Consider the following 72,089-nt stretch of genomic DNA (forward strand, 5'->3'; position numbering starts at 1 on the left):
AGGCAATAATTTTTATTCACAAGGGCCTTCAAACTATTGACATTATTGACATTAATCCTAGGTTGTAAATATTTATTTGAATTATCAATAATTGAATTCAAGTTCAATTCTTTGAGCTAATAATCATTATGCTACATGTACTTGGATTTATTTTTTAGCTCTAACAAGAAAAACATATTTGTTTGTTATATCGTTATAGGCATCAACTCAACATTATCGTGTCTCCCATCGAGTAAAAAAAATGACACTTAGTTAAAACAAACATAAAACTTTATTGTATGCCAATTTCACATGCAACACTAAAATCAATTTTCATACAATGACATAGCATCAATACCTCTCCAAATTTCACAAGCATTTTTAATTTCTATCAGTTTGACTTCACTCTATAAGCTCGAACACAATGAAAACCATTTATAAGATCTCGAACACAATGAAAAACCATTTATAAGATGTCCAACAAGGCAACCAAACAAAGCAAGCTTATACCATCCATCTTGAATACCCTTGTATGTTAATGCATAGACACAAGGATTTATTGTTCAGATACATATTTGATATCACATGAAACTAGATTTCATGAGTGTGACAGATTTTTTTTTATTTCAAATTAAATAATCCCAAAAAGCATCCAAAGCAAAGAACAACGTAAACTTTGAAACGAGCACTGATACGATTACTCTTTTTTTGGGGTAGCAAAAAAATCATTCAATTTTAAAAAGTGTTGTTTCATAATACACTTTTTTTATTTGGAGCATATTTTAGACACTTTAAAATTTCCTATGAACATTTTTTTTTAAATGTTAATGATTTTCATGTTGGTTTTGAAAAGTGTTGATAAGGCATCAAACTCCTAAATTTTCTTATGAATATTTTTTTTTAAATGTTAATGATTTTCATGTTGATTTTGAAAAGTGTTGATGAGGAATCAACTCCTTTCTTAGAGGGCTTATTTTTTACACTTTAAATTTTCTAATGTATTAGATGTGAATATTGTTTTTAAAATTTTGGTATTTTTCATCTGGATTTTGAAAAGCATCAACATTGTTTTCCAAGGCATATTTTTGACACTTTAAAATCAGTTATCAATTTAACAAATAATGAGATCAGTTTGAAAACAAAAAAAACTCAAGTAGTTTTAAAAATAATAAGTAAATAAAAATATATATTAAAACATTAAAAAAAAATTAAAATATTGAGAAATAAAAACTAAAACAAACAAACAAAAAATTTAATAACTATATATATATATATATATATATATATATAATCAAATTAAAAACATGGCAAAAAAAACACATAAAATTGTAAAAACCAAAAAAAACAAAATTTTAAAAAATTTTAAAATTTATATTAAAAAACAAACAAATAAAAAAAAATAAAAAATACAAGAAATTATTTCTAAAATAAACCAAACAAAATGATACTAAAAAAAATAAAACAAAAACAAAAAAACATTAAAAATTAAATATTAAAACTTATTTAAAAAAAAAATTAATTAAAAAAATCATAAATAATTTGTAAAACATAACCCTTAAAAAAAAAAAAAAAATGCCCCATTAAGGCCCTACCCCCGCGACCCAACGGGCCCTAGGGGGTGGAAGCCCGATTCCGAGAATCGGGCCTCCACGCGGAATCAGGGCTCCACCCCCTAGGGCCCTGTTGGGCCGCGGGGGTGAGGCCATGGTGGGCCATTATTTTAATTTCTTATTTTAAAATTGACGATTTAGGTTTTCTAATCTCTTTATGATTCAATTTTTTTTAATTAAATTTTTTAAAATATTTCAATATTCATTTTTTATTTTTTTTATGTTTTTTGTTTTAATGTTTTTTTTTTTAGTTTTTATGATTTTTATTTTTTTAATGATTTTTTGCATTTTTTTAAATTGTCTTTATCAATTTTTTTTGTTATTTTAATAATAATTCCTTGTATTTAAAAAAAATGATTCATTTGTTTTTTTATATATAATTTTTAAAAAATTTATCGTTAATTTTGTTTTTTTACATTTTTATATTTGGTTTATATATACAAACCATGTTTTTAATTTGGTTATATTTTAATATATATTTTTCTTAATTATAATTATATTTTAAATTTGGGTTGTTGTAGCTTTTTCTCAATATTTTAATTTTTGTTTTTTTTTTTTTAAGTTGTGTTTTTATTAATGTTTTAATATGTTTTTTTATTTACTTGTTATTATCTTTGTCATAAGGCTGCGGATATTGCAATAGGTTTTTGGTCAAACTCATATTAATTTGTGTTTGACCAAAAAACTTGCAAAAAATTCTATAGTGTAACAGTACACATTGAAATATATGATTTTTTTAAAATAATTTAATTTATTTATGTTCAATTTGATTGGCTATCAAATTGAACATGTTAATGTCCTTTGTATCTAATATTGTGCCCATTACCTCTATTAATTAAACAGAAGTACATAAGTACATAGATCACATCAAAGTGTAGGATGGGCATTTATCATACAATTTGGTTTGGGAAGGTGATAAAATTACTGCAAATGAATATAATCATTTTATATTCCTATTCATAAAAACAACGAATGGTTAATATAATTTAATAAAAAATATATTATTTAAAATTACATATATAATTTAAAATGGTTATTTAAAATCACATATGTAATCTAGAAAGATTTATTAATGGTAAGTGAGAGATATATTTGTATTTTTACATTATATTTTTAAGGGGTAGAGGTCACTTAGGTTTTTTGCAAATTTAACCGCATATGATAGATTTTACACTATTAATGAATGAATGATATTCAAAATAATAAGATGTTTGTAATACGAATAGATATAAAATTTCTCATATTCACAAACTAAGGTGTAATATAAATTTATGATAGGACCTCTAAACTCAGGTCTAATAATAAGATTTTCGTAAGACCATATTCACAAACTATAAAAGCCAAATATAAACTATTAATAATTATTTCTATGTTGCAATACAAATAACGTTAATTTACAAAATTTAATAAACATTTGATTACAATTTAAAATTAATCTAATTATTACATTTTAAAATTTTAAATCTTTTTATTTTTATTGTTTTCTACTTTAATTTAGTTATATTTAAACTAAGCAGCAAGGATTAGCTACTATGTAGTCCTTGTCATTTTTTAAATTTGTTGAATTTCTTTTTTGTTTTTTGTTTTTTCAATGTTTTAATTTTTTGTTCTTGCAAGGTCCGTGTTGATCCTCGACTAGCACCCTGATCTCATTATGTGTCAATTGGATAATTGATTTTAAATTTTTCGTTATAATGTATTGAGTCTGACCCCACAATGTGTCAATTTAATGGTTGGCCTTTAAGCTTTCATTAGAATGGGTCAATTCACCTACACTGCTTGTCAATTTGATGGTTTATTTTTAAATTTTTGTTGCAGTGTGTCAAGTTGTCTTAGGGTAAGATTTTGAAGTTGTTATACTTTTATGAAAAAAAATTCTTTGTAAAATGACTCTTCCATTCATGTATTCATTTAAAAAAATATATAGTTATAGAAAATTTTCATAATCCCATGGTTGAAATATGTTGAAAGCTTAAGCTTTTTTGTAGTCATAATCTTTGGTTTTAATTCCATGGTTGAAAATTTATAAAAAATTTAAGGGTTTTCTGAGTAATCACATTTTATCTTTAATTTCATTGCGAAAAAATGTTGAAAACATACCTCGAAAAAAATGGTTTTTATTGGTTTTAACTAATAAGTTTAAAAAATGTTGAAAAAAAATAAATAAATAAAAAATAAAATTATTCCAACATCAACATTTTTCGTTTTCGAGTTGTTTTTCATGTTTTTTTTGGGTTTTCTTTTGCTAGAGTTCTCGTTTTGAATTTACAGTTCTCGTTTCAAAGTTTACGTTGTTAAACAATTATGTCCTTAAAAACACTTCCTAATCAAGCGAAACAATCACTGCTCAAAGAAACAAAATGGTTGCGAGAAAAATAATCATTATATTTGTGATGTAATAATACATGCACTCAAATTCTTGTACGTTTCACTTAATGTTGCTTTATAGTACACACCAAAAATACTTGTGCAGAATTTCCTTTCTTTAATTTTTCCCATTCGACAGAAAAGCATACACATACATTTATTTATTTATTTATTTATGAGTTATTTAAATTTTACAAATATGAAATTCATCTATATTATTTTCATTTTCATTTCTATATTAGGTTTGGATGACTACCTTATTTTAAGTAACTCATTTACCAAAATATAATGCATTAATTAAAATTGCATCTTAAATTCAGTTTATATTTATATGCTCTTCCACCAAATATTATTATTATAACTAGCATAGCTTCATCTTAATTTGATATCTACAAAGCATCTAGAGGAATCTAATCTCTCAAAATGAAAACATCTTTTGAGGGTAAAACTTGAGAAAAGATTCACACCTCAAAAGATTTGATTTCTTTTAACAATAAATACAGAGATAAAATGAATCTAGTTCTTAATAATATTATTTATATTTGTGTAAGTTTGACATCTCTATATATATATATATATATATATATATATATATATATATATATATAATTTTATTAAAACGTTGATAATACATATAATTACATATAACATTTTTTATTAATATGTTTATATAAAAAAATAATTATTACAAGATGAAAACGTTGATGTTGTTGACCTAGCCGCTGTTGCCCCTGCTGACCTAGCCGTCATTGCCCCTGCAAATCCATCCCTCGGCAACCTCCTGCTGCTGAGGCCAACCAGACCATGCAGCCCTCTTAGGAGGGAGATCCTCACTCTTCCACACAGCCAAGGAATGAAGAAAACGTAGAATCCTTCGCATCTCTGATCACAGAGAATGGAGCTCCAAGGAACAGGCCATCAGTCAATAAATTTGTAAAGAAACTTGAAAGTATCCCAGAGATTTCTCTCCCTCCAGCGCTTCCAAGAAGAGCAGCCATCTCTTTGACAGAACGTGTACTTGTTGGACAGCTCACAGGGCTATGGCCTTCACCCAAATCAGTGCAAAAATTGGTGAAGAGAAACTAGAATGCAACCACACACGGAAAGATAGCAATACGATTCTGTGGAAGGGGATACTACACATTTCTCTTTGAAACAAAGGAGGACAGAGATCTGATATTTAGAAACGGACCTTACTTCATGGACTCCAGAGGTTTATACCTGAACAGGTGGACACCAGACTTTGATCCGGAGATGGATGTCCCAAATGCAGTGCCTGTGTGGGTCAGGCTCCCGCATCTTCCTCTTCACTGCTGGGGAGACGAATCTGTAAAGGTTATAGGAAACGCCATAGGCAAATATATTGACAAATGTGAGCCAAAAGACAACATGCACACGTACGCAAGAATATGTGTGTAAGTAGATCTCGGAAAAGGCCTCCCAAGGGCAATAAAGATCAAGGTCGACCAGTGGACACACATTCAACAGGTGGGCTATGAGCAAATACCATTTAAATGCAAGGTATGTCACGAGTATGGTCATTTTGCAAATAGGTGTCTTAAAAAAATAGAGCATGAAAATGTAGAAGAGCAAGAACCTACATGGGAACAAGTGAAAAGGAAAAAACCTACCAAGAAGCAGACAGCATCAAATATGTATCAGTCCCAAGAAGCAAATGAAACAACCTCTCAACCCCAGCGAAGGTTACTCCTCTTGATCACACAACTCTGAGTCCTTTTGATCCACTAGAAGACTCCTTTGATCCACCCTCTCCCAGATCCCCTCCCTCAAAACCTACCTCTTTAACTCTCATATCCACCCTCAACCCTATATCCTCCCCACCTCCTCCCTCAGTGGACTGCATTCTAACAAGAAACAAAGCAAAAGAAAACCCCCAAGCCTGGGATCAGCAAAAAAAAGTGGGAAGGAAATCCAATAAAGAAATCAAAGATGAGGCAACAGCTAAAGAAATGGCCCTGGGAACGCAACAGCCAATGGATTCATTCCTTGGGAAACAAACAAGAAGTCATGAAAAAACTTAGCAAAGAGAAAAGGGAGGACCACACCAACACAACAGTAAATAATAATAGTGGTCTCTTGGAATTGTCGCAGCCTTGGCACCTCCTTTAAAGTCAATGCAGCTAGAGACATTTTAGCCAAGGAACAACCAGAAATATATATGATCCAAGAAACCAAACTAAACAAGCAAGAAAATCAAAAAATGATTCAAAAACTAAAAAATTATGAAGAAGTAGCATTAAAAGCCACAGGAGCATCAGGAGGAATCAACACCATTTGAGATAAAAGAAAATGGGAATTAATGACCCAAAAAATCAGCAAACACTGAATTCGAACAGAGTTGAGAAATCTCAATACAAAAGAACAGTATAGCATTATAAATGTGTATTCTCCAAATCACTATAGAGATAGAACAACGCTGGAAATCAGTTAAAGAAGAAATAGCAGAGAGACAAAGTGGGCACTTAATCCTGGGAGAAGACTTAAATCTAATAAGGAATATAGAAGAAAAAATTGGTGGAATCTTCCACAACGATCCGTCAAGAGAAGCTCTTGAAAGAATAATAGAAGACCACAAATTAATAGACATTTCGTCAAGCAATGGAAAATACACTTGGAACAACAAAAGAATTGGAAAAAACAACATAAAAGAAAAGTTGGACAGAATTGTTATTCATGAAAGCATAGCAGTTGCTTACACTCTTGTGAAAAGTAAAATTGTTCACAACTCAACTTCAAATCACAAGCCGGTAGTGCTTGTAGAAATTTTGAATAATTTAACACATATTCAACAGACATTATCCTGATCATGTACTATTGCGGAATACATACACAATACATAAGCTCCTCTACGTTGATCATCAATATAGCAGCATCAATAACAATAAAACATCAAGAGCATTCACACATTAACACAGTATGTAACCCGGGGAAATCATCTCGCTAAAAACCCCACACTATCTGTATATTAATGATTGAGAACATGTAACATTACAAAGTACAATGCTTATCACAAGCAATCCAGTACCAGCTCCACCTGTTACACACAATACAGCTAAGATCTGGTCTCCAAATCTATTCCACTGCTTGCCTGCCTCTCCAGCGCAATACCTGCTCAAGAATTGATGAGAATGGTTTACCAAACTCGTATTTCACCTGCAAAGAATCACTCACACTATGTTGGACGTGAGCACAGGCTACAATATTTGGCAAATACATGAGCAAACTCATTGGCATACTCAATCCCTCTGATTGTGCAAATCATCATGCACAACTATAGTCACAACTGATAGCAATCTGATCCTCTAACACCTGTCCCTGCTGAACTGAACATGCACTGACATGCAACTGAGTTAACTGATGTATTCTATAGTTGTATTATGAGTTAATAATTAGTTTAACAAGTCATCATTAGTCTATTTGCAATTAGACTAACTACAACTAGTTTAACCAAGTCAAACTGAACACAACTCCATCAACTCCACAATCAACTCCACCAAACTCAACTGATTGAGTTCTAACTGAAGTCATGCATGCAACAACTCCACTGAGTCATAAGAAAAGCGTACTTCCTTCTGACCGCTGCATGGGCCACATCTGTAGCTCAAACTGAAGTGCTCCAAGAGAATAAGATCAAGTTTATAGTCCAAATATTATTATGAGACAATAATATTTGACTTTTCTATTTTTGACAGCCAGTCTAAAAATAGACTTTGATCACTCATACTGTGATCACCCACACTGTGGTCACCCACACTGTGGTCACTCATACTGTGGTCACCCACACTGTGATCATCCCTGCTGGGATCAAAAATAGAACTTGCGCCATAATTTGCCTGCGGGCCCACTTAGTGAAGGCGACTCTTTTCACTAAGCTCCATCATCTTGTTGCAATCTCAACACTCCCTCTCGACAAGATATGGATTATCAGCAACCCCTATCCTGCCTCGGTGGTACTCGAATTTGCTCCTGGTGAGAGCCTTCGTCAGAATATCAGCATCCTGATCCTCCGTTGGAATGTATGAAAGAAACATGATCCTCCGCTGCACACAATCTCTGATATGATAGTACCTGATTTCAATATGCTTAGATCTATCATGAAATACAGGATTAGCCGAGAGTTTAATGCAACTCTGGTTATCACAGTAAATCACAGTAGGATCCAAATGAGAACCGAACAAACCAACCAGGATCTTCCTCATCCATATAGCCTCGCATGCAGCCAAACTTGCTGCCATATACTCGGCCTCCGCTGAACTGAGTGCCACGGATCTCTGCGTCCTGCTGTACCAAGAAACTGTTGTCGATCCAATACTGAAGACCCCTCATGATGTGCTATTTCTGTTCGTTGGGCTCCCTGCCCAATCTGCATCCGTGAAGCCACATAGCTTCACCTCATCCTCCTATCTGTACCACAAACCATATCCCGATGTGCCTCTCAAGTAGCGCAATACATGCTTGCCCGCCTTCCAAAAGAGCTTGGTAGGCTTAACCATAGCTTGTGAAAGCTGGTTAACTGCATAGCATATATCGGGTCGTGTATTGACCAAATACATCAGCGACCCCACCAGCTGTCGATAAACAGTGGCATCCACTTCTTCTCCCGAAGTGGCATCCTCCTTCCTCCAACCTCCAGGAAGAGGAGTATCAATAGGCTTGCAGCCATGCATGTTGAACTTCTCCAGTATCTCCCGAGCATACTTGCCCTGAGAAACAAACAGTCCACCACTGCGCTGCCATATTTCCAATCCTAGGAAATAGTGAAGGAGGCCCAAATCCTTCATCTCAAACTCTGTAGCAAGATCCTTCGTGCATGACAGTATCAACAGCTCATCACCCGTTAGAATCAAATCATCAACATACAGTACAATGATAAGCAACTTACCCTCCACCACAATCTAGTATAGGTTAGGATCCGCCTCGCTCTTAGAGAATCCAAGTCCTGTGAAATAGTTGTCTATCCGTGTGTACCAAGCACGTGGTGCTTGCTTCAACCCATACAGTGCTCTCTTGAGCCTGCACACATGCGACTCGCTGCTGAAGACCTCAAAGCCTTCGGGTTTCTCAATATACACCTCCTCCTCAATGACTCTGTTGAGGAACGCAGTCTTCACATCCATCTGATGAATGTGCCATCCCATCTGCGCTGAGAGAGCAAGAATTTTCTGTATGGAAATACCTTGCGACAGGTGCAAAGGTCTCCTCATAATCGATCCCCTCTATCTGTGAAAAGCCTCGGGCAACAAATCTTGCCTTGTACTTCTCCACACTCCCGTCAACTACCTGCTTGACTTTGTAGATCCATCTCGAACCCACCACTGATTTCCCTTCCGGTCTAGGAACAATCTCCCATGCACTGTTTCTGACAATAGAATCATACTCTTCCACCATGGCGTCTACCCATGCGGGATCCTCCACAGCTTCCTCGAAAGAGGATGGCTTAGTCACAACAAACTTTCTCATTAGAGCCATGTATCCAGTGTACCGATCAGGTGACTGTCTCTGCCTGCGTTGGGCTGTAGGTGGTCCTACAACTTTTTCTGCATCTTGAGCCAGTCGCTTAGCTTCTGTCAAGCGCTTTCGCCCTCTGATGGTTGGCGCTACATGAGTGGTCTCTTCCACTCCATGAACCTCATCCTGTGGCTGATCCACGTCCTGAAGCTCATCCTTAGGAACTAATAGCTCCTCATCTGCATGCAAGTGTAGCTCCCTCTCAAGCGAACACTTCATGGCTTTCTCCTCCTGAAATTTTATATCTCGTCGCACAACAGTTTTACCACTGTCTGGCAAATACACACGATAGTTGTGGGGCGTATCAGTGTACCCCACAAATATCCCAACCTCTGCGGTCGGTTCCAACTTCTTCCTGGCATCCTTCGTCACATGCATGTAAACGTTAACACCAAAAATCCTCAAATGAGAAAGATCAGGCTTCTTACCAGAATAAGTCTCCTCGGGTGTACTCATGCCAAGTATCCTATGAGGACAACGGTTCTGCACATAAACTGTTGTATTGCATGCTTCCACCCACAAGTGAAGGGGTAGGCCCTGATCATGCAACATTGCCCGTGCAGCACCCACAATCGTTCTGTTCTTCCGCTCAGCTACCCCGTTCTACTATGGGTTATGGGGAGTTATGAGCTCTCTACGAATCCCTTCTGCCTTGCAGAAATCCTTGAACTCGTCCGAGATGTATTCACCACCATTATCGCTCCTAAGAGCCTTCACTTTCTTCCCCGACTCCTTCTCAACCAGTGCTTTGAATTCACAGAACTTTGAATATGTCTCGCTCTTCTTCTGCATGAAGAAGATCCAGCACTTACAAGAGAAATCATCAACAAAAATCACATAATACATGTGTTTTGCTGTCGAAGCAACTGAGAAAGGTCCAAACACGTCTGTGTGAATTCTCTCAAGGATTGTAGTGGTGCGACTATCCTTCTCGTGAAAGGTGGCTTTCACAAAATTCCCCAAAGTACACCCCTTGCACTGATCTGACTGCGCAAGTGTGCCTTTAGGAAGCCCTGTAGTGATCTGCTGCAGTATCTTCAAGGCTCCATGGTGAAGGTGACCCAATCTCCTGTGCCACAACTCGTCATCATCCCGGCTCACCAATCCTTCTGCCTTGCCCGCCATTGTTGCACATCCATCTACATGCAACTGATAAAGGTTCCTCACTCGAACCCCTATCTTCCGGGTCTCACCAGTTGTCTTGTTGTGCAGGAAAGCCTTTTCCTCGCTGAAAACAACATCATACCCCTTGTCTTCTAACATCACCACTGAAATGAGATTCTTCTTCAATCCTGGAATATGCATGACTTCCTTCAATACGAAGGGTTTGCCAGACTCCCTCTCAAAGGAAATGGTATCGATATCGGTCGCACTGTATCTACCATCATCGCCCATCTCGATGTGCACTCCAAGATCTTTTTCCTCCAGATCAGAGAACAAATCTCTATCTCCCGTCATGTGAAAAGACGCACCACTGTCCAAGAACCACACCTATCCCATCACACTTGAAACCAAGCATGCGATCAATGAAAAATCAAGCTCAAACTGTGAGGCTAGAGCCTCTCCTGCTGAAGATCCAGCAGCCTGCTTGTTCTTCTTCTTCTGCGGACAATTAGTGGCATAGTGTCCGTGCTGGTGACAGTGAAAACACTTCACCTTGGACATATCCTGCTTCTTTCCTTTCGCACCAGACTGAGAAGCTTTCTTGCTCTTCCCTTTCTTTGCTTTGGCAGCCAAAGCGCAATTCTCTTCATCAGATACCTTTGATGAAGATCCATTCTCACCTTTATTGTTTCTGAGTTTATCCTTGAGCGTCAGGTCACTCTTGCTTTGGAATAACATTTGCAATCCGTTGAAAGACATTTCAACAACACTGCTGCAAATTCGGTTTCCACCAGCTCAAACTCAACCGCTTCCGATCTAAAATTCGTGAGAACACAATATTTCTCGTACAGAGATTGACTGTATGAGCATTCACCGGATATCTCACCTTCCAAAGGAAGGATGAATCCAGAGGCTACCTGGCCCGATTACAGACTCTCCCTGAAGAAATAGAATGTAAACACTTCCTGAATAGTAGATCTGATGATCAACAGCTCTGATACCATGTAGAAACTTTTTGTACAAATCATCTAGCTCTGATACCATGTAGAAATTTTGAATAATTTAACACATATTCAACAGAGATTATCCTGATCATGTACTATTGCGGAATACATACACAATACATAAGCTCCTCTACGTTGATCATCAATATAGCAGCATCAATAACAATAAAACATCAAGAGCATTGACACATTAACACAGTATGTAACCCGGGAAAGCATCTCGCTAAAAACCCCACACTATCTGTATATTAATGATTGAGAACATGTAACATTACAAAGTACAATGCTTATCACAAGCAATCCAGTACCAGCTCCACCTGTTACACACAATACAGCTAAGATCTGATCTCCAAATCTATTCCACTGCTTGCCTGCCTCTCCAGCTCAATACCTGCTCAAGAATCGCTGAGAATGGTTTACCAAACTCGTATTTCACCTGCAAAGAATCACTCACACTGTGTTGGACGTGAGCACAGGCTACAATACTGGGAAAATATATGAGCAAACTCATTGGCATACTCAATCCCTCTGATTGTGCAAATCATCAAGCACAACTATAGTCACAATTGATAGCAATCTAATCCTCTAACACCTGTCCCTGCTGAACTGAACATGCACTGACAAGCAACTGAGTTAACTGATGTATTCTATAGTTGTATTATGAGTTAATAATTATTTTAACAACTCATCATTAGTCTATTTGCAGTTAGACTAACTACAACTAGTTTAACCAAGTCAAACTGAACACAACTCCATCAACTCCACAATCAACTCCACAATCAACTCCACCAAACTCAACTGATTGAGTTCTAACTGAAGTCATGCATGCAACAACTCAACTGACTCATAAGAAAAGCGTACTTCCTTCTGACAGCTGCATGGGCCACATCTGTAGCTCAAACTGAAGTGCTCCAAGAGAATAAGATCAAGTTTATAGTCCAAATATTATTATGAGACAATAATATTTGACTTTTCTATTTTTGACAGTCAGTCTAAAAATAGACTTTGATCACTCATACTATGATCACCCACATTGTGGTCACCCACACTGTGGTCACTCATACTGTGGTCACCCACACTGTGATCATCCCTGCTGGGATCAAAAATAGAACTTGCGCCATAATTTGCCTACGGGCCCACTTAGTGAAGGCGACTCTTTTCACTAAGCTCCATCATCTTGTTGCAATCTCAACAGTGCTAATTTTAGGAAAGCTGGAAAATCAAAAACCCCTTCCCTTCAGATATAATTCAATTTGGGACAGTAAGGAAGATTTTGACAAACAAATAAAGGAAAACTAGAAACAAAGTGTCACAGGATCTCCCCAATATGTTTGGGAAACTAAGCTAAAGAACCTAAGGATGCACTTAAAAAATTGAGCAAGAGAAAATGATCTCTAGGACAAAGCTAGGAAAATCGAATTGCAAAAAAAATGGATAACCTTTGCAAGGAAACAGAGAACAAGGAAGAAAGTAAGCAAGATCATATACAAGAAAAGGAAATATATCTGGAAATATATAAGCAAAATAGGCAAGAAGAAGAGGAAAGCAGACTGAAATCAAGATGCCTCTGGCTAAAATCTGGAGACAAAAATACAACATTTTTTCATAATACAATGAAAATAAGGAGGTCAAAAAATCAAATTGGACAGATTCAAGTAAATGGTCAAGAAATTAAAGGAGTTGAAGCAGTAAAAAACGCAACCCATAAACACTTTAAAGAAGAACTCTCAACAAGTGACCAGCAGGCAGCTAAATTTTGCAGCATATAAAAAAAAAGCGACCAGCAAAACAGGGAATTAGACAAAAAAATCACTGAGGAAGAAGTCAGAAAAGCTGTGTGGAATCTCCACCCTGACAAGGCAACAGGTCCAAATGGGTTTACAATGGCCTTTTACAGACAACATTGGGAAATTATCAAAAAAGACCTAATGAGAATGCTCAAAAATGCTTTCCAAAAAAAAATATTAGAGGAAATACAAAATCCTCCTTCTTAGCCCTCATTCCCAAAGAACCCAATCCTACAAATTTTAATAGATATAGGCCAATATCCCTTTGCAACTCGTCTTATAAGATACTTACCAAAATCCTAGCAAACGGAATGAAAAAATTACTTCCGAAAATAATCTCAGAAAACCGAGGATTTGTCGCCAAAAGTCAAATCACAAACAATGTGATAATTATACAGGAGGCTATCCACAGCAATATCCAAAGAAATGAGAGGAATGATTATTAAGTTAGATATGGATAATGCTTTTGATAGAGTTAACCATAACTTTCTTGCAGCAGCTCTCAAAAGGTTTGGCTTTTCAACAAATTTCATAGAGATTATCCAGGCATGTATATCAAATCCTTGGATAGCTCCTTTAATCAATGATCGACCTAGTAAATTTTTCCAAAGCAAAGGAGCGCTGAGGCAAGGTTGTCTGCTTTCTCCATTCTTTTACATCATCATGGCTGAATCGCTGAGTGTTATGCTGGAAAATCACAGAAAAGAGAAAAAAATAACAGGGATCCAAATATTGAGAGGAGTCAAAGATATAAACCACTCTCTCTTTGCAGATGATACCCTTCTCATAGGCGGGGCATCCTGCATCATAGCAAAACGATTCAAAAAAGTATGATGAATTTCTCCTAGCCACGGGAGGAATTTTAAACAACTCCAAACACAGAATGTATTGCGGGAATACCCCAACAAAAACAATGCAGCGTATCTCACAAACACTGGAAATACCTCTACAAATAAATTGGAGCCACTTCACTTATCTTGGGCTGCCCTTAGCAAAGGAAGTGGTAAAATCAGAAGTTTGGAACAGGCAAGTGGAGAGAATGAGGGAAAAAATTCAGCATTGGTTAATGATGTGGCTCAACTTGGCAGGAAGAGTGACACTGATTAAAGCACTTCTCTCGACCTTGCCTATATATCAGTATGCAATCATTATGGCTCCAGCGAGCGCCCACAAGCAAATGGAACTGATAATTAAAAGCTTCCTCTGGCAAGGAGGAGAACAAGATAATAAAAAATCAGCCTTGTTAAAAGGGAGCAAGTTACCCTTCCCTATGAAAAAGGAGGTATAGAAATATGCCTGTCAGTGCTAATGAACATTGCTCTAAAGACAAAAATTATCTGGAGAATGATAAATGGGAACGGTCACTGGTGGGAAAAATTGCTAACAATGAAATACTTAAATTGTCATAGAACAAAGCCGCTCACTGATACTATTCCAGACAGGCCACGCACCCAAATCTGGAAATTGGTTAAAAGGATAATTCCTCTTATTAGAGATCAAATATCCAAAAATCTAGGGAATGGCAAAACAATTTCTATCTGGGAGGATAGAATAATGGGGAAAACCCCTTGAATCAGCAACAAAATTTAAGGGGACTTCAGAGATGGATGGAAAAGCAAAGTTTTAACACTTTTTATTCTATTTCAGATTGGGATCAGAATAACTGGGTAAGATGGAAAACGCTGGCTACACCACCAAGACTAAAAAGCCAATGGGAAAATTTAAAATTCCATCTAGCAAGGGCCGCGCCCATCAACATAGAAGAGCAGGATGACTTTTTTTGGGACCCAAATGGAGGGGATTACACAGTGAAATCGGGGTACAACCTCCTCCAAAAACTTCACAATCAAAATCACTGGAGTCTTTGGAAGGCAGCTTGGAATTCAGAAACTCTGCCCAGAATTAAATTATTCACCTGGATCTTTCTCAAAGATAAAATTCTTATCTCTGAATTTTTTTTTAAAAAATAAATACAAGGGCCCTCAAAATGTGTCATGTGTCAAAAGGAGGAAGAAACAATCCAACACCTCTTCATTAACTGTATGGTGGCGAGAGAGTGCTGGAAACAGGAAACAAGTCCTTTGGAAATAAGCATAAATCCAACAATTCAATTGACAACTCTTCATAAAAACTGGGATAACAGCTACCCATATACAAAAAAAAATGCAACAATAAATAGGATATGGAAATGTCTCCCTTCAATCCTGTGTTGGCAAATATGGTTAGCCCGAAACAAATGCATTTTCAAAGAACAAAAGCCAAATCTAGGCAAGATCCTAGCAAAAACTTGGAGCCAAGTTGCAGAGATAATAAGTACAAATGGAATCTCAAAAATGGACCAGAACAATTTACAACAAGAAGATAAACACTGGTACAGTAAAGCAATGTTAGAAAACAAAGCAAAAGCAACAGCTATAGCAAAAAATAAAGAATTCCACACAAACAAGAATTGGAAATTAAGATTGGAGGACAAAGAATTTGCAAAATGGATAAAAAAAACAGAAGAAACACATTCTATTTTTACGGAGCTGCAAAAAATAACCCAGGTAAAGCAGGGGCAGAAGGAGTTATACTAGATCCAAATAGACAAAAAATAATAACCTATGAATAGAGCCTTGGAGAAATGACAAACAACAAGGCTGAAGCATAGAGCCTTTTCCTAGGCATAAGGATTTTAAACAAAAATGTAATCAAGGACCCTATAATAATAGGGGTCTCGGCTATCATAATCGCTGCATTGGATGCCAAAAGGGACTTCAAAAGCATAGCCACCAACAAAACCTATCAAAGGATCAGAACAAGTTTTGAAAGTCTGGGAAAAATAACCATAAAGCATGTCCTGAGAAACCAAAATAAGGACGCTAATAGCCATGCCAACAAAGCAATTGACAGACCAGTTGGGGTTGTCAAAGAGAATAATGAAGTTTATGAAAAAAGTATATCATGACCCCCTCACCCAGTATGAGGATCGAGAAAGAAGATATAGATCCGAAGAACATCACAAGAAATTTAACGAGGGGGGGAAAATAAAAAAGAAGAATCAAAACACCAACTCAAGATGGAGATAGCATGAGGAAAACAGAGGATTTATGTCAGCAGAGGTTCTCAACTGTATTCAGCCTTGCTTAGAGCACACGACACTCATAGTCCCAAAAAGCTACACTATATGATGAAACAAGATTTCAATTGTCCTCCTCTCCTGGGCGAAGACGGCATTAGTCATGTCATCCACAAACGCCTGGACCATAGCAGTAATGCAAGTAACAGTCAGGTCTCTACATTCACCTGCGCAAGCTCCCAGGCGACCCGAGACAGTATGGCTTTCAACAGCAGCAAGTCTCTCCTCAACAAAGACCATTACATTAGGAATAGAACCCACAAAACAGTGAAGAATTTTCGCAAAGATAAAGTGAAGAGACAAATGAAGAATCATAGCTCAAGAACCGTTGGATCCGGAAATCAACAGATGAGGAATGACATCAGTAGTTTCGGGAGAGGAACTCGATGGTGGCAGATCAAGGGTCATCGGGCGCTAACTTGCTCAAGATTTAGTCAAAGAGAAAAGGTGGGATTAAGCAAGAATGGTTTTTCGGGAGGTGATTAAGCGGTAAGTGGTTTCAGGAGGGAACCCCCCGATTCCACTCACCATTGGACACGTAGCAAAAAGGTGGGGTGAGAATACCACTTTATCGGGCATGGATGCTCCGCGCGATTTGCCCACCCGAAACCCCCGTCAGTCGTTGGATCTATCGCATGTGGATCGATGGTTGTGGAGTGACGTGCAGGTTGAAGGATCGACGTTCGGTGGTGTCCGTCAGATCTGTCGGAGGAAATCTATAGTGGAGATTGAGCCTAATAAAGGTAAGTTTCGAAAATCGCACCATGGCTTTGGAAAAGCGGAATTTGGGTCCCGTGTGTTTGTGTTTGTGTTTGTGTCCGCGTTTTCCAAAGTTAAGTGTGGGTTTATGGGTAAATCCGCTTTTTATCAAAGTTAAGTGCGAGTTTGGCTACTTCGCGAGGCTTAAGGTTTCAAGTCAAATTTTGGTAAGTTATCCAATAGTTTTTTAAGTTTATAAGAAACAGGGTTGTTAAAATAGATGTGGGGACTGCGCTCTCTTTTGCGCACTACTTTGATCTAGCCCTCCTCTGATTGTACAAGCTAGCTTCCTTTCCCCTTTTTTGTAATATATAAAAAGTAACCGACTATGTTAAATATATATATATATATATATATATATATATACTTTATATATTCTTTGCATATATTCTTTGGTGAAAGAGTTCTGAGGCTCGGTGAAAGAATTAAAAACATACTCTATATATTCTTCGCATATATTCTTCGGTGAGAAAGCTCTGAGGCTCGATGAAAGAGTTAAACACCTACTTTATATATTCTTTGGTAAAAGAGTCTTGAGGCTCGGTGAAAGAGTTAAAAACGTACTTTATATATTCTTCGCATATATTCTTAGGTGAAAGAGTTATGAGGTTCGGTGAAAGAGTTAAAAACATACTCTATATATTCTTGGCATATATTATTTGGTGAAAGAGTTTTGAGGCTCGGTGAAAGAGTTAAATACCTACTTTATATATTCTTCGCATATATTCTTCGGTGAAAGATTTCTAAGGCTCGGTGAAAGAGTTAAAAACATACTCTATATATTCTTCGCATATATTCTTCAGTGAAAGAGTTTTGAGGCTCGGTGAAAGAGTTAAAAACATACTCTATATATTCTTCGCATATATTCTTTAGTGAGAGTTCTGAGGCTCGGTGAAAGAGTTAAACACCTACTTTATATATTCTTCGCATATACTTTTCGGTGAAAGATTCTTGAGGCTTGGTGAAAGAGTTAAAAACATACTCTATATATTCTTCGCATATATTCTTCGGTGAAAGAGTTCTGAGGCTCAGTAAAAGAGTTAAAAACATACTCTACATATTCTTCGCATATATTCTTCGGTGAAAGAGTACTCTATATATTCTTCGCAGAAAGAGTTCTGAGGCTCGGTGAAAGAGTTAAACACGTACTTTATATATTCTTTGCATGTATTCTTCGGTGAAAGAGTTTTGAGGCTCGGTGAAAGAGTTAAAAACATACTCTATATATGCTTCACATATATTCTTCGGTGAAAGAGTTCTGAAGCTCGATGAAAGAGTTAAACACATACTCTATATATACTTCAGTGAAAGCGTTTTGAGGCTCGGTGAAAAAGTTAAACACGTACTTTATATATTCTTCGCATACATTCTTCGGTGAAAGAGTTCTGAGGCTCGATGAAAGAGTTAAAAACGTACTCTATATATTCTTCGCATATATTCTTCGATCTGCGGGCTGGGGTGGGCACGAGCGATCTGCAATCAGGTTTAATGATATCAGGGGCACACATTCCTTATCTTTTTCTTTTTCTAATACATATTTTCTCATATAATTTCAAGTATGAATATTTCACCACAGTTACCTAAGATTACCAAGGGTAGAACTAGCACAGTTACTCTACAAGGCCTTTATGAGTATATAGAATCTTTAGAGAAACGTAGAGAAGAAAGAGAAGCCAAGCTACAAAAAGAGTGAGAAGCCGTGCTGGAAAATAATTTGCATCTCTTGAAGACACGATCCAAAAACAAATAGAAAATAAAATAGAACTACTAGAGAATAAAATGGAGGCAATGGAGACTAAATTGCAGGTTATAGAAAAACAAAACCAAGATACTAACCAACCATCCCAACAAGGAGATGCTGATACTTTAGAAAGTCTTAAAATGAAAGACATGATTAAAGAACTAGAGGAAAAAGTTAATAGCCGCCTCACCCTAAATAATGCGGTAGATAAGTTAGATATCAAACCAATTAAAGATGAAATGAAAAAATTAATAGAATTAGACCACGAACGTAACAAAAGGGCCTTGAACCTTATAATCTTCGGTTTAAAAGAGGAAGTAGATGAGAATACTTTGGCCTTAGCCCAGACAAAATTACATAATAGATTACAAATTGAAACAGTGTGTCTCACAGAAGCAACAAGGTTTGAGAAATTAACCGAGAATAAAGGAAGACTAATCCACATAAAGGTGAGCTCCATTGATCATAAGTACGACATACTTAGTAAAACCTCAAGTCTAAAAGGAACAGGAATATTCATAAATGAAGATCTCAACCCAGAAGATCAAGCAAAATTAAGAAAGGAGGTTCAAAAGGTAAAAGAAGCTAGAAAGGAAGGAAAATGGGCAATAATCAGAAATAGAAAAGCCTTTATTCGAGATAGAAACCAAAAAGATAGTAATCAATAGCAATTAAACATGCTCTGGATCCTTTCTTGGAACTGTCGGGGCTTCCCATGGAACAAAGGCCCCAAGCTAAGTTGGATTTCAAATGATGTTGATATTATTTTTCTTGCTGAAACTTGGGAGCACGAAGAATCTAAGGTCCCTAACATAGATGTATTTACGCTATGGTCTACCTGGAACAAGTGATCCTCCCGTAGAGGCATTGGGGGAATAGCTTGTTACATTAAGAAGAACATCTCCCCCCATGCTACGATTTATAAAAACGACCCTCACAACCAATATAGTTGGATAGAGATCAGAGACATTAATAATAAAAAGTCCTACATAGCAATATGCTATTTTCCCCCCATCAATTCTAACTTCTATAAGAAGAAGAATCTAGATAAAACTAACCCTTACAATGGTTTAGAGAATGATATTTCTAGTCTAAGGAATGACGATAATGTCCTTTTAATAGGTGACTTTAATGCTCGAACTTCAAACAACTAAGCCATTATTCTAAGCAATCATTCCAACCCTAATCATCTTTGGTTAGACGAAGACCCTACTCTGGCTAGTAGGTACAAAAGGAGCTCTGAAGACCTCAGGGAAAATTTGTTTGGGTCAGAGCTAGTCAAGCTTTGTAGTGCTCAGGATCTCATAATTTGTAACGGTCTAAAGAAGTGGCCCAATTCCAGCGAGATGACCTGCATCCATGGACTTGGCAGCAGCGTGGTAGACTACGTTATTTCCGATCTCCCATTATACAACGAAATAATAAATTTTGACATCTTAAATGACCACGAACCTGACTCTGATCATAGGCCTTTACTTATAACTCTCAATTTTGTCATGCATAGAGTTCCCACATAAAATAATACTTACAGCCAAAGGAACTTAATATTTGATAGACATAAAAATGATCTCTTTCTAAATGAATTAAAAACTAATTTGCTTCCTTTATCTAGTATAGACAACATAGAAGACCTCTATCATAATTTTACTACAACCCTCTCATATTCTATTAACAAGTTCTCAATTGAAGTTTCAAATAATAAAAGAAATAGCAAAACCAATCCATAGTATGACAAAGATTGTAAAAGTGCGAGGAGAGCAATTAAGGAAGTTGTTGATGAATCTCTTAAAATGGACAAGATAAAAATATATAAAGCCCTAACTAAAAGGAAAAAGAGGCAGTACATTCGTCAAAGACAGGAGAATCTCTTACACCTCTCTAAGGTAGCTCCTAAGAAATTTTGGAGGCAAATTCTGACTAGGAAGACTAAAGATAATAATAAAATTGCTCTCCACGATTGGAATTCCTATCTTAAAAAGCTTTATGAATCTCCAACTGTCATGGATAATTTGGAAACCCTGCTCACAATGAAAGAAGTTTTCTCTTTAGAAGACATTAAGTTTGGGGTTAATCGCCTCGCTAATGGGAAAGCTAAGGACATTGAAGGTTACCAGGCCGAAATCTTAAAAATTGGAGGTCCTATCCTCATCCCCCACATCCACAAGCTTTTCAATCAAGTAGTCAAGCAAGGGTTCCCTAAACCTTGGACTGAGAGCCTCATTATCCCTATTTTTAAAAGTGGGGATACAAATAACCCCTCTAATTATCGGACAATTATGATCAGCCCTCTCTTAGCGAAGTTATATGGTAGTATTTTGGAAAAGAAGTTGAGCATATGGCCTGAAAGTGAAGGTAAGCGGGCTTAAGGCCAAGCAAGTTTCAAAAGGCATCACTCAACAACAGACCACCTCGTTACGCTTAGGATCATTGCGGAGGAATGTCGTAATGATAAATCCAATTTATTTTGTTGCTTTGTGGACTTTAGAAAGGCTTTCGATACGGTTCCTAGATACAACCTTTGGAATAGATTAGAAGAGCTAAAGGTTCCTCTCGAGTTGAGAGCTGCCGCTATAAGGTTATACGAGAATGTAATTGCCAAGCTAAAGAGCAATGAGGGGTGGTCAAAAGATATTAAGTGTAACATCGGAGTTAAACAAGGTTGCCCCCTCTCCCCTACCCTATTTGGCATTTACATCGATAAGCTCGAAGGCTATTTAGAGGAAGCAGGATGTGATGGCACGATCTTAGCTGGGATAGTCGTCATCCTTCTTCTCTATGCTGACGATATTGTTCTTTTGGCAAGGTGCCCATCTGATCTTGATAAGCAACTCAGGCTTCTTAAGGATTTCTGCTCTACCATGGGTATGACTGTTAACACTAACAAAACAAAAGTTATGATTAGCAAATCCAAAAAGAACACTTACGCTAATTTTATGCATGACAATAATAACTTGGAAGAAGTGTATTCTTACAAGTACCTAGGAATTGATATTCATCACAAGCTCAACTGGAACCATAGCATTGAGAAAAGGATTAATGGCGGGTGGAAAGCTTATTTTGGTCTTGAAAATAATTGTAAAACAACAAATCTTGTAATGTGGGATAAAAAGAAGTTCCTCTTTGAAACTTTAGTCACTCATGTTATCTTATATGGCTGTGAGGTTTGGGGTTGCAACATCTCCAGAGAATCATGGAGAAAGATTGAGCAAATCCAATAGTGTTTTATAACTTATAACCTGAAAATTAAAAGTAATACACCCTATCCTATTATCCTTATAGAAGCAGGTATTTCCCCTATTGAGAGCCTAGCTATGATTAGGTTTATGTTGTACAAGCACAAACTCAATAACATAGACGATCATAGACTTCCTAAGCTAGCTTTAAATTCCAGCCAAAACCACGTAAGGCTCAATCGGGGGTGGCATAAAAACACAAGGGCCTGGTTAAACTATTGGGGGATCAATGAGAATGATGCATTGCAAAACATAAATAACATTAAAGATATTGTTACTTCTAAGTTCAAAGAAAAAATGTGGTGTGAGAAAGATTTAGCAGTTAAAAGAAAATTAAGTTATTATAAGAAGGTCATCAACCCCACCCTAGAAGATCAAAAGTATCTCTCTATTTTAACTAGCTCAAAAAAGAAAATTAATATAGCAAAGATTAGAACAAATTCTCATGAACTCAATAGTAAAACAGGTCGTTCCGCAATTCCTAAAACGCCATGGATGGAAAGGATCTGCCATATATGTGAGAATAGACGCATCGAGTATGAAAACCACTTCCTCTTAGAGTGCCCCGCGTACAACCACATTAGATCTCAGTTTCACAATCTTTGTTACAATACTGACCTTCCTAGCCTTTTACAATGTCAAAATTATAGTGAGCTAGGGAGGCTTCTCTCCAAGCTTTTTGAGCATAGGGATAAAATCTTAAATCAAAATAAATAATTTGTTTCTTTAGATCCGATAGACCAATGTTTGGTCTCAGCGGACGTTAACCATCATCATCATCATAAAAAATTCTTTAATTTTTTATTTTTAAATGTGATCGCAATAATATTGATTATAATTCTTTATTTAATATGTATATATATATACATTTAATATATATATATATATATATATATATATATAAGAGAATTATAACCATTATTATTGAGATCACATTAAAAAATATTATAAACATGTTAATAAAAAAATGTTATAGAGTTATAAATATAGTTTATTATTATTTAAATTTATTTTATTCGGATATCACATATGTATATTATAATTTTTATATTAAAAAAATTATTTATAATTTTATTAATAAAAACAAAAATGTATTTAAAAAAAACTGCAATACTCGGCCTGGAGTATGCCGTAAAACTGCTTCTGCTTGGCTAAGAGCTCGTCTTCCTCGGACGTAAGGAAACAGGTTAACGGCCCAAGACCCAGAGGCATCTGGCAGGAGTGAGAGCCTGCTCCCGATTACGGACCACCAGCAGGGTTATGCCAGGTGGCGTGGTTTTCCTATTTAACAGTGATGAGTCAACCCAGCATTCGCGGATAGCAGCCAGAGATGGCTGTCCTCACTGTTGGTTTGACACCTGAGTTGATAGGTTTTACCACCTTCGGAAAAAAAAAAAAAAAACCAAAAAAAAAAACAAAAAAAAAACTGCAATACTAACACCACGATGACAAAAAAGTATATTGGAGACGCTTGGTTTGCCTTCAAGCGGATGAAGATTCTCGAAGCCTTCATCCTCGAAGCTCTTCTGCTCTTGTTCTGAGCGCAGAAATCATTTGCAATCATCGCGCGAGGGTAAGGCAATTGTTGAGGTGAGGAGAAGGCTAATCTTATGCGCAATCTACGTTAATGTAGAGTTTAGCCATCCACCATGGAAATATTTCTTAGGCAATCTACGTTATTGTAGAGTTTCGCCATCCACCTTGGAAATATTTCTTAGGCATTCCAAACCAAAGGAAGCATTGACAGTTGTCTCCACCTATGATAAGGATATGCCTAAGTTATGTGTCATTTTCAGCAGTAAATCTTTAGATAATACATAACAAGTCAAAAAAAAATGCTTTCCAGGACATTCAAAATTCTAGTAACACTGTTTGATACCAGCCAGGAACTTCTACTATCAATGTTCAAACAGTTAGTTTTATCCATAGCAACAACGCTATAGGCTTCCAATTAGGCTTGTTCTAAAATAAACTTGAAACCAATAGATATAACAATATTTGCAGAAACTTGAACTTATTCCCATGTCTGACCTATAAGGTGTACAGAATCCAGATACTACATCTCAATCCTGACTCAATAGCTTCAAGTAGGTAGATTGATCAACCGATGTAGTCAAATAATGTTGCAAGAAGCCAATGACACTGCGTCATAAGAGATTAGACATATAAGATCCGAAGAAACCCACCTAGTACTTCTCATTCCCTGAGAAGTTCTGTAGTAAACAGATTCAGCTTATTTTTCTGAATTCAGGTTCCTGTGATTCATATTGAATTAAGAAAAAACATGGGTAGAAATTCAGCTTATATCAACTAGAAAAAACAATAATGAATAAACACGAAATTTAGCACTGAAGTGAGCTTATATCAACTAGCAGCATAGAAAAAACAATAATGAATAAACACGAAATTTGGCACCTGAAGTGAACTAGATTCAACATTTTCATCTATTAAAAGAATAACATATACGAGATTATACAGTAAGCTTCGCAATCATTATCAGTCAACATTTTCATGACGGAATTCCACCATGTTATATATTAAGTTCAAATAAAATAATATGTAAAGGCAAACTCTCCTGCCAGTTTCTTAAATTATAAACAATTGAATCCTCGTATTACACAATATTGCTACACTCTTGTTAGGTCTTCAGGGAAGATTTCATTTTCTTCATTCTCGCTAAAAAATTTCCGACAAGCATACAACACTGCTGAATGGAATGCCGATGCATTGTCGAGGAAAGCAAAGTGACCCGCCTACAGGCACAAACAAACAACATGTTAGTAACCCGTTTCATAGGCATGCACATTCTCTAGTAGTTGTTCTATGATAACAGTCTCATTACTTAGCTGTTATTGATCTATCCACTTGTTATCTAAATTAGATCTATTTTGAATAAGCATTTAAATTTAGCATTCATGAATATCATTTAATAATTTAAAATAAATACACATTCTATGAACTGCTTGAGAAAAAAGATTACACACTTGAGGCACTCTTATGATCTCAGCAGGAACACTCATAAGTTTACGAGCCTCCACAGCTCCTTCATAATCCATCCAGTCATAATAACCATAGATAAAGGTGGTTGGTACTTTCCATTCTGGTGCACTGCAAAAAAACGAAAAACCGGGGGAATAGCAAGGGCATTCAGTTGGTATGACAATATAAAATTTCTCTCCGTTAGCTTTTTCAGTTCATAATATCATTTACTGCATAGGTTACAGGATATTAAAATATTTAGAGAATTAATAATGATCCAAAGTGAATAAAACCCTATGTCTGGTACAAATCTTGCAGATCAGGTGTAATGAGGCCAACCTTCTTACAAGAGGTGATCGAGCAAATGCTCCAAAAGCAAATATATACTTCAGACACAGCTCCCCAGACGCTTTAGCAGCTAATGTGTGGTAGACATAATCTGAAATCATACCACAAGAGCAGAACCATATCAATATAAACAGTCGTACGAAAGAAACGAGATGTCATTTCATGTTTTCACACCATCACTTTCAGGACGAGAAAGTTTTAAAAAATTAATAATCAGTTTGCAACGATACATGATTACCTGAAAGCAATTTGGCCTCAACTTCATTCAATGTATCACCAGTTGTACGGGTCACAAACCGAGCACTTGTATATCCTTTTACTATACGTGGACCCCAAGGCCCTAGACTCCTACACAAGCACGATTTTTGACAATGAAATTAAAACCCCTGCAGTCCACAAGATTGTAATAGTAACTGAACTAAACAGTTTGTCAAATAAATTTCAACCAAATAAATTTCCAGAAATATAAGGGCAACATCAGTACCATGGACGACAAGAAATATTAGAAGAAAGCACTCCATTCAAATCAAAAGATTTTGTGCAAATACAGACAACACCAGCACTCTCAACTGTGCCAAATTGCCAAGACATGCCAAACGACATCACAAAAGTATGGTGTTGGATGAATCACATGCAGAAAACGGGGCAATTTTTTTCCCTTGGATCATCCAGATTTAGAATCTCAACGGAGTAAGACACAGTTCCCTCGTACTATTAACAAACTGCAGAAATAAAACCCCATACAAACAAATTCAACTGTAGATCTGCGTGCGAATAGTTGACAATCAGCCTATGCACTTTCAAAGAACTACTTAAAGTAGCAATCAATGGGACTTGCCGGAACTAAAAAACAGAAAAAGGTAAAAGCAATTCTTCTAACAGTTAAATATCAGAAATCAGAGTACGCACATGGTTTTTGACCTTTCACCATTTATTTTTTAAATTAAAGAGGGATTTCTATTAGCATGCCGGTAACAGTACTTGTAGACCACAGAAGACGAGCCATGGGGCTCCCATCTGATCTTGATAAATAGCATCACATGTCTGAATATATCATATCCAGTAAAATTTATCAAAACAGATCATAACAGTATCTATACTTGGTTTATAACCATATGTATCTAGTACTGCTTGTATGGTCTTTTACCGAAACAAACCTTATTGTCATTATAACAAAGTTTGCAATGTCCAAAACACAGAGAAATCTACTAAAGATATTTTCAAAAAATATACACAAGATCCAGCAAAATTTATCAAAATAGATGATAACAATATATATACTTCAGCTTGTCAGAAATCGGACAGCTTTCTCATGTATATATTCTCCATATCATATATACGATCTTTTACTTTGTAAAAAAAAAAAAAAAAATCTGTACTTCAGCTTATAATCATTTCTATCTAGTACTGCCAATATTGTCTATTATTGAAACAAACCTGATTATTATTATGACCTACTTTGTAACGTCCAAAAAGCTATAGAAATCTACTTAATACATTTTCAAAACTAACTGGTGAACGACTAGAGGTTGCTTCTTGGTAGCACCGGGACTTGGCAGTTTTGGGGCCGATACCTAGGATGGTCCCTTCCCCTGTGGCTGTGCTGCTCCACAGCCATGATTCTGGCCTCTGCTGCCTCTTGGATCCAGTTTCGCTACCCATATCTCAGATTTCTGGCAATGGCATACTGTGAAAATATATATTCATCCATCATATCTGCTGTAATATTCTCAACGGATTGGAGCGAGGGTACAATCTCATTTGCTGCCTTCTAAGGGATGTCTTCATCTTCTCTGGCTGGCTGTTCATGATTCTTTTGTAGGGAAAGCTCTGATACTTACCAACAGATCTATCACTAGATCCCACTTGCTGTTATCCTCTTGGATTTTCAATTGGAGGGCATGGCCTAAGGTAGAGATGTTGTATCAATTTTCTTACATAACATCCTCATTATCTCAAATCATTCTGGTTATAACATCTCTGACAGACCATTTAGTGTTAGTTGATGCTTGGAAACTGACCTTTGCCCATCGGTGTTGCAAAGGTCCTAAGGGTAAAACACAAAAGCACCATCAGTCTCCAACATTCCTCTTGTCTAGAATTCTTCCCTCCCTTTGCTCTACATACCCCTAAACCGGGGTACAGTGTTGAGCTTCAAAAACTTTACAATGAACCTTGATGCAGTCAGCATATCAGAATCTAGTTTTCTTCTTCTCCCCTTTTACAGTCTTCTTCTCCTCAGTAGCTTGAGCCTTCCCTTTGGACTGGTGCGTAGCATGTCTCTTTCGGGCTCAAGTTTGGATGGAGTGGGAAGGTAACATGCCTTGAGGCTTTCCTCTGCCTTTAGTCCCATGATTCTCCCTCAACAAGACTTCATCATTCTCATCAATTTTCAACTCCCAAACAATCTTCCTTCCTGTCTCCTCCAGATACAGTGTGAGCTCCACTAGCAAGGTGAATGAGGTGCTTTCTTTCAACACAGAAACAAATGGACTCCAACTTCTATGCTTAAAAGTAGTGTAGTTGGATGAAGATGAACAGAAGGAAAGAATTTGTTGCCCTCAGAATGTGCTAGTCTTAATGTAATATCCCCAAATAGAGATACTAGAAAAACAACAATATTTTTAAAACAAGGGCACAGCAAAATCTGAAATTTTATTTGCATATAAAAATCAGGAATTACAACTATGAAAATTACTTGCTGAAATAAACACAAATCTGAAACTGTCCTCTAAATTTTTATTTCTAAATTGACCTCCACGCCTGATGAATGATTGCAGCCCAGAAAAGATTATGTGATGAATGATTACAGCCCAGAAAAGATTATGTGCTAGGGTCTCACAAACCATAGCTCTTCCACCGAAACACACCCTTCTGACTAGGGGGAGCCCATATGTCTCTCCGAAACCAGGGATACTCAAAGGTTGTCAGACCTTAAGCCCAAAATTGCAGCAGCATAGAATAGAAACTCACAATGAATATCTTTCCCAGCTATCAAAGCGACCTTCTCCTTTTATAAATTATGGAAGTCAAATTATCCATGCAAGACTCTGCCTTCAACTTCCATGCATTTCAGTTAACTAATGGTGAACTAGGATGAGATGGCCATGCACATGGCTAAAGGAAGTACGCTTGAGTTCAACTAAAGTAGAAGTGGAGAGAAGAAGCATGTGTTTAGTCTAGTGGAGATACTCTTATGTCAAATTGTTGTGAAGTGGGAGAGAAAAAAAGCATGTGCCTAGTTAACTAGACCACACGCTCAGTTATCTCCCCATGCATGCACATGTTGTAGTTAACTCCAAGAAAAGTGCCAACTCATTCCTAAATTAGTGCATGTGTCCCAATGGTCTTTAGTTCACTCATGCATGTGCTCCAAATAACTCCCAGTCACACTCAGTCTTATCCATGCGCATTAATCCTCGTGCATGCGCCCAAACCCAATGTGGCTCTGCGTCCTTTTCCTCTTGGGTAAGCCAAGGAAAGGAAAACCGATTTGCTATTAGTTTCCCTGGTTTGAGTTGGGGGCATTACACTTAATGATATCTTTGATTCCACTCATTCAACACCTCTGAGTCTCCCTGTATAGGGTCGTCGTGCTCCTCATTGATTTTTGATATCCGTTAAACCACATGACGTGAACTAGGCAAAAAGGGTATATTTGTCAATGTGGCATTCCCTCTTAAGGGGATATATTCTCTTCTTGATGACTTTATCCTTCTATTGTTTCCTCAAGATTCTCTTGTCCTATACTTTCAACTTGTTTTGCATGGGAGGAGCAGTGTTCTTCACTAGAGAGTTATGTTTGGTTGGACCTTGATTCTTTGAAGAGACTTATTTTTTCCCCTTTATGAGGGGCTTTGCATACTCCATTCTCCATGGCCAAAATTCTCTTGCATCGTTTAGTAAAGCTCCCATATTCATGGCACCGTTGCATTTGAATGGCAAGTGATCATGGTAAAGGGTTTGGAAATGAGACCACTCATAGAGGTTAAGTTGTAGTTTCTCTAGCAACTTTGCAACCCTTTTTTGAGATCAACCTCCACAAAAATTCAAGAACAAGCATAAGACATTGGATATTCTATGTTTGTAGCACAAAAACTTATTTTCCTATTGCTGGAAGAGATCGAGCATCCCAAAAAATAAACACTGGAGGGGACACACTGAGAGATGAATAGTGACAAGGACTTCCTCCTCTTCATTAAAATCCTCTCATGGGGATCACCTGTTTAGGTACATATCTCTCAGTCCCATGAAATATGACCAACTTCTAAGGATGAAAATGCGAGCTTTCTTCAAGTTGAACAACTAGGCAAAAAATCCCCTTCCGCATAAGAAGCCTGACATTTTTCCCGTGATCTCTAAATGCCAATTTTTCTAAATCCATGTTTCCATTGATTTAAGAGAGGACCAAATACCAGTACACCTGCCTATGAGGGTTGCCTACAAGAAATTCAAAGCTTTTCTCTAAGGCCTTGCAAAAAGAAAAGTCCTAGAATCTGAACTTTGGCCTCTTCACAGGGCGCCTTTGCTTGGAAAATTTCTTAAAGAGCTACATGACTATGGCCCTGTTGACCACTAAAGTGACGTCTGATGATTATATGAAGACTACATGCCCAAGGATGATCTAAAGGACACTTGTACCATCAGATATCATCAGTCAACAAAGTTTTTTAACTCTACTTCTATTTTCTCATCATTTTTCTAGTACCCAGATTCCACACCCTGTGGGGAATTGTAATACTAATAAGTGATACTAGTCATGATGAGTTTTGAATATGTAAGTGGCCTAGGATGTTGGGACTCGATCAACAAATGAGTACACCTTGGAGTGTTTTTTTTATCTGGTTAATTATCCTTTCTTTTTCAGAGACGGATAATTTTCTGGGTTTTTTCACCCCCTTTTTACCCCAAAGTCGGGGTGACGGTTTGAAGGTTGAGCCCTTAACACATCTTAGTGTCTAGAGTCGATGTATATTACCATACTAGATCACACAAAAAAATTCGTGGAATTTGGTTAAGTCTAGGTAGTTATTTTTTAATTTTTTAGGATTTCCGCACTACGGAAATTGCTAATAAAATTATACTTGTAATGTAATAAGTGATGTCTAGAGAAATTGAATGAGGTATGAGTAATGAAATTTGCACCTCTCAACCTCAAATTTCTACTATGACACACTTTGATGGGTTAAAATGTGTTTTGAACCCTCAAAACCCACTTTTCCTAAGTTTAGTGAGAAATCTGGCAATTAATTAAGCCATAAATTAAATAAATGGAGAAAACTAAATATCCACACATGCTAAATGTTGTGGAAATGAGGTGGAAAATTATGGGAGAGTTAAATTGAAGTCCCAAAGTGATGTGGACTCCTAAAATAAAAAAAAGGACGTGTTCAAATAAAATCGAATTTCTGGCATTAAAGAAGAAAACTGCTTACTTGGAAATTCGAATTTGTGAAATTAATGCACATTTGGGAGGATTTGGGAGAATATTTGGTGGAGATTTTTGTGGAAAATTGTCCCCACCTGGGTTACCACCCATATACACTTGTCATTCTATCATAAAATTCGAATTTGGCACATAAGGGAAAAAAAATGATGTCCACTTGCCAGAATTCGATTTTTACACTTGGCATTGGAGCTCCATTCAACAAATTTGAATTTTTCTTTGGGATTGTCACCTCATGCCACCTATTTAGTCACTGCTACATTAGGATTTGCTCCAATTTCATTTGTCATTATCATTCTTCATTGGGATTTGCTCCCAACTCTCTATATAATAAAGCCATGTGCTCTCACATTGTATCATGTAATAAACTATTGGGCTTGAGGAAACTCTGTCATTTTGTACTTGCATACTTTCTTAATATAATCAAGATTTTGGGGCTATCTGGCTAGTGTTCTCTTGGCATTATAAAGTGATGCCCTTTCACACTACTGCTATTGTGTTTAATTTCTTTCGCATGTTGAATTAATATTAGTTTATGCTTGCCATCTTGCTTGGATTGATGTGTGCAAGCTATCTTGCACATATCATTGATTTAGAGTAGTATTCTAGGGATAAGCTTGCGAATTCATTTTAGGAGGAATGTTTGGTTTATCTTATTCATTATATTGCTCTAATATTGTGCAAACTAATACGTGTTCAAGTGTGTAGAAAATATCACTTGTATTGTTTGCAAGAATCCTTCTGGAAGTGGGAGAAATCTCAATTAGATCAACTTATTCCTAGAGTCACAGCGATCCAAGACTCAGCTATTTTTTCGCTCGAAGTTTTCCATTCAACGAAGAGCAAAAAGGAGTTTTTTTAGTCTATAGCTACTTAGCCATCCATTTAAATTCAAAAATACTTATTTGATTCTAGTTCTTTCAAAGTTATATTTCCTATTCAATAGTCATTTCTAAAGCTAGGCAAATATGGGGTTCACTCCCATTACTTGATCTAATACTTTGTAAATTAAATTCTAAGTTTAATTTTGGTTTCTTTTTCCTAATTTCACACTGACAATTGGTAATTTTTTTGTGTTTTGCAGCCCATAGCCTTGAGCATTGAGCAGCAAGGGACTTGAGGAGAAACTTTGGAAAACAACTCACTCGTGTGTATGTAGGAGCCCCTCATGCTTTCCAAAGACTAATTTCTAGGGCAGCCATAAGCACTTGGGAGAGAGTTGCAAACTCATCTAGACCGTGAGCCTTTTGAGTCCTGTGAATCTCTTTTGGAGAGTTTTTTTCCATCTTCAAGTTTGTTGTTGTTATATTTTTTGGGGAGAGAGTCTAGCTTTGTAGAGTCCCATCTTTGTAAAAATCTCTCTTAGAGGCATTTTTACCCACTTTAAGCACTAATAAAATATTAAAAAAAATTGTTGGAGGGAGCTTGGGGTTTTTTCCATGGCATCCCTCTTCCTCATTTAGAGGAGGGATTCTTGTGGGTGGCCTAATCTTGCTTTTAGTTTTTTTTAGCTTTCTAGCTTTTAAATTTCATATTGTGCATGCTTAAAATCAATACATTTCACTCCACATGCAAATTTTTTTACTAATCTTGTATTTAAATTCCCACATGCATACGCTCTCAAGTTTTGCAAACTATTTCTCTTTGAAACATTTGCTGAAGCATTAGTTTAATTTGGGGAATTAACACAATTTGCACTTCATCTAAGCATTTTAGTATAGGAAGGCCCCAAGCCTCATTAAAACTTACTCCAACTTAAGTTGGTTGAATAGACTTTTAGGGACCCTCTACCTCTATTGACTCCTCATTTTGAGATCCAAATATTTGGGCAAGGATGAGGTTTAAGAACTAGAGTTCAATTGTAACTTTGCCTTAGCACTAATTAATAAAATAAACCAAGAACTCATTCCATTATATTTGCTTTGTTTGCAAAGTTCTTAAATTTCTTGCTCTCTTGATGGTTTAAAGCCTCACATGCAAATCTTATTTCAAAAGTCACTTTGAATGCAATCATTGTAATTCCTTTTAATTTTGCAACAAGGTTAATTTTTCTTGTACTTGGAAATTGGCTTATCTTTTGGTTTAATTGCATATTGTCATGAATGGTTGAGTTCACTTTCAAGTACTATTATTTTGGGTTGCAAACTTAATTGCATGTTGTCATCTTAGTCTAACATTTGAGTTATTTTTGTATCCTTTTGAGCAAGATAGTCTCCATGCTTTGATTTGTAGACTTATTCATCTTGAAAGCATTTATAATATCTTGTGCTAAGAATTCATTGTCTCACTTTTCAGGATTATTTTGGCTTTCCATTTGAAAGCATTTCACTTCATTTTAAGCAAAATAAAATTTCATTTCTTAAAGAGCACTACTTTGAAGGCACTGGTTGTTTATGTATTTCATGCTTATCTTATGTACTGATGGTTATTGCTCATATCAGTTTTGCTTATAAATCTTAAAGAAATAATCTATTTAACTCTAACAATTCTCCTACCAACTCACATATTTTTAACTTAACTTTTCATTAGGGACCACCCCCCTTAGCTAACCTAGGAGAGAGTCGGGATTAGTGTAACAGCCCCTTCTCTGAGTTCCCTGCCACCAACCACACCTTGTGGGGTTGAAGGCTTTTCTCACTGACTTGTAGGTAGGTGTAGGCGGCAGGGTCAACAGGGCCTAAACGGCTCTGCATCAAGACTGAAGCCATGGGATGGAGAGCTATGAAAACCACTCCCTCCTTTGTGCATTGAGATGGGATACACAGCCAAGCTCACTTCAAGATCAAAACTTTAGCAGAGTGTGCACTTGGTGAAAAAGCCCTCACCCCAAAGTAGTGAATACCTTACTCCAAAGAGTCAAGCAGTGCTTCTTTCTCCTTTGATTCTTGATTCATCCTAGATCTTTTCCTCGAGCTCATCAATACCATGCAGCATCCAACATTGATTATTGCACTTCTCAAAAACAAAAGAGATGGAAATTTGCAATTTGTTGTGGTGAGCCTTTAGCGTACCATTAGCACTTTTCAAATTGTCTTAATTGAGGTGTGTTGCAAATCCTAGATTGACTTCTTCTCGTTCAACAAAAGGAGGGGGAGGTCATAATTACACTTCAACTCCTCATACATGTCGAAGAGATGAACATTGTCACTCTTAAGTGGAACGGCCTACTTATGAAGCTAGATAATGGTCTCATTTTGAAGTCGGATATTGGTTTCCCACATTGATAAATTCTGGTCAAACTTTGGAAGCTTCATTCTACAGAGAAGTAACTTCATTTTGAAGTTGAGCAGTGGTGTTTTTTAATAAGCATGAATATCCTGCAAGAAAGCAACTTTATAAAGAAGTTTGTCATCAATAGTGAGCAAGGAACCAATCTTCTCGTGACATTTCTAAATGAACAAGTCTTCTTCTTCATCAAAGTCAACAATTTGCATAGCCTTTGAGCAAGCGCACCAAACAGAAAGGGGTCCCACAAAAAAGTGGTTCCCTATCAACAAGTCCTTAGAAATCAAATAGCCTCCCAAGCCCACAAGTAAAATTAAAATTTCCCAGGTAAAGGATATAGATCACCTTAAAATATATAGCCTTCACTTTCAGAGATTTTACTTCCCCTCCAAAATGTTATTTTCACTCCAAATGTTTTTCACTCCAAACAAAAGTGAGATTGATTCACTTTTGTTTTGATTAAAAAAACTTCAGCTTTATTCGAAAAAGGCATAGTATATGGGCTACTCATATGCCCGCATTTCCAGCAACGAGCCTCCAGAATCTGGTGAATTAAAAATTGCTTGAACTATAATTTCAACCCTTTCGATGGACTCAAAGTCCTTATTATAGTCCAAGATCACAGTTTTGAGAGGGCGTGGTTGCAGTTTCGGGTGGAATGGATTTTCATGGAGTGATTCTTCCTGTTTTAAAACCAGAATAAGAAGAAAAGCAGAATAGTGCACCTTATTCCACGCTCTCCACAAGTATTCTTTTAACAAAAGGTGTAATTGGGTAGGCGATTTAATCACTAGCGTACTCCCTACCAACAAAGAAACTCAACCATCTGCCGTCAACAACTTAACCTATAATGGAATGAAATTATGGATAGTTTGAAAGGTTCAAAAGAATTATATTAAATACAATCTGGAGTCTGACCACAGACTTTAGTCAAAGGGTAATATTCGGATTTCTCTTTGCTGGTAGAAGGCACCAGGCGGAAGTGAACAAGCAGCTATAAATGTAAGCTCTGCTGCATTTCACCAAAAAGAGGAGACCGCGATCAGGAAGGCAAGTGACTTCGGCTCATGGATGGGCTTATGAGCTGTGATGCAAATGGAGGGGCCGAGCTATGCGATGTAAATTCTCTGCGTACTAAGCAGAGTTGATTTTGCTCATAGTTTTGTTGGACAGAACAGTGCTGCATGGAGCAGAATTAAATGTCAAACTTTCACACAATTGCTCCACACACCATGTATTACAATTGAGAGTCTGTTCACTAAATCTGCTTTAGGGAGGGCATGCAGAGCTTGAAAGGGCAAGAGATAATTTTAAAAATCACAACTTGCATAAAGAGCCACACATAGTATGATAGCGCACACTGAGGTGAAATGGTCCAGGACAGAGATCCTAGATTTGCTGCTTACTAAGAATGCGCAGTGGACGGAAGAATGTAACAGCTTAAATAATTACTGGAGACCATGTTCATTGTAGGAGATTAACATGTCTTGGGAAGAGCCATACATGTTGCAGAAACCACCTAGCAGGGGCACAAACAAATCAAGGTTTGGGTGAGCATCAAAATGATATACATTTGCAGCTAAGCACAGAGCACAGAAGCGCGACTGCCAAATAAAACTACTGTCCTCAATAAAGCATGACCCTGTCTTTCAGTATTTGCTATAGGCTGCCTGTGCCATGTTGTCCTTTTCAACGGAACTGGACACTCCAGGCAACCTATCACACCCGAGCAATCATTCCCTGGACCAGTTCAACGTACTTTTGCTGCCCCAATAAACCTTCTGTGTACAACTAATGCTATGACTTGGAAGACACAACCAGAGGGTCTCTGGACAGATTTTTCCTAATGTTTTCTCTATTGCCCTTTACCAAGTTCGCATTTGGGTTAGACGAAAATGTCTTGTGGACAATATTTGCTTTGATCTAAAGCCCGATTTTACTGCTTTTGTCTGAAGTTTGACAAGAATGTCCAACCCAATAACAATTACCCTTTGATTGATTAACATTTACATGACCTAGAAAGTATCGAGACATGGAATGCACAGACTTATCATCTTTCACTTTTGTACATGGAAGTGTAAAGCAGATTGTTCTACCAATGAACCTAGGCTTTAGAAAAAAGAGTTTCTGAACATTTCCCTCTCACTCCAAAAGGATATATTTAGTTAACACACTTGCTGACTGTACCAAATGTAAGTCATTCCTCTTGTTGAATGCAGAAAAGAAAAAGTTTAGAGGAAAATGAAAAGAAATAAATAAAACACAGATTCCCTGTACAACAGGAGCCTTTGTCAACAAATTCTTCCAGGTTTGCATTAAATATAACTACATTTGGACAAGGACAATTGATGTGTTTCAATCAAGGAGACAAAAGAGAGGGATTTAACTCAAAGCTTAATTTAAGGCCATTGAATCATTACCACTCTGCTACATGAATAGAGACTCTATTGATTTAGTGATCAATGATTTCTGTTTGTCATCCTTACATCAATTGCAAGAAACTAGGATTACAACATAAAATGTCCCAGTTTCAAATGCAATTTGTAATTCTTATTTGCTTTGGAATGAAGCATAGATTTATAGCCATCTACAAGAACCTTTTATGCAAAGTTAAATAGACAATGTTAGTTGTTGTCACACAGCCATTATTTGTAGATGGCATCCTTAGTAAACCCAATGGCATAGGCTCGTGCACCTAACCAAGGGGGATTTCAACTAAGTACCTGCTGGCATAGTACTAACCAAATGCTGGCAATATTGGCTACAACCGGTTGAGCTAACCCCTTTGGCTACAAGCCATCATTTTTGCCCAATTGAGCCATGCATTTAAGAAACCATAAGAACTAAAATTATTTAAATGCAGAAATAAAGATACACAATGGAAATCTTTCTAATGCATCACAAGGAGTTTGGAGAATAAACCACAATTTTATTTGGACTGTGTTTTTAACTTTTCAGTGTAATGTAAAAGGGAGCTTCAAGACAGTCATACCGATATATTTTTAGTGCATAGAATACAAGGAACAGGACTTCCTAGAAGTTAACATTAATGAAGACAGAAAATAAATAATGAAAATGAGCATTGGCTGTTTAGAATTTAATTTTAACAGAATTATTTAAGTAAAATATTGCTGATTTTCTGTTCAATCATGGGTTCCCTAGACAAACACTGCTCCACCTCCTTGGATTAAGAACAATGTATTCACAAAAGATTGCTATTCCACAAGTGTGAGAATTCACAGGATAAGTACCAGAGAAAGAAATTATGAAAGTGGTAGCCAATATTACAAGAAAATTATACACTATCAGAAATAATGCATATGATCATATTCAAAGCCTTACCGAACAAACTTTTGTGGAGTGAAGTTAGATTCCCAAAGATGATTTAATATTGCACCCTTCCATGTTGCTTTAAATTGTGTTATCCACTCAGCCTTTTTATTTGACTCGTCAGAGAATCCAGCTGAGCCTACCAATATTAGGTGCCTGACATGCTCTGGATACTGCAATAAAAGTTATAGTTTTGTTAATGTATATGGAGAAATCACCAAAGTGGAAAATGAAATTTAATACAATGGATCAAGATCTCACCTTCAGAGCATATTTTGCAGCCACATAACCTCCAAAAGAATGACCTAGCAAAATAAACTGATCCAAGTTTTTAGCTTTACGCCATTCTTCGAATGAATCAATGAACCAGGCTTCAGTTTCTGTTAGGGAACAGGAAATCATATGGAAATCAGATTAGTGAAACCATGTCATCAAAAGCATCTTAAACAATCTGTGCAGATATTCAAAAAACATTATGAAGAAACATACATGACATTGGATCGCCCTAGAGCAATCTACCATTTTTCAATATCATATTAGGTGCAGGGGAGAACAATCAATTTAAGTCTTTGGGAGGATGAGATTTACGCAGGCAAAAGAAGAGGCTCCTGTCTCCCTCTTCTTTGACAGGCCAAGGGCATGACCACCTTGGGGGAGGGAAGTCACAGGTCATTTGTGCCCTAACCTTCTTAAGCTCTTCATTTTGTAGCCGTGCCAGATCATCTTCTAAAAAGATTTTGTTGGTAAGCAAAACCATAAAAAAGCCTATTGTTAACCCTTAAAGCACATACAATCTTCAAAGGATCGAACTGAAAGATAAACATAGAATCAACTCCCAACAAAGCTCGCTCAAGGTTGACGAATTTCAGGTCCATTTCATCATGAAGGAAGGACTTCCGACTGACCCATCTTTAAAGGATCAGGAGAACAAGGAAGGTCGTGATTTATGTGGTTAGGTTATTTGGGGTGCTTGTACCTTTCCTCTTCAAACTTCGTTTGCAATGCAATGTCCACAATCAAAGGTGTTTTATTTTCCTTGACAACCTGCACCCATGAAATCTGTTCTACAATTTTTTTCTGGAAGTAATAGTTTTGAGTTATTGTTTCTTGCTTGGAATTCTCCTGCAAACTGAGAATTTTGACTTGTTCGTTCTCAAGTCGGAAATATCATAATGTAGACATCAGATTTCTTCAAAGAGAGGGTAAGGTAATTGTTCAAGAGCTAACAATTTCTGCTCAAGTACAGAGCATTTTTGTTCAACTCCTGAGATATTTATTTCTTGCATAGTAATCTTAATTTGGTTTGTAGTAAGTCACTAGTTGCTTTGCTGCAGTTTTATTGTTAATACATCGACTGAGGGGCATAAGTGCACTTTGGAGAAGCCAGGGCCCAATGTAAAACCCATGCACAGCTGGAAAATGAAATCGAGTGAACTGTAGAAAGGAGCCAACATCCCAACCGCATGCAGGTGTATGACAGTTGACCTTCTACCATTATAATTCTTTGCATATTTGCAGCATTAAAAGTTTTGTTTGAAGGTAGCATCAAATAAGCCGTAAAAGATGATAGTTAAGAGCATTACCTGGAGTGTTTTAAGAGCACTTATGCTGAGCTCTTGACTTGTCGGTGATAGTGTAGGGAGACAAATAAAACCCTTGGATTGAAACAAAATGGCTAATCATGGTAGCTAATCATCAAAGTCTCCATTTGAAGAACTCTTAGAGTCAAATGTATGATAGATTTTTCAAAAACTTAGTCAAAGTATTGTCAAGTCTTAAAACTCAAATGTATGATAGTTTTTTCAAAAACTTAGTCAAAGTATTGTCAAGTCTTGAAATTGGTACGACTCTCGTAGGTTTCTCATTGTATTTGGGCACACCATTGTGGCCACAAAAAAGATCTCATAATAGAATCATATTACTTTTGGGTCTTGTTCTAGACCATGCTGAAATTGAATAAGGGGGTCTAAGGACACTTGTTCTCACATGTATGATTTTTGGATACGTGACACTAAATTCTGTGTCTAGGTTTTAGCATTGCAACTAAACCATATACACAAGGAGTGAAAATCAGGCATAAGAGTTTGATCATTCAATAAAGTAAATCGTTAATTTAATTCGTAATCTCATGTAACACGAGGACAAAAGGTTGCTTGGAGCATTGTCAAAAGATCACAGACAAAAGTCTTTTGAAAACTTAAAAAATTGCTCATTGAATTGCAAAAATTGAAGAATAAATCATTGAATCTGAGCACTGAATTGAACAAAGAGTAAAGTTAAAAACCCTTTCAAGTCAATAAAGTGTTTTCCATTTCAAAGTCAGTTGTGAAAAGAGATCTGCTTGAAATTGAATAAGGATGTTCAATGGATCATCAAAGTAAGTCAAGACATTGTAATTTGTCATCACACTTTAGGGTGCACAATTAGTAGTACCCAACACCACAAGGTGGCCTAAAATCAAGTGAGAGTGAGACATAAGCATATAAATAAGCAAGTAAGCATGTACATGCAAGCATGACAAAAAAAACATATAATCGAGCAAGTGTGACAAGTGAGCGTTAGAAAAATCACAAATGGGTAAAGCATGAAAGCATTTACTCTCTTAGTAAATCAAGGAATTACAAGAATATTGACATGAATTGCATAATTGCCTTATTGATCTTCAAAGTCAAACAGATATGAGGGATCAATTGATTGATGGAATTCAAAACAAATTAAGGGAGGCAAAATCAAATTGATAACATGTTTGATGCAACATCTGCAATAAATAACCTCATAAAAAAGGTTAATGCAATTTGTGACAAAGAGGATCTAATACAAAAGATTAATGTGACTTGTGTTACTAATGAACTCATCCAAAAGATTAACGTAACTTGTGATACAGAGGAACTTATCTAAAAGTGATACAGATGAGATCATGCAAAAGGTTGATGCAACTTTTGACACAAGACATAATGCAGATGGATGATGCTAACTGTGATATAGAGGACTTGATGAAATCATGCAGTCAATTGATGAGTGAAAATCTTATTGAAGAATGAGTCACAAGCATGGAATGACAGCAACAACAATAGCAAAAGTGAATATCAAGAAGCAAAAGAACAACATCAAGCATTACAGGATGATCTTTCCAAAATGGTTGTCAAACCTTGCGAAGAATAATCATTCAATAGAAATCAACATGGCTTGGGATATGACAAAGGAAACAACTTGCATATTCCAAATTACTCCAAACCTGTTCAGATTATGAGTGGAAGATTTCTTGAAGATGTTCAGAGTCTTCGTAACAAGTGCCAACATTGTCAGAGACTTGGTCGTATGGAGAGTCAATGGGAAGACAAATCACCTATCTCAAAAATGTCAAAAGTAGACGAAAACTAGGAAAATAATTCATTATGGATGGATAAATTCTTAGAGATGGAATCAATAAGTAAATAAGTTGCATTAGTCTTAACCATCTAGTGAAGACAAAGGTAAAGACACAACTTCATGAAGAAATGACCAATGCAAAAAGCTTTCAAACAGTTATTCCAAATAATTTTGGGTGTGCCCCAAGTCCAATTTTATATGTACTCTAAAACTAAAACATGAATCAAAGATGGTACTCTCCACACTTGAAAGAGGGGGAGCACATTGCTAAAAAGAAACTCTCCTACACCTTATGGAGGTGAGTGAAGATGGTTAGTGGTAAACCAAACCACCACATTGTTCAACTCAAATTCGTTTGTAGTAAACCAAAAACCATTAGTATCAATGGAGGATGGTTAGTGGTCAACCAAAAACCACCACATCAAGTGTAGATGGTTAGTGGTCAACTAACAAAACCACCACATAAAGAATCCAAAGCTCAAGCTTGGATCCTTTCATTTATGAATAATAGAAGAATCCAAAGGTCAAGCTTGGGTCCCTTCAACAAACTCCCCACCTTGCAATTGATAGGGGGATATCATATATCAATGATGATAGTCAGGCTTCAGTTTCAAAGTCCTAACACAATCAAAATTCAATCAGCATTTGGGAACTCCAGCATAACAACCGGTCTCCTCAAAATAAATCAAATCAACCATTGGGATGATAATCAGAAAGAATGGGAATGTATAGACATCGCAGTGGTTTCAACATCCAGATATTGGCGGGTTTTCAAGAAAATATTAGGGGTTTTTCAAGCAGATATTGACAGTTTTTTTCTGATGGCTCAAATTGGCTTGTTTTATCCTTGTAGGAGTTGTGGAACTATCCAGAAGTAGTATATAATAGAGAATAACGACTACTCCAAACATTACCAATATAAAAGGTCATGGTGATGTAGGAATGAATGGAAATGCATTGCCCTGTTTTGTTATATAGCTGTCAAACTGTAATCTCAGTGCAATAAAAGAAACAGCAAGACTATGTAAACTTTTCTATCTCCTAAATAAGCACATTCCCAAAGTTTACCCAAAATATTTATCATACAAAATAAGGCTGGAAATAGCCATGAAACAACTTGCAACCCTGGCTACATGACCATCACCTTTTGTAAGTTTGGATTTTGTTTATAATGTACCAGTATTAGAAACTTGTTGTATTCAAGGCAACCAGGTAGAAATGATCAAAGTTCCTATTACTTGACAACATACCTTCTGTGCTTTTACAGGTAAAGTCAGGTCGACTTGAGGCACCCCATCTGCCAGGAAAAAAAAAAAAGAATTATGTCAAGATATTGTATCAGGAAAACACTACTAAGTTATTATTAAATCATGTTTCTAAAAGGCTAAAGCATGTTATTTGCTCCCATACATCACTACGCAAGTCCAAATGTTAAAAAGCAGCATCCAGATGAACTAATAAATAACTTTTCAGGAGAGTTAAACAAGAGAAACACTGTGAGAAAGAAAATATCCCCCGAAAGCCAAACAGAGAACAACATCCCAGATGTGCAATCCTAAACCATGTGGACTTCCAACACATACAAGCAGGAACAGTAATTACGGCAACAGAGATAATGTTCTCAGACCCAATAAGAATGAAGTATGAACAAATGTATAACATTACTACAGATATAAATCAAAAGGATGCTATGAAAGACGGATCTCCAATTTTAGCAGGAAAAATATGGCCAGAATATTACTAACCGACATAGAAATGGTAGCCCTTACAGAATTTCTTTGAACAGCCACACATGACCATGAAATATGGCTAAATTCTAAAGCACTGGTAGTGTATACTCTTAGTTCTTGCACATTGGTAAAAGTGCAAGTGACATTCAGTGTGCCAGGGATTCCTTAGCCTAATACCGCCTTATTATAAGCTAAGATAGCAGGTCGAAAGAATACGTAACACAAATGTCTTCCTTTCTGGCCTAAGAGTTTGGCCAAACTAATTAGAAACTAATTCTTTAAGAAAATATTGTCTGTGGCACTGCCCCCTCCTGAGTCCTCTTCAAGAACTGTCTTAAAGGTCTAAATGTGAAAATTTCAACTCTCGTATAACAAATGACAAACACAGCTGCAGTAGTCTAGCCAAATGAAATTAAAACGAAATGTTATTCTTGTCTACAAAGACACCAAAATAGGTCAATGGGACTGGAAAGTACAACCTTTGATAATCGCAATAAGGAATGCCTATAGCATCTCCTAAGCAGTTACAAAAGCTAAGATTATGCAAGAGAAATTTCAATTTGAGTGTGACAATTCAAAGATCCCAGTAAAAGGACTGGCAAGCACAGATATGAGACGGCAGTACAAAAGTCTCAGTTTGTATTTGAATATTTTCTGTGGACTAATTCCTAAACAGAGAACATTGGGACTCTTTTTTCCAATCCCCAATTTAATATCCAATAAGGCCAAAGTGGTCATTTGGAACCATCATAGACTAAAGAAGAGTTAGTCTATTTATTCTTAAGAATGTCAGTTGTTGGAGCAAGTTGGTCTTTTATCTCATGCTTGGAAAGTATGATGTTGTATGGCAGGAGTAATGATACGCATTCTCTACGCTATATTGTTTAACACCACTCTCTTTACATATTCTGTCTTTCAAAGGTATTATGGTGTTGTTTATCTGCCCTGTCTCATTGTGCAGGTTATGTGAACTACTTGTGATTTCACATGTTCATTTTGATTTTCCAATTAATACCTTAGTCAGGGCATGTTGATGTCATGAGATTTGAGTTGATTTGCATAGTCGTTTCCTTTATTTTTCAAGGGCATAATGTCGGGGATCTATTGGGTCTCAATGTTATACTTATGTAGGTTTCTTTCTTTTTATTATTTTCGGCATTTCTAGGAGTTGTGCTTGCACTTCCACAATTGCATTCATACTGGTTGTACTTTTCAGGTCCTATTGACTTACTTTTGTGCTCATTCGTCACACATTAATATAATTACCCTCTCTTATTTTCGGGTATCATTTCAGCTACCCCTTCTTTTTACACCTCACTCCCAATGGCTTGATCCTATTTTTTTATCTTCGATGTGTTTAAAGTGTAAAGCATTTTCACACTTTAGTTGTTTGCCAAATCTGTGCATCCATATCATGGTACAATACACAATTAGGATGCCAAAGAATATATGCTTTTTGTGTTTATATCCAGAGTACTGCATTCTACATTTGTCTTATAGCCCAAAGTATGTTTTCCATCCCTTGCTCAGGAATTTTTCTATGCTGCAGTTCCAGTTGAGACTAACTGAGAAGCTGATCCAAAAAAACATATCTTTTGGATTTTTCTAAGGGGTGCCTTCAAACAAGATGTCTAGATATTCTGAGCATTTTGATTTATGATTCTAATCTTAAGTTTGTCTGTGTTTACTCGTAACCCAAACTGTTCACTGAATTTCTACAAATTGTCAAATTGTCAATTCTGTCATGACTTCAATGCATCAAGCTAGGAGGACTATGCCATCTGCCCATCTGCCTAAGTAGTAAGAGCATTAATCCTAGGACATGATCTGTAAGCATGCTGCTGCTTTTAATCATTGTTGCAATTTGTTTAAAGTTTATAGTATATACAAATCCTAAATATGGTCAAGAATAATATCAATGTTGCATTAATCGTCATCGGGATAGTATCGGCACGGGGAAAAATCGGAAAAAATCGTAATTATCGGGAAATAATCGGGAAAAAATCATTTGGTACAAAAATATTCATTTTTTTCATTTTTTTTTTCAATTTTTTTAATATCTAAACCATCTACAACATAAAATAAATACATTGACACATAAATATGATAAAAAAACTAATATATAAGATGTTTACTATCATTTCTAGTGCTAAAATCACACATAACATTGAATCATGTCCTGAATAGTAAGTCCTGACTCCTAAATCCCAACTCAGCCTCAAAATATCAACAAAAAATATAATAATGTATCTCATCATGTCATAATGTCATATACAATAAAATGAAGAAAATAACTAAAGTCTAATCCTATTGATTTTCTCTGCCCCTCTTGCGAGAAAATGCCACAGCTTTCCCTTTCCCTCTAGATGTAGATGCTGGTGCTGGTGGAGTTGGCAATGGAGTCTACTATGCTCTAGAAGCTGAAGAACTAGAAGTAGGAGCTATAGGAAGTCGACCACGTCCTCTACTGGTGGCAGGGGTAGCCCGGGCAGGTGGTGTCACCTGGAAACATTACAATCTCCCAATCCTGAAATCCCGAAAAACTGATAAGTCTGCTGGATTTTGAATGAAATCTAAAATTCTACTTTCTCCATATGAAATCCAATGAGGCCGGAACCACTCTCAAACATCCTGAATCATTTCATGGTAATGTTAAAAATTTAAGTAAAATGATGAAAATGAAGATTTCATCCTTTTACTTCAAGAATTTAACATTACCATGAATAGCATATCAATACTAGGGCCTAGACTTGATCATTAAGCTGCCCCACTCAAAAATTATTTGTTTCTTTCAAAAAAAATTGCATTTCGAACATTTAGCATCCCTTATAAAACCTCGCTGCCCCAATTGCCCGCGATAAAAACGGAAAAAATCGGGTATAAAAAAAACTGGCGATAATTTCGGATATTACTCGCAATAATATCGGCAGCGGGAAATTATCGCGATAAAACAATAATATCGCGATATTATCGCGATTTTAACAACACTGATTGGCTGCCCCCTAAGTTAACTCCAACTTTAACATTGATCACCTGCAAATATCTCACTTTCGTTTTCATTTTGGACATCAATTTATGATATAGTGTTTCGAACTTCCAAATGCCGTTTGACATGTCCGAAAAATTTGCAGTAACTGCATTCTCATCCATAATTTGCTTGTTAGTACTGTATTGAATGCTTTTCAGAAGGCTACATTGCAATTCATGGGATCCATCTTGTTCTCCTGCATTCTTCCACTCATATATCCCGAACATTCACTGAAGCCTGCATGTCCTTTGCTTGTAATGATTTAATTTCAGCCACTGCTAATATTCTTCGCAATTATTGTGCTACGAATTTTTTATAAATCTGGGGTTTACATTTTTAACATATGAGAACATAAAATATGGAATAGAATTCACTATTGCCATTCATAACCAAGAATAGTACAAAGAGATATTATACCTTAGTTTACCAGTACTCTTGTCCGATCCTTGGCACTCCACTCCTTTTCCCTCATCTCTGGGAAGACTGGGCTCATCTCACATGCAAGAAAAGAATGTTCTAGCGCAAATTCACCAGCATTACTAAGCTATTTTCTCTCTGATTCTCCACTCCCCTTGAGAGGGCCTCACCATATAGAACTTTCCTGGACCCAGGAAGATGTATCTGAACACCTAGGTTCATGAGAAGTTATGAAGCTTTTCCAATAATTGACCTTCAACCAACGGCCAACTCAAGATTAGATGGGTCAGGCTGATCTTGTGAATGACCTGTTCTCGAAGTTTGACCCCCATTGCTCCCAGGATGAAGGCAAGATGAGGGCACGCTGTGTACTCAAGTGCCAGGCTGTGCGATGGGTCATAATATGGCAAGCCTATGGGAGCAATGGGCTGTTAATAGGGCACAAACAAGAGGAAAATAGAATGCATTCAGACCAGCAACTTTGTAAGGTTGAGACTAGGTTCCTCTAACTAACATAAGGTGACAAAAAGGGCTGTAACACATGTACCCTTGCCACACTCGCCATGCACCTAAACTGTATAAAGCATGGAAAATGTGTACAAGTTTCAGAAATGGAAATAGGGCACAAACAAGGGGAAAGTAGAATGCATTCAGACCAGCAACTTTGTAAGGTTGAGACTAGGTTCCTCTAACTAACATAAGGTGACAAAAAGGGCTGTAACACTCGCCATGCACCTAAATTGTATAAAGCATGGAAAATGTGTACAAGTTTCAGAAATGGAAACACCTGGAACTGTGATCTTCCAAATAAGTATGTGAGAGGAAATACAGTATATATATATATATAGTATTTCCTCACAGTATATATATATATATATACACACTGTGAGAGGAAATAAGAATAATAGATTAATTTGTAAATAGTTTTAGAAATGAATTAGAAGTTACTTTGATTTCATTTTTCATATATTAAGGTTTTCAACTTCCTATGGGTTCTACACCCTCATGGCCACTTCGGGTTTCTGAGGCGTTTCCAAGTTTCCAAAATAATTTGATACTGGTAAGTGGGCAGTTTAGGATTTTCGTGCAACAAAACCATGCACATTTTATCTGTCCCGCGTGCTCCTATTACACTCCGAATCAAGTTAGAATTCTATGTATTCTCTTCCTTTACATGTCACACATTTCCCTGTCTGTCCCCGAACTGCATGCTACACTTCTCTCCTATCGCATCCATGTTTTCAATCCCTGTCGTGCTCGTCTGTGTCACGCGTGCCTGTTGTTCTAGCTTGGCACACACTACAACTTAACAAAATCAATGCTTCTGCATCACATTCTCACAGGATAAGGCTCTATAAGAAAAGGAAAGGAAAGCTGATAAAACTAACATGTGTTCGCTTTGACGTTTCCCCAAAAGAGATTGCTAACGTTCTAAGACCTAACTTGATTTTCGGAAGAGAGACATGGGAATAAAACAAAAGGGAATTCATCCAAATATAACAAAATGGATTCTTACAAACAGTTCAATACAAAAGTAAGTGTGCAGCTCATGTTTGATACTAATCTACCAAATTCTAGTAGAAAACACAACTGAAAATGCGGGATACCAGTACATTATCCTGTAGACGGTGATGCAAATCTTCATGTAATACTACCTACTACTGAATCGCGGCTGAAATGAATTTCAAGTTCAAACATCAGAAAATTGAAATGAAAAGCCCTACAAAGAATAGTAATCTACTTTCCTTAAAGACTTGACGCTATTTTTCATGTAACAGCATAGGTTGTTTTGCCACGATGGGCTTCACTAGTTCTTTTGCTAATCTGAACCTCTCAGTTAAAGCAATTAGCAACTTTTTCCGGAATTTTTCAAAATTCGCGAAATCTGTAGCCATGGCAATCATCCATGCAATTTTTTAATAGAATTCACAAAAGAATTGTTAAGACATTCTGTAAAATCAACTCATATATTTGGTTCAGATTTGATCCTCATGAATTTTCACTGAATTTCATTGCCACCCAATTCGAACACGAACACAAACCCTGTTAGGAACAATTTCGAAACTTGTCCTGTAATACTCTAGTCTCATGAATCTGCTCTGTCCACTTACTAATTAGTCGTCTTCTTTTTTCTCAAGAAAAATAGTAATTTTCATTATATAAAATATTGAAAATTACATACCATAGATACTAAAAAGAATATATAGAATATATGCATATCTCAAAACTGGTGGCCATAACTACCCAATCCTGTATAAAGTTCAAAAATCACTGATACATAACTGTAACTGGAAACAACTAATTAGTCATTAAAGCAAAGAATTCCTCCGCAAGAAAGCACATCCATTGGCTTAAAAAAATTAAAAGAAGAAACAAAAGATTACAAACCCCAATTGGTCGATGGCAATAACCCTGAAGCGACTGGCGAGTGCATCGAAGTTCCGGAAGAAGAAGCCCTGGGAAGCCCCGTAGCCATGAACCATCACCAAGGTCGGTGCTTTGCTGTTTTCGGCAGTCTCATAGGTAACAGTGTGTATGAAGCGCGGCTCGTTGCTTGAAGACCTGAACCATCTTACCTTCGATCCAGGGGGCCCGCTACCAATATTGACCTCCTCTTCCACATAGGGAGTCCTGCAAACAATTTAACCATTCAATTCCCACGAAATTCGAATGAGGAATCGCGCGTAGCTTTCTATGGATTCAATTAATCAATAGATGTAATCTTGCTTACTTGACGAGGGAAAGGAGACTGCGTTCGGAGGCAATGACTTCTTTGATGGAGGTGGGAATCCATCTGAGAGCAGGAGGCCAACGAAGGATAGACCACGATCCACTTCCGGTGGCAACCTCTGGTGCTTCGACTTTAGCTATTTCTTCGGCCATTCTGGACCATCTACTGGGCATTCGAGTGCTCATCGACCATTAATGCAGTGTCATCCGTGTTGTTGATCTTTATATCATGTGTTGGGCCTCAGCTGTCTCCTCCGCAGACTTCTGGAGAGTCAAAACAAAAACTCGGAATTGGCACTCCCTTCGTCATGTTAACTTATTGGAAATTGACACGTCTCTTTTATGGTGCTCACCAGCAACCTCCCCTGTATTGCTGATCAATGCCATGACGACTCTCCGACACTTGAGCGAGGCCTTTCTTGGAGGGCAAGGCTAAAACTCCCCTGGGCTCCGCGTGGTCTAACGAGGCAGAGAGTTGCCTGGAAAGTTATGGAAATTTTAGTTATATTAGAGAAAATCTGGCAAGGATTTTTGTAAATCCAAATTATAGTTATTTAAACTTCAAAATTTTAGGTGTCATAAATATTTTTGATGGTGTTGAATTCATTTCCGCCATCAAAAATACGATTCAACCACTGCCCCTACAAGATTTAAAAAAAAAATTGCCCAGATTTTGGCCACTTTTAGCCGTCCGGGCAATTCCTCCGCCTCGTTAGACGACTCCGGATTTGCAGATGGCTTTTAGAGAAGTGTAACTCCGGATTTGCAGATGGCTTTTAGAGAAGTGTAAATAATTGATAATTTATTTAAATAGATACTTAATTTCAGTGATTAGATTTCATTGTGATAGTTTAAGATTATGAGTTATTTCCTGTAATAATAAGGTTGAAAAGATGGTTATGGTTTGTCATAATAAGGTTGAAAGGATAATGTCTGGTTGGAGTTTGGGATTTTGGTTTTTTTATGAGCTTTTGATACGTTACAAATTTGTTTGATATTTTTTTTGTTTTAATTCAGTGAAATTTTTTTCAAAAAATCAGAATGTTGGAGTAATTGAATGGTTTTTTATGATGAAAATGAGTTCAGCACTATTAAGAACCCTGGAACACCCAAAATCTCTGAGTTTGACAGCTGTAAATTTGATTTTCAAAACTTTCTGCAGGTTGTCATAATCTTGCCAGAATTTCTATTATTTTCCAAGCTACTTTGTAGACCCTTTAAATTATGGTTTAATATGTGTGAGTCCCTGTTGTTACATATATTTAGAGCAGTTGCTAGTTCCAAATTTTTAAAGATACAAATGGATTTCTGTTGTTACATATATCTAGAAAAGTTGCTAGTTCCATATTTTTAAAAAATAAAAAATTATAATTATAAAATGTTATATTTATAATATGTTGTAAGTTGAAATTTTAAAAATATGTAGAAAAAAATTAGTGATTATTTTTCAAATTTATTTACTTACTTAAAAAATAATTATAATAATATCTTTAAAAAATGCAAGTCAACTTTCCACCTCCTTCTCAATATTTATTTATGGAAACAATCCCCTGTATGTGAAGGATGACAAATCCCTACTCTCTATACTTTGAGCGAGGCCTTTCTTGGAGGGCACGGCTAAAACTCTCCTGGGCACTCTTGCTTTGCAGATGGGTTTTAGAAAAGTGTAAACGATTGATAATTTTATTTAAATAGATAATTAATTTTGATTATTAGATTTTATAATGATGATTTAAAATTAAGGAGTTTAAATGATGGCTTATTTTTACTGACATGTTTTGTAATAAGGTTAAAAGGATAAGACAGTTTGTATTTTTTTTGTTTTAAGTTGAATTATGAGTTTTTGATATATGTGGGTTTTTGTTGTTGCATATATTTAAAGAGATTGCTAGTTTTCAATTAAAAAAAAAATTAAGATTATAAAATATTATATTTATAATATAAAGCATGTTGACAAACTATATATTGTTAGAGATAGTCAACTTCACCACTGGTTCGACAATTAAGTTATCATAGGTTTTTTCACCTGTGAAAAAATATTCCACATTGAAATTTTCAAAATATTTAGAAAAAAATTGGTCTATCATTTTTCAAAATTATTTACTTAATTAAAAAAAATTATAATAATATCTTTAAAAAATTCAAGTCAACTTTCCACTTCCTTTTCAATATATATTTATCTAAAACAATCCCCATATGTAGAAGGAAGACAAATCCCCTTTCTTTTGAATGTGAAAGGAAGACAAATCCCTTCTTTGTTAATGTGAAAGAAATAGAGTACCCATAGAACTTTGTTTTAAGGAATTTTGTCTATTAATATTTTTGGAAGATGCAGATCAGAATTTAAAAATTGGATAAATTTATCATTTTTTCCATCTAATTGCTCTTAAAACTTTGTTTTAAATGGTTCTACTTCATTTTTAAGAAAATGTGGATCATGATAGTTTTAAAAAATAAGATTGTGTGAAAGGAAGACAAATCTCTTCTTTGTTGAAAGAAATAGAGTACCCATAGAACTTTGTTTTAAGGAGTTATAGTGTATTAATATTTTAGGAAGATGTGTATCATAATTTAAAAATTGGATAAATTTATCATTTTTTCCATCTAATTGTCCTTAAAAGGGTTCTACTTCATTTTAAGAAAATGTGAATCATTATTAAAAAAAAAAAAGGAAAGATCATGTGGAACTTTACCTGGTCAAAAGAAAGAAAAAAAAAAACTAAATGGAAATGTTGAATTTATCTATTTTTTAATTCAATAAAAAAACAAATTGCCCAATAACTACATTAATTTTGTTCATGTTTCAAAGAACTTGTAAAAATAACCACATCACCCAAAAAAAATTAAGAATGATTTAAGTAAATGACCTCACAATATTATCACATTCAGATAGACACATGGAGTTTGAAATTTGGTGAGTTTTAAACCTTGTCAATAAAATCATTGAATTATATGCAAATTTGTTGACCTTCTTTATCTTAGGGTGTTGCATAGAGTTTGAAATTTGATGAGTTTCACACCTTGTCAATAAAATTCATTGAATTATACATAAAATTCATGACCTTCTTTACCTCAAGGTGTTGCAATAGTTTACCCTTGATCCCTATAATGACAATGGATAGTCATTAAGAGGGTATTGTGTTTTTTTAAGTGCATTAATATAAAAGGCCATAATACAATCAAAAGTTTAATACATAACGTTGTAAGCAAATGTGGTGTCAATTTGACCAAGTTGACTGTATATATATATATATATATATATATATACATACTAGCAATTGCCCCTAAAGGTGCAAAGATACATTGAAGGAATAGAAGATTTGGGTAGATACATATACGGTCCTCACATGTATGCGTGTAGCCAATTTATGCACATGTCGTGACCATTGCTAGATGATATGTGCACCAATCACCACTACATGCAGATGTATCATGAGCATTGGAATTATCTGGGCAACGGATGACCACTAAATGTGATATATATATATATGCACATATAACGAAAGCATGAGGATAAGGGCCCTATCTCCCATGGGCATATTCCATACATTGCCTTTGTATAATGCAAAATTCTCCAGGGATAGCTTTAATGTATAGATTGTGTGGCTCTTAATGCAACTATGCATTCAAATGTATTATTGCATGTATTTCTGACAATGCAACTTGGTGTAGCATGTATTGCATTGAAATCAAGTGGATTCAATGAATGGCAAATATCTTTAGCTTATAGTGCTAACCTTATTGCAAAGTGGAAACTAAAGAATCGACCAAGTGGCATAGATGTGTAGCGACAACAAGTTTAGTGAGGATGATGGTTTTCGTTTTCACCCATGTGAAGGATTTTCTTCAAATAGTGTATATTTAAGAGTGGATCGACTTAATCCTAGATTTATTATGCTCCATTAATCCTACACCCCACTTGATTTTGAAACAACCAAACGCACCGAGCCTCTCCAAAAACATTAGATGTTCCACACCTAGCAACTCTAGTATCTCATTGCATTGGCTAATACAATTTTCGAAGATGGCGGTGATTCTTAACTCCTTTATTTTTGTACATCAACTAACGTCTAGTTGTTCCAAAACTCAAGTAACATAACATAAATGGTGGCATTTCCAATAAAGGGCATTGAATTTAGACGACTTCCAAATTGCCAACAACATCACTGGCATGTCTTTTAAATTTGTAGAGAGAAAGTATTTTTAATATTTAATAAAAATGTTTTATAATATTAAATAATGCAAATCTCTTCAACCCAAGTGCCATGAAAAATCCCACTATTGAATGCATGCGCAGAAGGTCTACCAAACTTTGCAATGCAAGCGCCATAAGGCAAGCCCACTATGCACAACCTATCCATGAGTAGAAAGTGTGGACAGACCTTGCCCTGGGTGTGTCACGCCCAGCTATTTGTCTTTTTCGCCACAAGATGCTACCAGTCCCAATTTTCCACCAAGGCATGAGATCAATCTTTGTCAAGTTCTTAGAGTCCAATGAATTGTTCCACGAGCTGCACAATGGGTCCTCCTACGAGATTCCACTAGTCTAGTTGACACTACTTCAGGAATGAGGCTAATGTTCTTATTACAAAAAAAGCACAAACAAATGTTGGATTACGAAGAGCAACCTTCTACTTCAGTGGTTTCTTACTTGCTTATGGAAATTTGAGTCGCAACATTTGGTTATGCTTGAAGTAAGATAATTGATGGAAAACTACATAGGTTTAATAAAGTTTTCAATAAATCGAGAGATTTGATGCATTTATGTAAATATAAGTTTTTAGTATTGGTTATGTCCTATCGTTGTTTGTTACTGAAATTATAGCCTCTAAATTGCATGCTAAAGTTTGATTCATCGTACAAAAAAAATGCTTTATTTCAGATAATCAATGTTTGAACTTGTTTCTAAGAATCATCGCCATCTTCGAAGACTATGTATTCGCCAATGTAGTGAGATACTAGAGTTGCTAGGTGTGGAACATCTAATATTTTTGGAGAGTCTCGATGCGTCTGACAGTCTCAAAATCAAGTGGGTTGCGAGAGTAGTGGAGCATAATAAATCTAGGATTAAGTCAATCCACTATTAAATATACATTATCTGAAGAAAATCCTTGGCATGGGTGAAAACAAAAACCATCATCCTCACTAAAGTTGTTGTCGCTACACATCTATGACACTTGGTTGATTCTTTAGTTTCCACTTTGCAATAAGGTTATAAAGATAGTTGTCATTCATTGAATCCACTTTATCTCAATGTAATACATGTTACACCAAGTTGCATCATCATATATATGTCTCATACATTTGAATGCACAATTGCATTAAGAGTCGCACAATCTATACATTAAAGATATCCCTAAAGCATTTTGCATTGTACAAAGGCAAGCTATGGAATATGCCTAGAGGAGAAGAGGCCCTTATCCTCATGCTTTCATTATATATATACTAATTGTACATTTAGCGGCCATTTGTGCCTAGATAATTCCAATGCTTATGATATATTTGCATGTAGTGATGATCGGTGCACAAATACATCCGACAATGGTCACGGCATGTGCATATATAGGCTACATGCACGCATGTGAGGACTGTATACGTATCTTCTCAAATCTTCTATTCCTTCAATGTACCTTTGCACCTTTAGGGGAAATTGCTAGTTAATAACATTAATATGTTTCTTTAAAATTACTTTCAATATTTATTATGTTTTTTGGAAATATATTGATTATTAAATGTATAATAAAAAAATAATTCTTTTATTGTAAAAATTAACTTATTTCCAATTTTAATAATATCTTAAATCTATATAATTTCAAAAACAACTTATTAATTATATAAATATTAACAAGATTAATATTGTTAAATAGCATAGTCCCTACCTCTACTGTTATATCTATTTGATTAATTAAAGGTTGTGCAAAGTGTGGAGAAAATTTTGCACAATGAAAGCAAAAATCTCTCTACACATAACTCTCCACATAAAGCTCTCTGCACAAAAATCTTCGCACAAAGCTCTTCATACATTAAAAGCTTTCCGCACAAAGCTCTACGCACAAGCTTCAACTATAGTTTAATTGACATGAGTACTCATAGGTTAGCATTGATTAAAGGTTATACTCTTATAATGAAATCTCTCTGCATAGTGAAAGTTGTGTGTATGGTTATCTTTTTGTAATTAGGCATATGTGTGGGACTGCGGAGGAAGTCCATTGTGAAGAGGAAGCTTTCACTGTGCGGACCTCCGCACTCTGCACATGTTTGAGACTTTATGGGATCTTATTCCCAAAATCAATTTGATATTTTTTGGTGAAGTTTGTTCAACATTGAGGTCAAAATCTTTTGCAGTCTGGTTGCGACTTGGGGAAGCAACACGAGGGACATTTTAGAACTCAAGAATGCCATCCAGGGGGATTTGTCCAAGAATCTTGTACCTTCAGGGGCAATCCATCCTCTTACTCGATATGTTATGAATTACATGAGGCTTGCATGTGATTATAGAGATATGCTTGAGTAGGTCTTTAAACAAGATGGTGGGACTAAATTGAATGGTGTATTGGCCAATGTTTTAGATCACTCAGATGCTCTTCAATTTGAAATGGCACCAATAGGACAAATTTTTTACCATTTTCTATGGGCCTATTTAGATTCTGGCTTAAAGGGGACCGATTGGGACAGGCGTTTGAGCTACGAAAAATGAACCTGTCAAGTGCTATGGAGCAGATCCAGCTTAGAGTAACACATTGACTTGTTAAATGGTCGTTGGCAGAACTGGATCTGAATCAACTGGCTCTACTACTAATGAAACTCTGAGTGTCTTTCCCTATACAGATGGTGAGTATTGATATCAATCTTATGTTGATTGTTCTCTTATTGAACCAATGACTCTAGCTGTTCAGTTAACCGATGATTCTATTATTGAGGTGTTATTATGTTGAGACAACAAAAGGTATTATCATCTCTTAGAGGAAACTTGGTTGTGGGAAAACTTCTAAGGTAACCTCGAACCTCTTTGAGGTTGAAAGTTGGCCCTTCAACCTAGAGAAGGATCTCTCCCTAAAAAACTCAACTACTCAAGGTCACTATAGTATAAGGTTTTATTTTAAACTCTATGCCCAGATTTGTCTACAGAATGATGAAATTTGGTTGCTTTGTATAGAAAATAAACCATTGGGCATGGAATCTAGGCTTATCATATGATGCTACAGATTTAATGAGTAAGACACAAAAAGCAGGGTAGCAATAACTCTTTTGACAATTTGAGAAATTTGGAAGAAGAAAACTGAAGAAAACAATATTTTATCTAACTAAAAACAAGTACTAATGCCTGAGAAATAACGAAACAAGAGCATAAAGAATCCCAATTTCAGATACTAAGTTTTCCAGACATGAAGAAGGTTTTTAAAACAAAGAAAAAAATGGACAAGGAACTACAACACAAGAATTTTTTGCAAATGCTCATCAAACACTGTATATATTTAAGATCTGCTCAAATAATACACCAGAATGCTATCTTTTCAAGTAAAATCCAACCTCGTTTCATTCTTTAGAAATTGTCTTTATAGACTTTACAGCAACTATTCACAAGATTATAGCTTCAGACTTAATTACAATAATAATAAAAAATAGTAAAGTCTTCTAAGTTCATGTATCTGAAATATATATCTAAATACATAAAGTTTTTCTAAAATAAAACTATTTGCTAGAAAATATGCTAACATTTAGGCTAAGAAAAGGTATCTTCATAATATCTCCCTTGATGATAGAAATAGGTCCCTTACTGATAGAACAACTCCCTCGCTGGCAAATAGGTCCCTTGCTACAAAAATAGGTCCAATCATTCTTGAAAAATGCTCTTATATTAAATCTCCTTCTTCCTCAGGTTTTCTGGTGTAATTAATGATACTATCGCTGCCAGTTTTTTTAGTTGCCTGAGTTAAGAATTTCGTCAACAGACTGACTGTTAGCGTTTTTTTCTTTGTTTATTTTCAAAATGTGCTGACAATGAGAATGTCAACGCTCTTTTCTGCAAAATTTGCTGACAATGGAGATGTCATCACAACGCTTCAAAATTCGCTGACAACAGAGATGTCAACTCTTGATCCGGATTTAAACTGGAATACAACAAATTACAGATATACCATAAATACAGAGATGCAACAGAAATAACACTTCATTTCATTAATATCAAATACTGAAATATGCTTACAAACATAATGGGAATAAGACTAGCTCGAGCGATGGTAGCTTATCTCTTTGAAGAGATGTGGCGGCTACATCTCTGAATTGTGTTACAATGAGGCTCAAAGGCCTATTTATTATTGAGAAATAAAGGAAAACCCTAAACATCCAAAAACCTAACCCTAGGAGATGGCGCCAAACTATGGGCCCCGTTTGGGTAAATTGGTACATCAACTTCCCGGAGTTGTAACCTTGGCATACGCTCTTTGTTTGACACGCACAATACCTCGTTAGAAATATCTATTCGAGGACTACAACTTTTGAATGGCCAACATTAGTCAATAATGCATGTTGGCCCCAGTTTTCTCAAAAAACTCCGTTTAGGGCCTCAAAACGGCTCCAAAAGTTCAAGACCTGAAAAACTACCAAAAATAGTAAATTGTGCTAAAAATAAGGAAACTGAAAAACTGAAAGAAATAATGGTGGAAGTCCAAGTGGAATAGGTAGGTGGCCACCAATATCCACTTGGATCAGCTCTTCCCTGCATTTCTATATGTATAACGTTGTCAGGCACATAATCATCGATAAGCCAAAATTTGTTGTTTCTCAATGCATAATCAAAATTTCAAAATGACCCCTAGCCTCTTAGCTAAGGGTGTTGGCTGCCTTCAGAAGCACATCTACTTTCTCCATTCTTTGTCTTTTGCTTTTCCTGGTTTCCATAGGACCTTTCCCCTTGGTTGCTTTATCTTTGTTCTTTTTAGAACCTGCAGTCTTTTTTTTGTTGATTATAAGGTCCTTTAATGGCATGTTGTTTACGTCAATTACCTCCTTGGCCAATTTTGTATTTCTTCTCAGCTTTATTTTCAACCTTAATTTGTTTGTTGGCCTTGTATGGGGTCTTTTTCCTCCTTTAAAAGTTTCAGACAATGGAGTTTCTTCAACTTGACTCTCAATTTCAATTTCCTTGCCTTTACTATTTTCTAGTAAATTCTTCTCTGCAAGGGATGTTTCAAAGGGCGGACTTACAGCCTGAGGAGAACTGATAGCAGAGGGTAAATTTTTAGGGGATGTAGGGTCTAATTTCTTGAGCCTAACACTTCTCCTTTGATCAATTTTAGGGATTTTAGGACCAAAGGATGATGAAAGGATATTTGTGTCTTTTTGGCTAGGGGTTGGCTCATTGGGGCCTCCTAGATGAGTCTTCCTCCCCTATTTAGTAATTTTCTTTATTCCCCTTAGAGCTTTAGGGGGTTGAGGTTGAAAAACTCCCCAATATATGAAATGACTCCAAGTTCTCCCTACTTTCACCAGTTAGTTTTAAATCAACAATTTGATTAGAGCTTTATGGTAGATAAAATGAGGAGAAGGATCGGTTCAATTTCTAAAACAAGTGGCCATATGTTTTAAAATTTCCAGTAAATAGAAACAAGTGTTCATCCTAACCTGACCAGCTAAATGTGCTAGGAAATGAAAATGATAGAGATTTACCCGGATGAAACGTCCTTCACAAGTGAGATAGGACTGGGTTATTCTCAACAACCAATTCCATTTGTCTTGCAACCAAGCTCTCTGAACCCCTCTTTCCAATTTTGATTTTTGAACTCCTCCTTGAAGAAAAATGGCACATCGATCCCTGCTAATACATGGCTCCTAAAAACCTGCCCTCCATCTACAGGTAGGGTTGTAGCCTCTGCTATTAGCTCCTCCATAACTAGAAAAGAGAGTCCACTGATTTCCACTCGGTCTCCATCAAAACCCTGGGCAAACGCATGAGCTACGACATCGTGATAGTTTCTGCATCGGTGGAAGAATTCCGCCCACTCCGCCTACTGAAAGTGTTGTTGGATGTCGGGATATATCATCAAAAGGTCAGGCATCTTGGGTTCAACTTTGTTAGTCTTGCCGTTTTTTCCCATTTTGTTGTGTGCCCAAATGGAGGAAACTTACAAGGATTTGATCCTAGATTTCTGTGGAAAACTCAGATGCAATCTTGACAGGCTTAACCAGTTTCAAAGCTAATGATAAAAGTTATTGAGGGTGAAATGAATTAACAACAAGGTGAATAATTACATTCGGGAATCTTTGCTTTAAAATAGGGATGATTATTGAATTAACCATATCCTATGATGATTGAAAACATTGATTTAACAAGTACTTACTCTTTTGAGCTGGACATGGCACATTTCCAAAAACCATCATTTCCGCTGCTGACATGGTCAACACAATTTAAAAAAACAAATTTTGAAAATTATTTTGGCGTTGATAGTCGGCTTGTCAACTAAATCCGAAATGTTGATAACCCCATTGTCAGCGCATTGTTCTGAAGAAAAATTGTGAAACCATCAATAAGCTGATAATCTCACTAACAACGATTTCCTTGTTTATTACAAATGAAAGATGTTGACACAAAAAATTGTCAGCATTTTCTTAAAAACTTTTCATAAAGAAAAATGTGATAACACCTGGCTCCACGGGGATGTTGTCGATCACTGATGGCAGCAAGAACCCCATAGACAAGTAGCCTACTTATTACAAAAAGGTTGGTTCAAAACAAAACTTTACTGACTCAGAAATAAAGAACTCATCTTTCAAAAGATGCTCTTTTTACAGAATTTGAACTTTAAAAACATAATTGATTATAAAACAACTTTATTCTTTGATAAACATTATCATAACCTTAGGGCCTTCTCTTTGGGATTCAAGTTCCTCAAAATGCTCATCCACACCTGCAAGTTTTTTAAAAAATATATGGATATGTACAATGAAATCTGAAAATCATTCTTTGTTTAGGAGATGTAATTTTTTAGGAAACGCCCATTGACAAGACCTCCAAGCAACAATACTCCTTGTAGATCTTCTAAGATGAAACTATTCTTACCATGGAAAGCTGCAATTATGTATGGTCCTTTCCAAATGTTGTCAAACTTCCCATGCTTACCCTTGTCCTCAATTCGAGCATCCCATTTCAAAACTAAATCTTGGCATTTAAAGTCATCTTCTTTTGTCTTTTTGTCAAAAACTTTCTTGATCTAATCTTGAACTTCTTGATATTTTTCATAGACTTTCTCTCTATTTTCTTGTACCTCTATTAACTGATTTATCCTCCTTTGCAGATGATTTGGTTCTTCTCCTAATTCCTATAAATATTTCATAACAATAATTCCAATTGAAACAGGAAATGTTGCATCGACACCATATATTAATTGGAAAGGAGTAGTGTTCATTGACCTCTTAGTACTAACTCTATCTACCCATAAGGCAAATTTGAGTTTTGTATGCCAAGCCTTCTTATTGTCTTCTAACAACTTTTTAATAATTCTGATTAAACTTTTATTTGAGGACTCAGCGAGCCCATTACCTTAAGAGTAATAGGTTATGGAATGGCTAAGCTTGATATGGTAGTATTCACATAATTTTATTAGTTTCTTGGATTTGAAACACTGTGCATTATCAGTAATAATTCTCTTTGGACAACCAAACCTAGAAAGAATGTTTTCTAAGAATTGAATAACCATGAGATCAGTAGCTTGCCTACTTGGGAGTGCTTCAATCCATTTTGTGAAGTAATTTGTCCCTGTTAAGATCCATCTGTGTTGTGCTGACGATGTTGAATGAATTTCACCTATGAAGTCAAGGCCCCATTGCTGAAAAGGTGCCTCCACAGAGATAGGTTTCAAAGGCAGAGACATTAATTTTGACTTACCCTCAAACAACTGACATTTATGACAGGCTTCTACTTCTTTTCTAACATCAGAAAATAAAGTAGGCCAGTAAAATCCAGCTCTCAATATTTTATCTGTTGTGGCCTTCCAGTAATGATGTCCTCCACAGGCTCCTTCATGAAAGTCTTTACTCATTTTCTTGGCTTCATCTTCTAATAGGCAGTTCAATAAGATACCCTGTGTCACACGGAATCTGTCAAGGGTGCGGACACGACTGACCTTCCTAGAAGTCTAAGACATTCTAATGACAAACAAGACAAAAAGGAGTGATCTTTCTCTAAATACACCTTTTACAACATGAAATCTACAAGTGTTTAGGCTTACCTTATTCCAAAACGCTGTTGTTGAAGTCCGTTCTTGACGATCCGGATGAGCTCCTCCTTCAAGTCAATTCCTGCAACCACAAACAATCAAACAATTACCAAGCACTTGCATTTCATATAATAAAACATATATTCAACATGCAGACCAAGGAACACATGAAATAACTCATTAACACAAGCTATTGAGAAAAATAAACCAGTTTGTATTAATAACGAAACAAAGAAACTCTTACAACCTGGCCTTGGTGTTGTGCAAGTTCCTCCCAGGGTCCATCAAGGGTTTTCCTCTACTTTGACAAAGCTCACCCTCTCCCAAGTAGAATCAAGTGAAGACAATCTCTCCTCACAAAGGCTCTAATGGAAGACCTAAATCCTGCAGCATTTACCCAAAGAAAATGTATAGCTCCAACCTCCTCTCCTTCTGGCTCAATGCCTTTATTTATAGTGCTGTAAAGAGGTTATTCAGGTCCACTATCAATGGGATCATCCCCCTCTTTGGGTGGGATAGCTCCCTTATTGATGGGATAAGTTCCCCCTTAATAGAGATACATGAACCAACTGGAGGCGCATCCATTTCATCAAACCGACCTCTAGAATGTTCTAGAAGTAACCACAAGTAACTTTTTCAAGATAAAACTCGCGCATTTTGCCTTTTACAGAGGGACGCACCTGTCCCTTAACATACAGAGCGTCCATGGACGCAGATTTTGTGAACATGGTCAGCGTCCCCGCAGGTAAGGCTAGAGAGAACCTGCGACCCCAGAGATAAACATGATTTTTACAAGACTTTCTCTCTTCTTTGAGTTTGAGATGGATAACAGAGGCATGAGACTTGCCTAAGAGGGTAGCATGACTGTTGATTTGAGCCATACTAACTGTAAGTAGTCAAGGTGACATTTTTTAGTGTAACACCCTGGGGGTCTTTCCAATATAAATAACCATTTAAAAGACAATACTTAACAAATTTCAGTCTCAAAAATCTAGCCTGAGTCTTATCTATTCTTGGTGGTACTTGTAGATTTTGCAAAATGTAAACAACATCAGCATACCACGAACATTCTTTGAAACAATCTTCTGCTTTAACCACTAATTCTTCACTTGGCAGATCTGATAATTCAAAAATTGAATTTATACCAAAAGTATTAAGATTTGTTTCAGTCATTAGTCTAGCCAAACCCTATCCTTTAATTAATTTGGTAGGCTTGATTTCCAAGTCAAACTCTAACATCTTAGCAATCCATGTCCCTCTCCTGCCATCACTATTCGGCTGAACTAAAATACTCTTTATTGCAGCATCTGGCACATATGCAATTACGTGAGAATGCAGTATAAAGACTCTAAAATCTTTAAGTGCCTTGATTAACGCATATGCTTGTTTGTCCAGTATGTTGTATTTTAGTTCAACATCTCTCAATGCCCTTCTGAAAAAAGGAAATGGGTTGTTCTTGACCTGCCTCATTCTTCTGAAGTAAAACACCAAAGATGGTGTGCTCGGAGGCAAAAGAAAAAATAATAAATTCTTTTGAGAAATTTGGACTAATGAGTAAAGGTGCTTGACCTAAATATTTTTTTATATCATTAAAAGAACTCTTTTCTTGTTCAGTCCACTTAATCTCAATTCCTTTCTTAAGCATGTTTGACATTACTTTCAAAATTTCTACAAAATTTGGGATAAAACATCGCAGAAAAATTACTTTACCTTGAAAAGGTTGCACCTCTTTCTTGTTTCTTGGTTGTTCAATCTTTTGTATTGTCGTCACTCTGATGGGATGTATTTGAATTCCCTCCTTTGATACTATGTGTCCCAATAACTTGCCTTCTTTCATAGCAAAATGGGATTTTTTTAGATTCAAAGAAACTCTGAATTTCTTACATTTGGTAAAAATTGTCCTCAAATTTTTCAAATGCGCAGATTCTGATTTTGAGAAAACAATAATGTCAACTAGATAAATTACAACAAACTTATCTCTTTCGTCAGTGAAAGTTATATCCATTGCACGCTGGAAGGTAGCTCCGACATTCATGAGTCTGAATGGCATCTTAGAATACATAAATGTACCCCATGGTGTAGGAAAAGCAGTCTTGTCCTAATCTTTTGGATTAACCAGAATTTGATTATATCCTGAAAATCCATCCAACATTGAAATCCTTTTAGCGCCAACTACCTTTTGCAGAATGCGGTCCATTTTTGGTAAAGGATGATTATCCTTTAGTGAGACTTTATTTGAATTTCTTAAATCCACACATATGCGGATCTCCCCGCTCTTTTTCCTCACTGGCACCAAATTTTCTATCCAATTTGAAAATCTGAGTGGAACAATGATTTTTGTAGCTAACATTATTTTTACCTCTTTCTCAATCAACGACAACAACTTTGGATTGATCCTTCTTAACTTTTGTTTAAATTTTCATCTTCTTTGACCGGTATAGTATGTTGAATGACAGTCTTATCATAGATCTTTAAATCTTCATATCTCCATGAAAATACATCTGCAAACTCTCTTAACAACTCTGAATATTTTGGTTTTGTTCTTCCTTCAAAGAATTAGAAAATTTGACCATCTCTCCATCACTTGGCAGGATTCTTGGCTTAACAGCCACATCATTTGAATCAAATAATCTCTCTGAAGCAATTAAGCCTCTAGGGATTATATTATTACTCAACTGAATAATATCCTATCTAGAAATTGTATTCAGAAAGACTGTTGTTTCAAAAAATTTCTCTGTGTTTTCATCTTCATCTTTGTCGATTGGAGTGCTGAGAATTTCATTTGTTCTTTCAAGAAACCTTTTAATTTTTTGGTCATATTCAAACACCTGCCAATGTTTAGTATTGTTTGGAATATAAGGCCTATGTCTGACATTAATCTCATATTTCTTATCAGGATAAATAGGAATTCTGAATGCACTAGCAGTGGTTGCTAAAGATTCTGAAATTCCATTGTCTTCTTTGGGAACGAGAGAAATTTCATGCTCAGAGAAAAAATTTGAAAACAAATCCCATACCTCATTCCAGTAGGCCCTCATCCTCGGGTGCCTATTTTGATAAGTGCCTTTGACTTGGTTCACAATTAGCTTTGAATCTCCAAAAATATGAATTTTCTTCGCTTTATGATCTCTCAACAGGTTCAACTCGATAATCAGAGTTTCATACTCTGCCACGTTGTTTGTACAGTCAAAATACAATTTGTATGAATGCAAATGACTAGTACATTCTGGCGGAACAATCCAAATTCTTGCCCCAAACCCCTTCTCACAAGTGGAGCCATCAAAATATAAATTCCAGACTTCATCTGAAAACTCTTTATATTGTTTTTGTTGAACATCGAGCTCAACTTGTTCTAATATTTCTTCATTAATACAAACATCATTAAAGAAAATATGTGATCCTACCTCTGTGTCTACTACATAAATGGGATGATTATCTAGCTGAGTTTTACTGCTTACCATGTAGGCCATTTGGACTTCCCGATACAATCTTTTCAACTCACCAAACAAGGGGATTGACGCATAAGTCATGTCCATCTGCAATGTTCCTCCTAGTCTTGTTGCCCAAGACCGAGACAATAGCATGTCAAACCTAGTTGGAATGTCTGCTACCACTATTTCCATCATTACACTCTTAGTAGGCATCTGTGCCAAAGTTACAACTAGTACTTTTATGAGGCCTAAACATTTTACTTTTCTAGAATCAAATGAGAACAGGTCTTTATAGGGTCTGGTAATCTGGAGTCCTAAATAAAAGTACATAGCATTATGAAGAATCATATCATGTATGTTCATACTTACATAAAAAGGGGGAACATCATCATTTATGCTAGTGACATGTGGGCCAAAAACAAATTCAAGAGCATCATCATCTAGATTTAGGGAATCCTGTGAATTTATATTAATCTGATCACTCTCTGAACTCTTAACCATTGTGAATATTCTTTTTCTATACTATTCATTTCTTAAAAGTTCAAAAAAAGGAATGGAAAATTTTAACTTACTGATTTCATTTTCCATATTGAAAACTGACTGTGTTTTTTCCAATTCTTTAATCTCCTTTTTGGCTTCTTCCACCTTTTTCGGGTTGTCCTTCTTAGGCTCCTCTGGTCTTTTCAGTATTTCTTTCCTTGAATCAGCTTGCTGCTCAACTGTTATCTTTTGTGGCAGAGTCTTGATAGGAACAGTCGGACCCCTGAGATTGTACTGCCTTTGAAAATCTTCTACTACATTATTATAGCCCTGTTGATAAACTATTGAATCACAAATGTTAATGTTGTCCTTCTCGCCTGAGCATCCAACAGAAAGGTCATGCTCCTCCTTGGTAGCAAACACTTGTGTATCTTTATCATTAAAACATCCAATTTGATGATCTTCTTCTTCAGTGACCTCCTCATCAACAAATCCCTCCGGAAAAGGAGGTCGAACAACAGCTTGCTGATCATCAACAACCTTTTGCTCTCTTGGATGGTTCTGAGCCCCTTGAGGCCTCCTAAAGTTTGGATTTCTCACCTGAGGTTGATTCTCAGCCCTAGAAGGAGTTAGCTTATCAACCATCTTTTCCATCATTTTCAACATCACATCAAATTTTATACCAGGTGAAGAATATGGCTCTTCTTTGAACACCACTCTCTTCTCACTTTTCATTTTCGCCTTCTTAGCCAGCAAATTCGCTTCTACTCTGATTGCATTACTTTGCATTGCTTCCAAAGTGACAGGATTTCTTTCCTGGAGTTGATAGGCCATTTCGGCATCAAAACCGTCAAGATAATGTAACAAGGATAATCTTGGGGGAGGTTTTATCTCAGCTGGAATTGAATTGTAAATCTTGTTAAATCTAGCCATGAATTCTTGGACAGATTCCCCTGGATTCCTTTTTAGAGTGTCATATTCAGCTAAAATCTGCAGGGGATTTTTCTTCACCTCCCATCTGGCGAGAAACAATTGTTCAAACTGCTGGAAAGTATTGATACCTGCTGCAGGTAAAGATCTAAACCATTTCTTTACCTCTCATGATATACTTTGTGCAAAAAGTCTCAATTTAACGTCCTCATGGTCAACCGCCTCTAGATCTATAAAGCCATTAAGCTTGCCTACATGTTGTATAATACCCAGTACCATCAAATAGAATTAGACGTTGTCCATAATTTAAAGGGAGGTCATGTATTTGACCTCCAAGATCCAAAGGTGCATATCTAGCAGCCATGGGGCAGGGATATGAAACTACAATGACAACAGGAGTTAGGACAATGGATGTTAGAGGCTCTACGACTGTTATGATAACAGTTGATGGAATAGGATTTTGGACACCCATAGAGGACAGAGGAGTAGTTGAGGAAAATAAAGATGGGATGAAATAAGGAAAAGTTGGAGATCTAGCCGCAACTTCCTGGAGTTCCTGGACTTTATGTTCTAATTTCTGAAAATGAGACCAAATCTCAAAATCTTGTGGTAATAGCTCTAATTATAGGATAGAGGGACCAGGGGTAAAGGTCTTTAGATCTGTTGGATCAAGAATAGTATCTGATAGACTACTTTTGGACTTAGATCTGAGTAAATTACTTTCAAATTTAATATCTAACACCAAATCTTCAAAAGCTTCAATCTTTGCAGGTAGAGAATAAGACCTTTCTAAATAGACTGTACCTGATTCCTTAGGAGATTTTTTCCTGAATAATTTTCTGGGCTTGACAAAATCTGGGGTGGATTTGGATCAGGGTTCCTCTGATTATAAATGTCTGTATGAGCCAGAAATTCGTCAATAAGAACACTTCAGATTATAGTGTGGAGTCTCCAGAGCAAACATCTTGCAGTCAAACTAATACACAAACCTTTGTTTGCCCTCAAATATCTGATCTTCAACAATAAAATCGTTTGGTGAAAAATATACCTTTCATTCCCCGACAACGACGCAAAAATGTTCTCTCCTAGAGGAAACCTGACTACAGTAAAACCTCTAAGGTAACCTTGAACCTCTTTGAGGTTGAAGGCTAGTCCTTCAACTTGGAGAGGGATCTCTCCCTAAAAAACTCAAGTAATCATGGTCACTGTAGTAGAAGCTTTTACTTTAAGCTCTATGGCCAGATTTGTCTACCGAATGATGAAATTTTGTTGGGTTGTATAGAATATAAACCATTGGGCATGGAGTCTAGGCTTATCATATGATGCTACAAATTTAATGAGTAAGACACAAAAAGCAGGGTAGCAATAACTCCTTTAAAAATTTAAGAAATTTGGAAGAAGAAAACTGAAGAAAACAATATTTTATCTAACCGAACAATAAGTACTAATGCCTAATAAATAACGAAATAAGAGCATAAATAATCCCAATTTCAGATACTAAGTTTTCTAGACATGAAGAAGGTTTTTAAAACAAAGAAAAAATGGACTGGGAACTATAACACAAGAATTCTATGCAAATGTTCATCAAGCATTGTATATATTTAAGATCTGGTCAAATAATACACGAGAATGTTATATTTTCAAGTAAAAGGCAACCTTGTTTCATTCTTTAGAAATTGTCTTTATAGTACAACAACTATTCACAAGATTATAGTTTCAGACTTAATTACAATAATAAAATAATAGCAAATTCTTCTAAGTTCATGTATTTGAAATATATATCTAAATACATAAAGTTTTTCTAAAATAAAACTATTTGCTGGAAAATATGCTAACATTTAGGCTAAGAAAAAGTATCTTCATAATATCTCCCTTGATGATAGAAACATGTCCCTTACTAATAGAGCAACTCCATCGTTGGAAATCAGGTCCATTGTTGCAAATTTGGTCTAGTCATTCTTGAAAAATGCTCTTTTGTCAGAGCTCCTCCTTCCTCAGGTTTTTTGGTGTAATTGTTGATACTGTTGCTGCCAGTTTTTTTAGTTGCCCTAGTTAAGAATTTCGTGGACATACTGACTGTTAGCGTTTTGTTCTTTGTCTGTTTTTAGAATGCATTGACAATGAGAATGTCAACGCTCTTTTCTACAAAATTTGTTGACAACGGAGATGTCAGCACAACCCTTCAAAATTTGTTGACAACGAAGATGTCAACTCTTCCCTGCATTTCTATATGTATAACGTTGTCAAGCACATAATCAACGATAAGACAAAACTTGTTGTTTCTAAATGCATAATGGAAATTTCAAAATGACCCCTAGCCTCTTAGCTGAGGGTGTTGGTTGCCTTTAGAAGCACATATAATTTCTCCATTCTCTGTCTTTTTCTTTGCCTAGTTTCCATAGGACCTTTCCCCTTGGTTGTTTTATCTTTATTATTTTTAGAACCTGTAATCTTTTTTCTGTTGATTATAAGGTCCTTTAATGGCATGTTGTCTACGTCAATTACCTCCTTGGCCAATTCTAGATTACTTCTCAACTTTATTTTCAACCTTAATTTGTTTGATGGCCTTGTATGGGGCCTTTTGCCTCCTTTAAAAGTTTAAGATAATGGAGTTTCTTCAACTTGACTCTCAATTTCAATTTCCTTGCCTTTAATATTTTCTGGTAAATTCTTGTCTGCAGGGGATGTTTCAAAAGGCGGACTTACAGCGTGAGGAGAAATGTTATCAGAGGGTAAATTTTCAGGGGATGCAGGGTCTAATTTCTTGAGCCTGACACTTCTCCTTTGATCAACTTTAGGGATTTTAGGACCAGAGGATGATGAAGGGATATTTGTGTCTTTTTGGCTAGGGGTTGGCTCAGTGGGAGCTCCTACATGAGTCTTCCTCCCCTGTTTAGTACCTTTCTTCCTTCCTATTAGAGGTTTAGGGGGTTGATGTTAAAAACCTCCCCAAAATAAGAAATGACTCCAAGTTCTCCCTACTTTGGCCAGTTTGTTTTCAATCAAAAATTCGATCAGAGCGTTATGGTAGACAAAATGAGGAGAAGGATCGGTTTTGGTTCTAAAACGAACAACCATATGTTTTAAACTTTTGAGTAAATAGAAAAATGTGCTCATCCTAACCCGACCAACTAAATGTGTTAGGAAATGAAAATGATAGAGATTTACCTGATTGAAACGTCCTTCACAAGTGAGATAGGACTGGATTACTCTCAGCAATCAGTTCCATTTGTCTTACAACAAGGCTCTCTGAACCCCCTCTTTTCCATTTCGATTTTTGAACTCCTCCTTGAAGAAAAATGACACATCGATCGTTGCTAATACATGGCTCCTAAAAACCCACTCTCCATCTATAGGTAGGGTTGTAGCCTCTGCTATTAGCTCCTCCGTAACTGGGAAAGGGAGTCTGTCAATTTCCACCTGGTTTCCATCGAAATCCTAAGCAAACACACGAGCTACGCCATCGTGATAGTCTGTGCATCGGTGGAATAATTCCTCCCACTCAGCCCGCTGAAATTGTTGTTGGATGTTGGGATAGATCATCAAAAGGTCAGGCATCTTGGGCTCAACTTTGTTAGCCTTGCCTCTTTTTCTTGTTTCGTTGTGTGCTCAAACCGAGGAAACTTACCGAGATTTGATCCTGGATTTCTATGGAAAACTCGGATGCAATCATGCCAGGTGTAACCAATTTCAAAGCTAATGATAAAAATTACTAACAGTGAATTGACTTAACAACGAGGTGAATAATTATAGTCAAGAATACTTTCTTTAAAATCAGGATGATTATTGAATTAACTATATCTTATGGCTTTCCAAGAAGTTTTGTATCATGCACATCGCACATCGAAGAATTGTCTTTCTCGAAAGTTGTCATTGCTAGGCTCAAAGTTAAATAAATTTTGATATTTGCTTAACATGTCCATGCATGCCAAAGTATACGCTATCACAACACTTGTTATTAAGATATTATATACAACCAATGCCATGAGCCTTTAATGTCTATCATGTTCAAATGTTATGGAAAGGTGTGTGGAGGCTTTTATGATCCGCACAAGGACCTTGCACAATAAATAGACGACGCTTGTGTGGAGGTCATTGTGTAGAAGTTTGTTGTGCAAAGGTCCTTCGCATAACAAACTTTCGCACAAGGACCTATGCACAAGTGTTCCCTAAGTCCCCTTGTTTCTATTTTGAATTGGCTTCGAAATAATTAAAGCTTTAGGATTTCATGTTAGGAATGTTATTTGAAATTACAAATTTTAAAATCGAATTTCAAAGCCACAGCAGGATGACCCCTAACCCTGGAATTTGTTATTTTATTTTCGAGGGCATATAGCCTTTGATGTTGTGATGACCTCAATTTTTTACTTTTGAGTTTTAAGTGTTGAAAATGCAGCAAGAAAATCTCAGTTTGACTTTGCCTTGGTCAAACTAGAGAAAATTCAAATTTCTATTTCGTAAGAAATCTTGGAGGTAGTTAATTGAGGTGATATGGCACTTGTTACTTAGTTAACTCAATTAATTCAAGTTGGGGAAGCTTGAGTTCAGTTCATTATGCTTGATTTCTAATTTGTAGCAATCTATTTCAGTTAATTTGAGTTATTGTCAGTTAAACTATTTCTAACTGTTAGAAGAACTGGTGGAGGTAAAGTTGTGGAAGTGGAACTTCAACCACACTCAGTGATCAACCAATTAACTAATCATTCAGACCAAAATAATTGTTGCATGTTGAGAATTCAAGTTACCTAGTTGAGATGGAGATTCCTAGGGAGTGTACTATCAGTTGTAGCATATTCCAATGTGTATAGGTGGTGGAAGTAGTCAAAGGAAGAACCTAAGGGAATTGCGTAATTCAATAGTGGAATTCCTAAATAATAGGGGCCAATTTCCCAGAGGAACAACGCAAGGAAATAAGAGCTTGGAGGGCTTGAAAATTGGCTAAATTGGCTAAGTGTCGGCCAGAGTCAATCAGTAGGGAAGAGGGATAGACTATACACTTGCATGGTGTGCTTAGGCTTGAGCATGCATATATATTTCATCTCTATTCTCTCATTAATGCAATATAGATAGTAAGGGGTTTTGAGCAGTTGTTTTCCCCTAGATAAATCTTTGTGCATGTGTGATGTTTCCTTTTGCATGTCTATGATTTGTGTTCTATATGGTGAATTAAATTCTCCGGATCAGTAGAGTAGCTTCGATTCTTGTGATTTAGCAAATTTCATGGGCAGTTTCGAATCTACACATTAATTTCTACATGGTATCAAAGTTGGAATCATTGTAGAGTAGATATTTTGAAGTTGTCATTGTAGGAGGTTCGAATTTGAAGATTAGTGTTGCAAGTTTTCTTCAAGACTGAGAAGATGGCTTTCAATGGACTAAGGCTCAAGTATGCCCTTGAGGGAAGCTCAAATTATGTTGCATGGAAGGACTGCATGGAGGAAGTACTGGAAGATAATGGGTTGAAGGAATTCATTGATAATGATATTCCGAAACCAGCAACATCTGATGCTAAGGATCTAGCAGAATGGAAGAAGTGTGTAGCCAAGGCGAGGAGAATCATATTGGAGGGAGTACGAAACCATATTGTCTCAAATATCCATGGGAAAGAGACTCTATATGCAATGCGACGAGCATTGACAGATATGTTCCAGAATAGTAGTGACCACAAGAAATTGGCACTCAAGGACAAACTTCAAAATATCAAAATGCAGAGGAATGAGACCATTCCACAGTTACTGAGTAGGTTCACACACTGTTGTGATGAACTTGGTCAAGTTGGTGTTACTGTAGAAGAGGATGATTTGGTAAGCCTAACCCTTCTAGGCCTTCCCATGAGCTGGCACAACTAGCAAGATTTGGTAAATGGGAGGGAGAAACTACCAAATTGGGAACGCTTATGGTTCGATCTGGTACAAGAGGAAATAAGGCAGAATACCAAAGACAAGACTTCATCCAAGGGTGAGGATGAGGAAACTTTTTCCTTGGATGGAAAGTAAAAGAAAGGGAAAGGAAAGAAATCCCAATCCAAACCAGAATCCAGTCAAGGGGGCAAGAAGAAAGACTTGTCCAGAATCAAGTGCTTTCACTATCATGAATTTAGGCACTATGCCACGAAGTTTCCGCGCAAGAAGACAATCAAGAAGACCTCAGGAGGAGCGATAGGTGAAGCTTTGGCTTCATAGTCTGAGCTTGATTTTACT

At 36.3% G+C, this 72,089-nt stretch overlaps 1 protein-coding gene across 1 annotated transcript; it reads right to left on the minus strand.

The window, feature by feature from the left end:
• Positions 1-24,652: 24,652 nt before the first annotated feature.
• On the minus strand, positions 24,653-49,258 carry LOC149143793 (alpha/beta-Hydrolases superfamily protein). The gene is made up of 9 exons (XM_089448178.1): positions 48,835-49,258; positions 48,492-48,734; positions 42,179-42,225; positions 37,821-37,939; positions 37,572-37,732; positions 25,797-25,906; positions 25,550-25,649; positions 25,216-25,339; positions 24,653-24,984 (listed from the first exon to the last, which is right to left on the minus strand). The coding sequence occupies exons 1-9, from the start codon at positions 49,017-49,019 to the stop codon at positions 24,859-24,861; spliced, it is 1,215 nt and encodes a 404-aa protein (XP_089304304.1). The 5' UTR covers positions 49,020-49,258; the 3' UTR covers positions 24,653-24,858.
• Between the last annotated feature and the right edge of the window lie 22,831 nt (positions 49,259-72,089).

This window comes from Pinus tabuliformis, chromosome X (genome assembly GCF_031772625.1).
Source record: "Pinus tabuliformis cultivar Carrire ecotype Pingquan chromosome X, CPIR1, whole genome shotgun sequence".
NCBI classification, from domain to species: domain Eukaryota; kingdom Viridiplantae; phylum Streptophyta; class Pinopsida; order Pinales; family Pinaceae; genus Pinus; species Pinus tabuliformis.

Bases quoted from the DNA above. Each gene is read 5' to 3' on its own strand.
- LOC149143793 (XM_089448178.1), bottom strand. From the start codon at position 49,019: ATGAGCACTCGAATGCCCAGTAGATGGTCCAGAATGGCCGAAGAAATA. The intron at 48,735-48,834 runs GTAAGCAAGATT...AATTGTTTGCAG, and splicing joins AGTCTCCTTTCCCTCGTCAA to GACTCCCTATGTGGAAGAGG. The intron at 42,226-48,491 runs GTTTGTAATCTT...TTTTCCTGGCAG, and splicing joins ATTGCCATCGACCAATTGGG to ATGGGGTGCCTCAAGTCGAC.